Source organism: Rutidosis leptorrhynchoides, chromosome 4 (assembly GCF_046630445.1).
Source record: "Rutidosis leptorrhynchoides isolate AG116_Rl617_1_P2 chromosome 4, CSIRO_AGI_Rlap_v1, whole genome shotgun sequence".
Classification (NCBI taxonomy): domain Eukaryota; kingdom Viridiplantae; phylum Streptophyta; class Magnoliopsida; order Asterales; family Asteraceae; genus Rutidosis; species Rutidosis leptorrhynchoides.
In genome coordinates this window covers 218,112,979-218,185,067 of record NC_092336.1, presented here as the reverse complement: position 1 = coordinate 218,185,067, position 72,089 = coordinate 218,112,979, and the positions used below count along the sequence as shown (strand labels likewise).

General features: G+C 33.0%; 2 protein-coding genes and 2 long non-coding RNA genes across 4 annotated transcripts; 3 read left to right on the top strand and 1 right to left on the bottom strand.

The window, feature by feature from the left end:
* Positions 1-10,321: 10,321 nt before the first annotated feature.
* LOC139843794 (uncharacterized) lies at positions 10,322-12,089 on the top strand. Its single transcript, XR_011757706.1, has 3 exons — positions 10,322-10,808; positions 11,103-11,174; positions 11,351-12,089. It is a non-coding gene; the product is annotated as an uncharacterized lncRNA (long non-coding RNA).
* Positions 12,090-21,909: 9,820 nt separating this feature from the next.
* Positions 21,910-22,746, top strand: LOC139841418 (uncharacterized). Its single transcript, XM_071831636.1, has one exon. The coding sequence runs from the start codon at positions 21,910-21,912 to the stop codon at positions 22,744-22,746; it is 837 nt and encodes a 278-aa protein (XP_071687737.1).
* A 12,271-nt stretch (positions 22,747-35,017) lies between these two features.
* Positions 35,018-35,764, top strand: LOC139845075 (uncharacterized). Its single transcript, XR_011758194.1, has 3 exons — positions 35,018-35,031; positions 35,221-35,323; positions 35,632-35,764. It is a non-coding gene; the product is annotated as an uncharacterized lncRNA (long non-coding RNA).
* A 6,376-nt stretch (positions 35,765-42,140) lies between these two features.
* LOC139845541 (uncharacterized) lies at positions 42,141-44,357 on the bottom strand. Its single transcript, XM_071835796.1, has 5 exons — positions 44,303-44,357; positions 44,061-44,144; positions 42,793-43,275; positions 42,543-42,685; positions 42,141-42,350 (listed from the first exon to the last, which is right to left on the bottom strand). Exons 3-5 carry the CDS (start codon positions 42,993-42,995, stop codon positions 42,235-42,237), a joined length of 462 nt encoding a protein of 153 aa, XP_071691897.1. The 5' UTR covers positions 42,996-43,275; positions 44,061-44,144; positions 44,303-44,357; the 3' UTR covers positions 42,141-42,234.
* Positions 44,358-72,089: the final 27,732 nt, after the last annotated feature.

Genomic DNA, 72,089 nt, shown 5'->3' with positions numbered 1-72,089 from the left:
GAACGAGGATGTAATTGTAAGCATTTTTGTTAAGTAGAAGTATTTTGATAAGTGTATTAAAGTCTTTCAAAAGTGTATAAATACATATTAAAACACTACATGTATATACATTTTAACTGAGTCGTTAAGTCATCGTTAGTCGTTACATGTAAGTGTTGTTTTGAAACCTTTAGGTTAACGATCTTGTTAAATGTTGTTAACCCAATGTTTATAATATCAAATGAGATTTTAAATTATTATATTATCATGATATTATCATGTATGAATATCTCTTAATATGATATATATACATTAAATGTCTTTACAACGATAATCGTTACATATATGTCTCGTTTAAAAATCATTAAGTTAGTAGTCTTGTTTTTACATATGTAGTTCATTGTTAATATACTTAATGATATGTTTAATTATCATAGTATCATGTTAACTATATATATATATATCCATATATATGTCATCATATAGTTTTTACAAGTTTTAACGTTCGTGAATCACCGATCAACTTGGGTGGTCAATTGTCTATATGAAACATATTTCAATTAATCAAGTCTTAACAAGTTTGATTGCTTAACATGTTGGAAACATTTAATCATGTAAATATCAATCTCAATTAATATATATAAACATGGAAAAGTTCGGGTCACTACAATCATTCGGTTTCGAAAACGGGGAACGTTAGCTCCTCGGTTTATTGGACCGTTTAAGATTTTAGCTCGTGTTGGTGAAGTTGCGTATCGTTCGGAATTAACCGAAGAGCTTGAGGGGATCCATAATACATTTCATGTTTCCCATCTCCGAAAGTGTCTTGCGGATGATTCTTCATGGATGCCATTAGACGAAATTGAGCTAAACAACAAGTTAGAATATGTTGAAGAGCCGATTGCCATACTTGATGAGAAGGTTAAAATGTTGCGTAACAAGGAGGTGAGGACCTTTAAGGTCCAATGGCGTCGTAGTAAAGGTTCCGAGTTTACTTGGGAGCCCGAAGAATTTGTGTTGGTTTATCTTCCCTCGTGTCATGCGGCTTGGATCGCGAGGACGCGCTCCGATTTAAGTGGGGGAGAGTTGTAACACCCCGTTTTCCCGTGCGCGTCTAAAGGTACGTACTTAATCAATAGTACGCTTATAACTTATTTGTTATGTGATTAAATGAACTAAAGTGTTAGTTACGTGTAAGTGCATATATGTATATGTGTGTATATATATGGGTATATTCGAATGTGTGCGTGTACGCGTATATGAATGTGACGTGATGGCGTTGAGTCATGTGAGACTTAAGGTTGAAGTTTAGATGTGCATAGGAAGGGTGAATGAGGTGTGCTAGTTGTTGAACCCTTGATTCATGTTAAATTGTCGAAGTGACCAGACCTAGGCTAACGCCGCGCCGCGACAAACGGGTTCGCGCCGCGACCATTGAAGCAAACCAGGATCAGAAAGAGGGTTAAGAGTGATCATTTTTCCTTCGATTCGTCGCGCCGCGACGAATGGCGCCGCGACGCGGCATCCCTGCAGATCAGACTCCGAATTCTGCTCAAATTAAATAGGGTTTAGGGGAAATTTGGTCTTTTTGCGTGTAGATCTGTTTGGAGCTTTTAATATCAGCCACTTGTTCTCCATTTCTTATTTCTTTTCCATTTTCTTTCACATTTTCCTCTCAAATCCTAAAACCCACTTAGATTAAACTCAAGATTTGAAGGTGAAGTTTTGTGAATCAATCCTAGAAGCAAGAATTAAAGTTGCTCTCCTTGTTATTAGGTACAAGAGGATATTTTTGGTAAGTCTCAACTCTAAGTTTTGAGTTTCACTTAGTTTAAGCTAGGGTTTGGTTCATATGGAACTTGTGTGACCCATTTGAGGGTTAAATGGGTGGATTTTGGGTTGGATTGTCAAAAGGAAACCCTAAATAGCTATTATCTAGGGTTTGGTCTTGTGATTTGAGGTTGTAAGTGCTAAGTGATGTTGTTAGTCACTAATGCACTTTTAAAAGGATGAAAAAAAATTTATTGTGTAAGTTTGACTTGGTTTGTGAGTCAAAGAGTCAAAAGAGCACTAGTTGACCTAATCGGGTGAAATGGTTATGAAATACACCAAGTTTATGTTAGTTGATGTTAATAGACCCTAATCACTAGCCTTAAGTGATCTATGATGAGGCGTGGCCATTAATGGGCGGTTTTGGTGTAGTTGAGTCATTTAATGCAATCGGGTCATTAAATGCTCAAGGGTTAGAAGTTGGCATTTAATTCAACTAGATTGTATGTTAATAAAATGCTTAATGTAATAGGTACGTTACATTGAAGGTTTGCAAGCTCGGTTAACTTCCACAAGAGTCTTGAGGTGAGTGGAATGATTATGCATATGTGTATATAATGTATTTACTTGCACGAGATTCGATGTGGGTTTAAGTTCGGGCGGTCGATACCACATCAGGACAATATATGATATGGATTTAAGTTCGGGCATTCGATGCCATGTCATATATGTGTGTGGGCATGTAGTGTGGGTTTAAAGTTCCGGCGTTCGATACCACATTACACGTGATGGGTGGGTTTAAAGTTCGGGCGATCGATACCACTCCGGGGTTAGTGTTATAATTTGTTGTGCACTAATGGTTGTTGGGAACACCAATGGGAAATTTGAAGTACCATTCCTTGTACTATTGGTTAACCATGGCTATGTGTTTGTTGTGTGGTGTTTTCACATTATTCGAGTTATATATGTTATCGTTGTGCTAGCTTATGGTCTTGGAGATTTAGCGTTATGCCTTGCGTTGGTATGTCTTTTAAATTGCTAGCGTGTATGAGGTAATTGTGTATGTGATTGCATGTAAGTAGGTTATATATGTATGTGTATAATTATTGCATTCACTAAGCGTTAGCTTACCCTCTCGTTGTTTATCTTTTTAGATGCAGGCGCGGACAAGGGCAATGGGGTCGTTGGGCACTAGGCGTCCCTTGTTGTTGTTATGTTGGAGCTTTTGGAAGTTGGCCTAGTTTTGGGTAGTTTAGTCCCAAACCATGCTCGGAACGTCGTTTGGTTTATAAACTATCATTTTGTAATGGGTCAACCTTGTACTAAACTTTATTCGTGGCCCTCGTGCCTTTTGTAAACAATTAATTGTTGTGCGTTTTAAATGGAACTCGTGAAATGGGTTACATATTTATTTGGCGTGTAATTGTGTTGTATGAAAAAAAAAACTTTATCGTAAGAATTACGGGTTGGGTTGTTACACTTGACTTAAAGTCGGGAAGAGAAAACGAAAGCATGAAGCTTCAAATTATCAATGGGAGTATAAATCACAGTAAATTGGAGAGAGTATTAACTGTGGATGTCAATGATTACAGAAAGAAAGAAGCAGAGACATCGAAATATAAGGGAAGATATAAAACCCAACAACAACCCAGAAGTTACAAACCGTATATATCGATGCATATAGCAACATAAAGACACCGGAGAATTAAAAGCACTATAACCCCAAAGGCAAAGTAGAAGTAAGCAGATTCCTCTGGTGGAAGATGGAAAAGGAGAATGATTGTTGCGATAGTAAGAATAAGGACAAGAATCAGAACTTGATTAAGCATTTTCATAATGTTTTGAATTTGGAAATTGGGTATAGGAATGATAAAAGTAACAAAACGGAAGAAGTTAATTTATAGTGAAATATCTGATAGAGAAATCAAGGCAGATCTCTGCATTTATTTAGAGAGATCCTGATTTCCTTACTCGCCGAAGAATCAAATCTGTTAGATTTCGAAGATTTTCTTTAAATTCCTTGAATTCCGGAAATTCACCGTGACTACATCAAAAATTAAATCTATCTCAATATTTTGTGACAGCTTCACTCGTACGTTTCATATAATCGAATCGTTTTATCTATATTAATCAATATTGATAAAATTCTATTTATCAACTAATATTCATCATAAAAACATTCTTATTGTTATCTATGACAACTCCACTCAAATTTCAGGACGAAATTTCTTTAACGGGTAGGTACTGTGACGACCCGGGAATTTCTGACCAAATTTAAACTTAATCTTTATATGTTTCCAAGACGATAAGCAAAATCTGTAATGTTGAGTCTCGAAAACTTTAGAACAGTTACATGAATTTAATCGACCTTCGACCATTCCCGACGATTCACGAGCAACTATTTGCAAATAGTTACATATATATTTAAATATATATAAAAAGAAAAAATATATATATATATATATATATATATATATATATATATATATATATATATATATATATATATATTACTTGTAAATATATAATATTATATTTAGTTGTTTAAAAGAATATAATTAATATATTTATTTACTTAAACTTGTTAATTAAGATTTGATATATATATATATATATATATATATATATATATATATATATATATATATATATATATATATATATATATATATATATATATATATATATATATATATAGAATGTGTATATTGAAAATGAATGATTTCAAGCCTAATTCGTAAACATCAGTAACACTCGGTTGATGTTTCATTAGTTTTAATATAGATATATTACATGTTCATGAAGGACTAAAATAAAAGTTGAACTGCAAATCGATTACGAAGATGTTAGATTTGTTAAAAATATTTTTACCTTTTTAAGTTTAAATATTAGTACTCTGTACATATAAATTGGAACAGAAAATAAATAATTATCGAACATTATTGATCAGGTTTCAAACAGTTAATGAGTGGAATAAATAAATGAACTTAATTTTAAAATATGGGATTTTTCTGAATTAAATTTATCCGTAACTGTTTAGCAATGGACACGATGTAACATCCCTGGAAAACTGTCGGCAGTATTAAACCAACAATATGTCATGAGAATGTTTATCATATTACTGTGTCACTGTTTTCTAACTTTTCAATTGTGAATTATGGGTTATTATTTTATTATATATGTGACTGTGTTTGTTTGGTTGATAACAACATAGGAGATATAAATAATTACATACACTGCATATAATTCACCAACTTATATCAAATAACTCAATTATTTTATCTTCTAATATACACATGTTATCTGTTTCGGTGATCACCTTCAAAACCATAACCGAGGCATAGGCTAACATCACAACCCACTTGTTCTACTTTAACTCATTCTTTTATGGCTCATCTCAAACCACTTGAGTTATATATATATACATTTATATATGATACATGAGTGAATCCAAACATATATTCAATCACCACCATTTCATCTCTAACAAATCATCAAATTAACTACTTGATCAAACTATCATCAACCACAAACCATCTAACTTGCAACGATACTGTTTCTGGCTCAGTCCTCACGACACACACAAGTAAGCTACTTGTTTCCTAGTTTCATCTCATACTTCGAGATGCAAATACGTCACCACTTCAATACCATTCAGCCACCACCGAAAACCATATCCATCTCTCTCTCTCCCTCTATTATTGTGAACATCGCCAACACCTCTTTCTGCAATTCTTTTCTTGTATCTAATGTGTACTCAACAACCACTCCACCGTTTGCACCACCACCATGATAACCATCAACCACTTCACCATCTTCAATTGGTCACCCTTAGACCACCATGTACGCCACCATGACATCAAAGAATGACCACCCGACAACCATCTTTAATCGCCACCTTCTATCTTTGAAACCCTACAACAACAACAACAACCACCCATTTTACAACCCATTTTGCTGCTACGGTACACGAACCACGACCACCCTCACTTCATCGTGGTTACCACCTCAACACCCATCACCGGAATACTAGCCACACTTTTGTTATACGTGTTACTCATTAATATCCCTTGTTTCTCTGTTTCGAAATCTCCCACCTGTCGAAGTATTTTTTTTCTTTTCTGTTACTATTGCTGCAGCTTAATGTTTCTGTTTTCATGACATCAAGAAACCCAACTGGAGACTATTGTTTGCAATCGAAAACTAGCACCCAACATCATCGTTACTGCTGTTACATATGATAAGGATGTGATTGTCGGTTTAAAAAAAAAAAAAACAGATGGTCGATATATTGCTGTACACGACTAGCAAAAAGAAGGTGGAAGGGGACAGCATGGGACGGCATTTTAGATTCTAAAGCTCACAAACAATCCCTATTTTTATTTCAACTAAATAATCTATACAGATCCTAGACTAGACCATCATGGATCATTTTTTTTTATTAAAAGGCCCGTGAAACTTTGTAGTAATAAATTGGGCCGTGTACATTTTGCTATTGGGCCAAGAACGTGTTTTGTTTATTAGGCGAAACCCAAGTTAGGCGATGATTGGTGATGACGTGATTGATGATTGTGATGATTATACGATTTGATTATAATAGTAATTAGCGAATTTATGTATGATTACGATGTAAAGATAATGTGGTTATGATCATGAGATAATTATGGGTTGATGATGAGATATGCGATTAGATAACGATGTGGTTATGAGTGATCATGATGTTAAGACGCAAAGTGAAGAAAGATTAGGATTAAGAAATGATATTGATGATGATAGTGATATAGAAGTACGATGATGATGATGTTATTATGACTCTTGTTTCCATTCGATCCTAGTAAATTTTTTGGGTCTTCTAGCTTCAAAAAAAAAAAAATGTTGCTACTGTTGTTGAGTTACAATTTATGAAGAAGACATCATTTATAGGTTAAATTAATTAATCGTGTGAAGTAAATCAGAAAAACTTGAACGAAGGAGTGGTTTGGGTTGTTATCGGGTTAGCGGGACGTCGCGGGTTCAAACCCGAACTTGGGCATATTTTTTTTTAGGACTACTCCTTTGAGGTAGTTATTACTAATACTCTTATTATTATTATTTCATTATTATTTTTGTTATTATTATTATTATTATTATTATTATTATTATTATTATTATTATTATTATTATTATTATTATTATTATTATTATGAACCTAAGTATTATTATTATTAAAAATTATTATCATTATTATTATTATCATTATTTTTTTACTAGTATTATCATTATTATTATTTTTACAACAAATAAATATTATGTATATAAAATTATACTTATAATAATATTACATATTATAAACATATTTTTATATAAATATTCATATATAACAAATGATGTATTTTAATATAATATTAATCATATATAAATATTAATATAACTATATAAATATTAGTCACTTTTAAAGATACATACAAATTAAAATATATGTAATATATAGTTTAAGATATAATAAATTTGTTCAATTAGAAATATATGTGTTAATATATATAAATGATATAGGTTCGTGAATCCTAGGTCAACCCTGCATTGTTCAGTTATTCAATATCGTCATATGTATTTTTACTACAAAATACAGTATGGTGAGTTTCATTACTCCCTTTTTAAATGCTTTTGCAATATATATTTTTGGGACTGAGAATACATGCGCTTTTATAAATGTTTTACGGAATGGACACAAGTAATCGAAACTACATTATATGGTTGAATTATCGAAATCGAATATGCCCCTTTTTATTAAGTCCGGTAATCTAAGAATTAGGGAACATACACCCTAATTGACGCGAAACCTAAAGATAGATCTATTGGGCCCAACAAGCCCCATCCAAAGTACCGGATGCTTTAGTACTTCGAAATTTATATCATGTCCGAAGGAGGATCCCAGAATGATGGGGATATTCTTATATGCATCTTGTGAATGTCGGTTACCAGGTGTTCAATCCATATGAATGATTATTTTGTCTCTATGTATGGGACGTATATTTATGAGAAATGAAAATCTTGTGGTCTATTAAAATGATGAAAATGATTATTTATGTAAACTAATGAACTCACCAACCTTTTGGTTGACACTTTAAAGCATGTTTATTCTCAGGTATGAAAGAAATCTTTCGCTGTGCATTTGCTCATTTTAAAGATATTATTTGGAGTCATTCATGACATATTTCAAAAGACGTTGCATTCGAGTCGTTGAATTTATCAAGATTATTGTTAAGTCAATTATAGTTAGATATATTATGAAATGGTATGCATGCCGTCAACTTTCGATGTAATGAAAGATTGACTTTTCAAAAACGAATGCAATGTTTGTAAAATGTATCATATAGAGGTCAAGTACCTCGCGATGAAATCAATTGTTGTGAATCGTTTATAATCGATATGGACTTCGTCCGGATGGATTAGGACGGGTCACTACAATTTTTCATCGTCTTTTTATTTTTCGTTGTTTACTTTGGTTTGAATGGTTTCATAATGTTTATTCTAATCGATTGAAGAGGTAGGAGACAAATTAGTGTTTCATGCGTAATTAAAATGACTGAAAACCTCCAATTTTATACGGTTCTATTTTCCAGCTAGGGTTGGTGGTACTACGTAATTGGATTCTCCGACGATAGCTCCAACAATTACATCGGAGGAAGATGAAGAATGTGTTTATTTATTGCTTCACCTTTAATCTGCAAAAAGGTACTTTTAATATTTTTTTTAATTCATTGTATACAATAAATTAATATAACTAATAAATATTAAGATGTAGTAATAATTAAAATTAGATTATGGGTTTTTGTTTATTTTGTCTATTTTATCATACTAGTCAAAGACTCGCGAATTCGTGGGATTCTTTAAGAAATTTTATTATAAAAAAGTAGCATCGAGGCTATTATATGAGGATCGATTATTTCACATTATTTGAAAAGTGAGATGATGAAGTGCAATTAAGCTGTAATAGTAATAATTTGAATTAAACATCGTTGAAACACAAAAATCTAATTCAAATTATGAAAGCTGCTAAAAAGAATTACATAGATGTTACTTAATTATAACTTCCCAATGGTGATCAAATGACTTTAATCTTTTGTGGTAGTTGTGAAGTACGATCAATGTCAACGTTTTTTTTGTCTTACAGTGAGTATATCTTGGAATTTTTCAATGTAGAAATGCGTATTTCATCTAACTATAGAAGAAGTTAACATCTTTTGTGGCAGTTGTGAAGTGTAATTGATTGACAATTGTGGTTCAGCTTATACCAACTGTACATAACATGCTCAAAATACAAATACAGAATATTTTTGCAAAGAGTAAAAAACAAATGACCTGATAATTCAAATCATGTCATTGTTTGATTTCCGTTTTCTTCTGGTAATTGCAGATTTCTTGGGTTTTGACATGTTTTTATTTCGAATGTTACTCTAATCATTTAAGTTACAGAATTTTTAAAGTGTGTTTGCATAGTTTGTTGCTATTATGCTGCAACTTGATAGTTGTATGTCAGATGGGCATTTTATTCAAATTTGTTGGATGCAACCCAAATGTTTTAGGTAAAACTAATTAACTAAGGGTGATAAGTCAATTTACCCTTATAGTATAATATCTTGGGTTTAAGTTATTACTGGGGTGACACTATAGTTATGTTTTTTTCTTTATTTATTCAAGTTATGTATGTCTATTAAGATTAATATGAATAAGATGTTATAACTAGTAATGAAAATACAAGTAGTAGTTGGGGTTATTCTAAATGAAAGTAAACATGATATAAATAAAGATATTATTAAGCTAAAATTTGACTCTTAGGCCAGATGCAATGGAGGGTGAAAGACCCCCGTTAACAATCGCCACCACCTCACGCGCATCACCAGCAAATCGCCACCACTTTCGCCGGTGGAGCCTGCAACGGTGGTAACGGCTCAGTTGGTGGGGCCCAGCCTAATTTTATTTTGTTTTGTTTTTTTTTTCACTTGTGATTTCTGATTTTGGAGCTTTTTTGATGATGAAATATAGAGTTTTGGTAATGGGTTGAATAGAGAGGTTAAAGAAAGAGAAGTTGTTATAATTTTATTTGGAGAAGATGATAAAGTAGTGGGTGGAAGTATTAATTTATTTATTTATATTTTTATTTATTTATTTGTATTTTAATTTTATAGTATATGATATGATGTGTTTTAATTTATTTTGATGATAAAATTTTTTTTTTATCTTTGATTAATGAATTTTTATGTAATTGTTTTTAAAATATTATTTGTATTTATTTATTATATTTAAATAATAATTTTAAATTGATAAAGTTTGAAATGGAGTGTATGATAGTGAGTGTTTAGTGAAAGGAATGTGAAAGAGATGTTAAAGGGTTTGTGGTGATGTGACGCTGAAAATATTAGTGAAAGAGCTAAACGATTGCAAGTGGCATTACTATAATATTGATATAAAGTAATTCTCGCAATCTGATTAGTCCACGTGTCAGCTCCTCTCATATAAAATTATTGTTCACGCTGTTGGAGTATTTTTCCTTTTTTTTTTTTTTTCTTTTTTTCTTTTTTTCTTTTTGTGTTTCACGTTTGTCGATAAATGGAAAAGAGGCCATCTCTATCGTCATCTTCGTCCATCACTGGTGACAGAAGACGTGCTCTCCCATCCCTCTATCACTCTTTTCATACTCTTTCTTTGTCCATCTTATCTTCTATCTTCTCCCTCTCGGACTCTTTCCAACTGTATCTCGAAAATCAATTTATCGATTTCATTTAATATCAATCAAGGAAAAATCAGTTCATATCAATTTACACTGTAAATATAAATAATATCTCCTATTCTTCACCTCCAAAACAAACGCATATATATCTCATATTTAGGGTTTCATAAATCTCAAAAAATTATTTCTTCTTCAAATCGTTCACTCAAAATTCGTTATCTCCGGAACCAGATTGGGTCGAACAACCAAGCTCGTGGCAAATATTGATTCAATTTGTGTGTTCGATTGTCGGACCCGAAATTCGTTTTCTCTTGATTCAGATTGGGTCGAACGATCTGGTATAAAAAAGGTTTGATTTATTTACTCTTTTGAACAACATGTTATCATATACATGTATCTCTACTTACGAAGTTTTCAATTGATCCAATTATTAGGGTTTTGTTTTATAGTTTAGTCACCCAATATGTAAGGTTATGATTATGTGACCACGTGATTAGGTTTCTACTTTTATATTCAATTGGCTATACATATGTATACTGTGATTCTTTTTTGGGTTTATGGAGGTGATTTGTGCTAGAGAATATAATTGTATTTTATTTTTAATGTTAACTTTGATTTGATGACTAAATTGTTACATTTCCAGGTGGTATGTATGCTTGGTTATATAAATGATAGGGTGCTTTACAAGGGGATAATGGCATTAATAACTCACCAGGTTCAAGTATAAGAAAAAACATAGCACATCAGTCGATGCATATATTAGTTTAATGCACACGAAAAAAATAGGAACGATACTTAGAAGCTTCGTTTGTATTTGTGCGCGTCTACCATGAACACAATCTTCAAAATAGTTTACTACGCTCATTCTTTTTTTCTTTGACTTCTATGCAGGATATCTTGGCACGGCAATATGAGTTGCAACGAAGTTCAGTTTTTTATTCAAAAAGGGTATTTTTGTAAGTTGTCACCATTCAACTATTTATTACGGTTAGTCTGCTACCTTACATTACGCAATATGTATGATGCTGTTGACTTCTCTGTTTTTTTGTGGTTTTAGAAACTAGGCTGTGATGATAAACATATTGGACATGGACTTAGCGACCTGAATAAATGTTTTTGTTCATTGGCTTGGCAACTTTCGGATTGCAGCCATGGCGATTTCTTTTTCTGTTGCTATGTTTATGCATATGTCTGAGCCATTTATAGAGCCATGATGATTTTCAAAACGTTGTTTTTTTAAGTGGTTTTTAGAAGTCATGGCCTACATTTGTATTGACGCCTACGGCTGCTGATGCTAACACTTTCAAGTAAAAAATGATACACTTCATAAAAAAAGAGGTTTAATATAACAGGCTATGATGATGAATTCATAGCGATTCTGTCGAGAAATGAGAAAATGTTGTCTCCCATGTTGGCGAGGCAACCTACAACTTGCAGCCACGGGTGTTCGTATTCTCTTTCTTCATATTACCCACTCACATGAGCCTATGACCGTTACATCTTATTAACTTACATATGTTATAAATCTTTTTTTAAACTATCTAATTCAGAGGCAACCCTAATGTAACAGACTTCCTAATTGATATCCGAAGTACGTAATTCCAGTATGACATTATGATAATGACAAATGACAAATGACAATTGTATTTTTTTTTTCAAAAAAAAAAAAAAAAAAACTAAGAACATAATAGTTCCAGGTATCTTTGTATGATTAGGTGATGTTAATCTTTTTTGGGTGTTTCTGTTGTTGTGTAGTTCCTTTAATTTGAAACCTCATTTTAGATGTTTTTAGCTAATTGTAGTATGTATTCGTATTGTCTCCCCGTAAATAGTTTAATGTGATCGTTTGTTATTGTGAAATTTTTTTTTTTGGCAAACAAAAGTTTCATATTTCGGAGGTTACAAGTTGGAAAAAGATTGATGAGGATTGAGTAAAAGATTTTTGAAAGATTTCGGGTGATATTTGGGGTAATAAAAACTATTGAATTTAAATGTGGTTGATGACTATTAGTAGGGCATAAGTCCTTTGATCAAAAATGCTTAAGTGTGAAGTTGTTGCTTATAAGTGATACGGATGTGAGAGTATGAGGAAGAGAATTTACCACCCATTGATTTTGGAAAATTTTGAACTGGTATGACTAATATCGAAGTAAGAAGGATGATGGTGTGATTATCATCAAATAAGAAATCTCTCGGAATAAGTTAGGATTCAGAGTCGCGTAAGAATGAGTATCAAATAAGATTCCTGGCTAGTCCTTAAGATAGAATTTGAATCGCCGGAGTGACGGGATACAATTTCCTTTATGTATCGTCGTGTAAGTTTATCCATTGTATCGGTTTCTTTCATGGCTAGAAAGTGAGCAGATTTGGTGAGATGGTCAATGATAACCCAGATAGTGTCCTAACCGCCTACCGTTTTCGGTAGCTTCGTGATAAAATCCATTGTTATTCCTTCCCATTTTCATTGTGGGATTTCGGGTTGTTGTCATGCAACTAATAAGGTTCAGCTTCGGGCTACTTCTCTCCCCATAAACTATTAACGGCTCACCATTCTCGCGAGGTACACGAATGACCTTCTCACTATAAATAACTTTCGCTTTCATCCTTGAAAGCCAGTCCATTCAAACTATTTCATCAGAGCTTCATAACTTGATGAGTATTAGGTTAATATTAAGGTTCATTCCAACAAAATTTTATTATACTACCGTGAAAAATTCTATCATTCTCCTCAAATAACATCCGCTTGTGCGTAGGTAACTAATCCTTTCCACTACTACTTTAAACTTCCAAGTTTTGTTGACATGAGGTCATCTCCAAATGACCCACCTTTTAATTTTAAGGTACTACCTTAAATTATTCCTCTATCTCTGACAGCTTACCATTAGCTTGTCCTATAGAATACTTAACTCTCATGGTTGTTAATGGCTTATTAGTCATAACACTAAGGTTCTTAGATATAAGGTTTCTATCGCTCTAGTATTAAACAACTCCGAGACAATAAAACGTCGTGACGAAACGTACCCCAACTAAAAATCAGGATCCATGCGAGTCTCCATAGCTGAGATAACGATTGCTCTACAGTAAGTAAGTCCAAAGTTTTTCCTATTTAAGAACTTTGTCCTTAAGTGTACAGAGTGTCTATATCCATAACAAATTTTTGGATTATCATTTCTGCAATCAAGGCCCTTCTTGTACAGTATTTGGGCTACGTGGTTATTCTTTCCCTACCTCTAATAGACCATAATGCGTATACTCAAGTGGTTCCTACCAAGATTTTCTCTGAATCACTTCATATTCCTTATATAGTAACATTGGGACTTCTGCATAATTCACTTCAATATAATTAAGCTGGCCTGGCGTCATTATATTGTACTAAATCGTACGTTCATTCCAATATCACTCCATATGGTCAATGTAACGTGATCACTTCCAGTTCTACTCAATTGCATCCAACGGTGCTTTATCTATGCTATCTCAAAACAAAATCTACATAATTAATCTCACGGTGTCTCGGTGTGGGTGCGTAGGTTCCGTAGGTCATGCACCAATGCCGAAATGTCCCGAAATTTCTTCAAAATGTTCGGGTTCAGGTAACGTCGTTAGGTTCCTTTCTAGAAATTCAATCTGGGTCTCGCGGCGAGTTGTACGTGTAGCAAGTAGTAATACGATATGTCTTGAGGCGACTCCCAAGTCTTTGGATATGGCTGAGCATCAGTAGAAGGCACTCTGACCTTGTGAAAGGAGATGTCCTCCCAACTTCCCCAATGCCTAAGAGTGTTAGGGTCCTAAATCCAGAAGTGTCGTTAGATCGTCGAGTAGTGGTGAAGAACGAAAGAGATAAGTGACGGTCATGATAGCGTACGAGATACGAGCCATCTTGCGGGAACTGAACAACTTTCGAATGTTCACACGTCGTACGTGGCTATTTAGAGTGAGCTCGGGGTGCGGTTACTCCGACAAATCCTCCAATATCTCCTCCTCCGAGGATCAACTTTAGTGGGCGTGTAATCCGAGGGGTACTCCTCCTAGATTGCGTGAAGAATCGTTTCGATCTCCAGAACGGTGGAACGATAGTAACATGTGGATTACAATACCAATCCTTAGGGTTAGACGTGTGTGAAAAGGGTTCAGAAAAACATCTGAACTAGGAAAGGTAAGTTTTTCAAGTCGGTACAGCGAATAGCAGGCATGAAGCAAGCACGTAATCAGGCACTACAACAACCTAGATCGTCTACAACAGTATATAGCATGGCAATATTAACAGTACTAAACAGAAGTAACATGTAATCGAAAGCAGATAGTAGTATGCAGTAGCGAGGATAAGCAATAGCATACAGCGAGTTCACATAGCAGTAAGAGTAAGCAGTAACATGCAGCAGTAGTAAGCAGTAACAAGTAAACGAGCAAGTTGTAGATTAGTCCTATTACTGAATACTACTTGGCCTGGTCTAGACTCACTAATGCAACCTAATTCCCTACAACCAATGCTCTGATACTTACTGTGACGCCCCGTACAAAATCATCGTGTACGGTTCATCAACAACAGGATCATTACAAGGTCAAATACTATATGCTGTTTGAAAACTAGTTTTGCATTCATGAAAAGATAGCGTTTTACAAAAGATAACGTGCTTCCTATGAATAGAAGCATAAACATAAGTACGTGACACAAAGGTCGTTACAAAGCCATTGTTTGAAAATAACGTAAGTTACGAATGCAAAATAAAAGTTCCATGATTGAGACATCTCTAAGTAATGCAGCGGAAATCTAGCACAGCAGGTCCGTAACAACAAGTCTATAACAGCAAGTTTATAACACCAAGGCAGCAAGTCTAATAGCGGAAGCAACAACGTTTAAGCACCTGAGAAATACATGATTAAAAAGTCAACACGAATGTTGGTGAGCTATAGTTTGTTTGTAATCAATAATGCAATGTAGGCCACGAGATTTCAGTGCTTCAAACTAGGTTTCAAATCAGTATTTCAAATCAGTATGATAAAGTATATGCTTATCCGTGGGCACCCGATAACTAACTTAACGTAATATTACCCCCTAAAAGTACACTTGGCGAGTGCGTAAGTTTACGAAGTATTAAACACCCGTTAAATGCTAGCGCGACTAGCCCGAGTGGGGATGTCAAACCCTATGGATCCATATCTAAGATTCGCGTTCACCGGTTCAAAGACCAATGACTAAACGTTACCGAGCTGAGGGGAAAGTTTATGTCGTTGTATAACCCACACGTATATAAAGTTTAAGTACTCGTGCCTAGTATGTAAAACGTAAAAAGCGCATGTATTCTCAGTCCCAAAATAGTTAAAGTAAAAAGGGATGCTATAACTCACAGTGAATAAGCGTTAAAAGTCGTCACGAAAGTGTGCAAGTAGTAAGTCGGTCCGAAAGGTCGTCAACCTAAGTCAAAGGTTACTAGGTCAGTAGGTTGTCCTCATAAGTTCTAATAGTGCATAAAATAAGTTTAAGTGTCATCATCATCATTCATCATCGTAAAAGCCAAGTAAGTTTAACAAGTATAGAGGTCGAAACAATAGGCTGACTTTGATCAGCTGCCACGGCCTCTATGTAAATCGAAAAGACGCGAAATCAGTGGCTATGGCTCCGTTTGGGAGTCCTCTACTTGCCGACCAATTTCTAGGACCAAACTCGTCTTGGTTTGACCGTGGCGACGGTTTAAGTGAGAGTAAGTCAGAAATTTCAGCACAACGTTACAAGGGCATAGTGACTTTCGGAGGGCTATAAATCCTAAACCGTATGTCGGATTAAGTCGAGGCCTAAATGAAAAGTCATCTACTCGAAACGAACTAACTGAAAATCAATTTTTCAGAAGTCCAGGAATCTGATCAGATCCCGAAAAACAGTAACAAGTTCTCCGGTGGGGTTCTTGGTGCTTGATGCTCATCACGGTTCTCATCCTTGATGCTTGTAGCTTCAAGCGTACAACTCATTGATGGGTTAACATCACCTTGACCAAGATTCTACCATCAACACACAATATGTTAAGACCAAGTAAGAACACAACTCATTTAAGAGTCTTAGATGGATGATGAACCAAGGTTACATCATATCCTTAGTCTTAACACAATTACAAGTTCCATTTACAACTAAAGCTACAAACTTTACTTCAATCATACAAGTATGAACATAATCTAAATCAAATAAGGTGATGGAACCCTAAGCTAGAGAGCTTGGATCCTTTTCACACAAGTTATAAGATTACAAAGCTAGAATGCTCGAACCTTTGGTGTTCTTGAAGACCTTGAAGCATAAAGCTTAGATCTTTAAGTTACATGAAAACTATAAACACAAGTTTTGAACTTTATAACAAAGTAATGAGATCATAAGTTAGAAAACTTAAATCCAACAAAAGATATGAAGATTCAAGTTAGAAAGCTTGCATCTTGGTTGTTCTTGAAGATCTTGAAGCATAAAGCTTGGATCTTTAAGTTACATGAAGATTACAAACACAAGTTTGAATCTTTTTAAAAAAATAACAAGATTAAAGTTAAAAGATTTAGATCTACAAAGTAGGTGAAGATTCAAATCTAGAAAGCTTGAATCTTCCATGTTCTTGAAGGATTCAAATCCATGTTTGAATCTACAAGATGTAATCAAGATAAAAGCTAAAAAGCTAGATCCTTAGATGATGATGATGATCACGTGAATGGGGAAGGAAAGAAGAAGAAAAAAATCAATTACTTACACTTTTTAGAGAAAGAAAGACTAGAGAAAGAATTTGAGAGTAATAGGATCTTTAACAACGTTCTTTTGTGCGGAATTATATTATGTTTATATTAATTTAGATCGTGAGGATTTGACTGTAGTTTGCTTGAATGTTGAATAAGATTGTTACGTATGAATTCATGAAAGAGTAAATTGATGTGCCTAACTTTGATTGAGACATATGCCTAACTATGTCCTTTTGGATAAGTAAATGGACGATTGATATGATGAAGGATTTATGTGCTTAAACGTATAATGAGGTTATGAATATATATAATGCTTGGATAGGTGTCGCTATTCAGAATCGGTTAAGATTCAACGACGGTGTCGTTATTCAGAATCGGTTAGGACTCAACGACGGGGGCTCTGCTATTCAGAATCTAAAAGACTCAACAGAAAGAAACCAGTGAGGTTTATTATCAAACTTAACCTGATTACAAATGACAACCGAGGCTTCCTTTTATAGGCGAGCCATAATACTATTTACAGATGCTCTAGGACCCACGCACTAAGATCGATTACATTATTGATCGTTTACATTATTGATGTGGCCCGCGCACTTATTTAACTTTAAACATAAACCATACACGTTATCTTACATTATTGGTTCCTATGGCCCATATGGCCAGTACATTAAACACACGTATTTACATACAATAATTACAAGGATACGTTACATAATGTTACATTATTGATGAGGTCCACTGGGGTCCACTTATATATTCGTGTTATCTTTAGTCTACATCTCTCCCACGCTGAAAAAGACAAATGTTGGAGATTATGATGCTAGGAATGTGTCTTCTTCTTGACAGTATTCGCAACTGTGCCTTGGTGCCCTGGATATCTGTTTACATAAACGCCTTTTTATATCTTCTGGAAGAGCAGAAAGTTGTCCTGTGAATGCTTCAAAGGGTTCTTCAAAATTGTTGATTAGATTGAGACCTTTTTCATCAATTTTTTCAATAGTGCTTGAGTAGATTAAGACATTTTTGTGAACGTAATTGATTCTCACATTTTCTTGCTGTTCTTGGCCACTTCCTATTTTTGAGGATCCGAAATAGACTCCTGCTAGTGATGACACCAGATGATCGATTGTTGGAGTTATTTTTAATGCTTCGATAACAACGAATATATAAGTGGACCCCAGTGGACCTCATCAATAATGTAACATTATGTAACGTGTCCTTGTAATTATTGTATGTAAATACGTGTGTTTAATGTACTGGCCATGTGGGCCATAGGAACCAATAATGTAAGATAACGTGTATGGTTTATGTTTAAAGTTAAATAAGTGCGCGGGCCACATTAATAATGTAAACGATCAATAATGTAATCGATCGTAGTGCGTGGGTCCTAGAGCATCTGTAAATAGTATTATGGCTCGCCTATAAAAGGAAGCCTTGGTTGTCATTTGTAATTAGGTTAAGTTTGATAATAAACCTCACTGGTTTCTTTCTGTTGAGTCTTTTAGATTCTGAATAGCAGAGCCCCCGTCGTTGAGTCCTAACCGATTCTGAATTGCGACACCGTCGTTGAATCTTAACCGATTCTGAATAGCGACACCTATCCAAGCATTATATATATTCATAACCTCATTATACATTTAAGCACATAAATCCTTCATCATATCAATCGTCCATTTACTTATCCAAAAGGACATAGTTAGGCATATGTCTCAATCAAAGTTAGGCACATCAATTTACTCTTTCATGAATTCATACGTAACAATCTTATTCAACATTCAAGCAAACTACAGTCAAATCCTCACGATCTAAATTAATATAAACATAATATAATTCCACACAAAAGAACGTTGTTAAAGATCTTGGTATCTGAGCTAGCAGCACGATTCTAGAGAAGCAGTTGCACCTTCAGAATTCTTCATCAAAGACAATCAAGAAAAAACACTCAGGTATACTTACAAACTTATTCTTAAATAACAAAATGACTAAAACTCAAGAGGAAGTATCTAATGAAATAATAGAAGGTATTACCACTATTAATGATATCGAAGATGAATCTGGTTTCATGGCTGATATCATGATAAACAGAAAAGCAATAAGAAGAACAAATTTTACATTATCTGAAAAACATAACTTTAATAATAATAGAAAAATTAAAGATATTTTCTCAAGAAAAAATATTATTTATTTTGGAAAAATGATTGGAGAAGAACCTGTACCTATTGAGCAAACAAAAGGAGATATATTAATTCCTATAATCAACAGAAAACAAATAAGCGATAGAATTAAACAAATGAATGAAAAAGATAGAACTAAAATAGCTTATGTACACATATCAACCATACAAATTATATTCAAAAGTACCTTCATGGGATGTAATACACCTATTGAATTAGAATTAAGAGACGATAGAATAATTGATAAACATGAAAGTATAATAGCAAAAGGAAAAAGAAATTTAGCTGAAGGAAAAATTAAGTTCGATGTAAACATTCAATTAGGTTTAAGTCTGAAAGATAAAGATCTAAATAAAAGCATTACAATAAGATATGAATTATTAAGAAGAAATTTTATGTATAAAGGAAATCACCCTTTTACGGTTACATATCAAATTAATTATGCATTAACAAATTCTCATCACAGTATTACTTTTAAAACTGATGATAGAATATATATAGATAAACTTTTTGAACCTCTATTAAGCCTAGAAACACCAAAAGTATTTACTAGCCAAAGATATATCGAAAAAGGGAAATCAACTTTAGAATTACCATCTGTTTGGATACCACATATAGAAAAACCAATTTCCATTACAACAGGTGAAACATCTAGTGAAAGTAATGAAATAAAAGATTTAAAACAAATGATACGAACTCTAAGTCAACGAATTTAATGAATAAACTTGGTAGTATAGTTTTTAGTAAATTCAGAAACATAACTCCTAAAATAATATATAGTGAAACAATAGAATTAGAATTAAAGTTATGAGTTCTAGAGTACAAATTAAGTGTTCTAAATTAAATACTTTTTGGAAAGAATTTTTGGATAGAAGATGGGAAGCTATTAAAAGGCATTATGAAACTATAGAACAACTTAAGAAAGAATTAAACGAATTAGAAGCCGGATTAGAAAAAGAAAAGCTATATCCTAAGGAAGCATGTAAGCATATTAATTGGATAGTAATTTTTAATAAAGAAATTAAGAGAAAAAAGTACTTGATTCATAAAAATTATTTGAGTATTAAAAATAATTTCAAAACTATAAAATATCATTCTAAAAATCTTACGATTTGTTAAAAAACTCATGGATTTATCAAATATTAAAATTGGAAAAGAAGGAATCACATCCAACAAACCATTTATACCATTTAATCAAACACTTTTCGAAATACCAAAAAATTTACCCGATGAATCAATTTACAAGATTGATGTAGAAAATATTTCAGAAAAACCTATAGGAGAAAAAGTAGAAATATTAAACTCCACATTAAATAATATTATAGAAATTCTAAGTTTTCTAGCGTTAAGACAACTTCCAGAAATAAAAGAAACAATTTTAGAAAATATAAACAAAATAAAAATAGTAAAACAAGACACTAATCATGAACATGCCAGCACAAGTGCTATAAAATATGAAGATACAGAAGAATTTTATGCAGATCAAGAAGAATCGAGTTCAAGAAAAAGGCATAAAATAGTACCACCTCTTCGCATAACATAATAAAAAAAAGTTTTACCATGGATTCTAAAATTCAAATGAATAATTTTTTCAAATAAACTTTGGAAGAATCTTATAAATGAAAGCTGGGAAATAATTTCGCAATCAACTAAAAATATTGAAGAATATGAAAAATATCTTGAAAAAGAAAAAGATATTGAAGGCATAGAACTTTTATCATCTATTATTAGCATACACAAACAATTAGTAAACAGCTCTAAAAAATATTAAAGAAATTTCAGCAAAGCTAGTAATCTGTTAAGCATACATTGCTTTGGGCAAACATTCTATGCAAAATCTATCTTCAAGTAATATTCATTATGAATTATAAGCTCGATGAAGGCAAGATCATATTCATGAAAACAACTCTTTTGAGTATATGAAAAGCAAACAACTCTTACGAGTACATGAAATAGCTTTTTAAAGTAAAAAGCACCAAAAGCATACAAAATATTTCTGCAGGTATTTCAACAATGGAAGCAGTCATCAAGCAGATTCAACACCAATTACAACAAAAAAGAGAACAGATTCAAACACAGCAACGACAACTATCAATTTTTCAGAGGGAGGAGGAGGAATTACTAGAAACCTTAAACATTTTAACCCAACAAAAAACAGTCAAAAAAGAAACCCCAGAAAAAATCAAGGAAGAATCACCTTCATTAACAACACCCTCATCATCAACATCAACACAAACACCAAATTCACAAACACTACATAAATCAACTATCATTAACTTAGAAGAACCAGAAACACCCAAAAAACAAAGTTGGTATGAAATGACTGAAGAAGAAGAATAATCTCAACAAACATCGTATCCAGAAGAACCAAAGAAAAAATGGTATGTCATATTTGACGGACCATCCAAAGGAATATACAACAACTGGGCAACATCAAATCAGTTTATATTAGGCAGAAGCGTAACGCATAAAAGTTACAAAACTCTAGAAGCAGCAAAGGTAGCATTCAACGAAGCATATAAAACAATAGCAACTCAACCAGCCAATGAAGCAAAACGTTCAGGATCAGGAATGGTTAATCTTAACCATTATCTTTATGGTCAAACAGCAAGTCTAAATGCCATGAATAGGATGAAAAGTATTCTCTCTACAACAGAAAAAGAAGATAAGAAGAAACCATCCACACACAGTTTTCAAAGGTTATGGGATAACCTTGTTAATTACAACGAAAATTACGCAACAATTATGTTCTATCCCAAAAATAGGAAAACTGGCCCTAAAGCAGTTTTCTTACCAGAAGCATCACCATTAACAATATCAGAATATTTCGTCCATGGATTAATTGATACCTTATATATCGATGGAAGAACAATTCATGAAATCAAGGAACTCCCTCAAAGAATGCAAGAAGCAATAACTAGATACAGAGACAATTTTGCAAAAGAAAGAGAAATATTTCTCAGAATGCATTCAAGCTACCCAATATTTAACGAAGACCAACAGTTACTTGTCCCATCATTTACAATAGCATATCTCGGAGTAAGCAATGGTAATTATCCAACAAGAGACGAAGCATTAAAAATAATTCCAACAATCGATCATCTGGTGTCATCATTAGCAGGAGTCTATTTCGGATCCTCAAAAATAGGAAATGGCCAAGAACAGCAAGAAAATGTGAGAATCAATTACGTTCACAAAAATGTCTTAATCTACTCAAGCACTATTGAAAAAATTGATGAAAAAGGTCTCAATCTAATCAACAATTTTGAAGAACCCTTTGAAGCATTCACAGGACAACTTTCTGCTCTTCCAGAAGATATAAAAAGGCGTTTATGTAAACAGATATCCAGGGCACCAAGGTACAGTTGCGAATACTGTCAAGAAAAAGACACATTCCTAGCATCATAATCTCCAACATTTGTCTTTTTCAGCGTGGGAGGGATGTAGACTAAAAGATAACAACGAATATATAAGTAGACCCCAGTGGACCTCATCAATAATGTAACATTATGTAACGTGTCCTTGGTTAGTGGTTGTCTAAAGTTGGTGCTTATGGATCTCATGCAACATTAAGGATAATACTTGACAAAAATGCTAGCATGTTCCCTCTAATAAATGGGCATTTGTCTTACTTATTAATGAGTCACTAGTTACTTATAATTGGGCAAATTAAATAGTCCACTAACTAGTGTAGGGTGTTCTAAAGTCCAACAAGGTAGAAAGTCCAACAAGACTAACTTGTAAGCATAAGTAAATTACTAAGCGTAATTAAGCATCCAAAAACCCAAGTAATTGTTATTATAAAATAACAATTAATATTTCGTAGTCATAATATTCCGATTACGACAAAAGTTAAACGTGTACGCTGTACGCAATTTGTTCGAAACGTCAAGTGACACTAACGGTCATAAAGGCATCCGGTGATCAAGTTAAGTATCCTATGTACTTAAAGGCACGTTTTAACATATAAATGAAAGTAATCCACGTGTAGTAAGATTCCAGAGTATAAAATAGCACAGTACGCACAAATACGCAGTTTCGCGAAAGCACAAAGCATAAAAACAAGTCGAAAAAGCCATTTATTACTTTGGTACGTCGGGTAATATCTCCAACTTCTATCAAACCTTAGATTGGGGTGTAACTCCTCTTCATGAATTCTAGAGCGTTCTATTACATGGTGAACGGGAAATACTACGTAGGCAATAAAAAATTGTGGTTCTGGTTCATAGTATGACACGTGTTGATCATAATGTTGTTGTTGTTCAGGTTGTGGTTTTGGTTGCATCTCTGGCTGTGGTTCTTGCTCAGCTTGTCCAGACGATGATACACCGTCAGTCTCTGTATCTCTCTGTAAAACACATTAAACACAAAATTTTGTGCATCCAAATATGCATTAGTGTTAGCAAAATAACAAATTAAAATAATTACAATAACATGTTTAATCCATATTAAATTTATACTTATTTTCATATTTTTTATCAATTCTACAATTTTTCAAATAAGCATATATGAAAAGGTATACAAAGTTAATAAGCATTCAACTCAAATAACATGTTAAAATAACCATTACTGGCAATTAAACAAGTTTCAAATAGCATTTATATCAAAATAATCAAGTTCATAAATTTTAGACTTAAAAAGTCCACTTTGATGCTCAAAAATCATGTTTAGGATCAAAGTTTGGATCATTTAACTACCTAAACATGTTACACTACTTAATTTAGCACTAATTCATAACAAAAATCGGCCATAACCTGTTTATATCAAAAAGCCCCAAATTGCTCAAGAACACAAACCCTAGATTTCTAAAAATTTTGAAGTTTAAGGCTTCAAATCATGTTAAATAGCATCAATCTAGGTTATACAAGCATAATATACTAACAATTTAACTCTAATTACACTAGAAATTATCAAAATTAAATTAGGTAAAAATTACTCAAGAACACAAAAAAAAAACGAATTTAAGAGTGTTTTAGGGGTGAAATCGTTACCCTCATTGAAAAAGTTCTTGCAAAGTATCTCCTCATTGTGATTTTAGTGAAGATTTGGTGAAATTTGGTGAAAAATTAATGAATTTAGGGGTGTTTGTGTGTGTTTGCTCGTGATATGTGTGTGTGTTTTGTGTGAGAAAGAAGCAGCTCGCTGGACTTTGTATTCTGTCCAATTTTTGTGGTCCATGCGACCGCATGGTTTTACAAGGCAAACCCCATGCGATCGCATGAGGTGTAATTCTTCTTCTTCTTCTTTTTTTTTTATAAAAAAACTTTTATCTTGTAAAACACTTAATTAATTTAATTTTAAAAATTTGTTTCTTTTTAGAATGAGGGCGTTTCGGTACGTTGACCTAGTTCGTTCCTCGACAAAATTTTAAAAATTTATCATTTCAAAGCGATTGTTTTAAAAGCAAAGATTTTTGGATTTTTTAAATGTTTTTGGCATACTTTAAATCAATAAGATTAAAAATAATGATAATAAAACTTCTCGTCCCGCCCTCGGGTAAAGCAATTTCGATTCAACGACCTAGTTTTCAACTTACGACGAATTTTAAATATCAAAATTTTTTAACTTAATGAAATAAAGTAAATTTTTGTTTTTAAATTCACTCCAAACTTAAATTTAAAATGCATAAAATAAAATTTCATTAAAATACTAATATTTTTACAATCTTAGATTTGAAAATATAGTTATATATTAAAAAAAAAATTTAAACAAGATAAAAATAAAAATAAAAATCTTTTTGGTCTTTTATCCCACTTTAATCAATTAAATATTAACAAAAATATACGTCCCTCTTTTTGGGTAAAGTAATTTCGGCTATATTACCTAGTTTTACTCCTGACGAATTTTTGAAATATTTTGGATTGATTGATTACAGATATTTATACCTTATGAATAAACGGTAAATTTCGCAGTGATGTAATAAATTTTTATATGATATCAATAATTTCGGTTTCGCATACCTAATTTTATTGAATATCAATTTAATACTTTATAGCGAACGATTCAACGTTTATTATCAAAAGGTTAAAAGCAATAAAATAAAAATAAAACTGTACATACTTACCTGTGAGATAGAATTCTCAGAGACCTGCTTTAGCCGACTCATAGGAGAGTCGTGTGATTTGGTTTCCATAGCTACATAAGCGTAACCTCGATTCTTTAATAACTTTTCTTCTAAACATATGAACGGTCCTTCTCTGCATAGAGTAACAAATTCGGTATTTGAATATGTTTGATTGTTCGAACATTTACCTTCGTGTGACCATTTTCCGCATTTACGACATCTTTCAAGGTGTCGTTCTTTTCTTTTTGTTGCGGATTTTGATTTTCCTTTACCAAAATGTATCTTATGATGATCTTTCCTGAGTTCTTTCCTTTTTGCCTCTTATGAATGATACCAGTTCGCTCGGGAAGATGTTATTATTACGTTTAGTAATCATAGCGTGTAGTAGTAGACCATGGTTCAGATCAAAGGAATTCTTCATCTCGTAAAACCTAAAAGAAATAAAAATTCAGAATGGAGCTAGAAGACTAGTTCTTTAGGGTCTGCTAGGGAAAGACCATGCGGATTCCATTTTTGAAAACTACACGAAAACAGAATATCTAACTCCAACAGAAATTCATATTACCCTTAAAAGATTCGAATCTTCCCACACTTAGTTAGCTGTGATATCGAAATTGTGATTAACTTCATCTTCAACTTCCATTGGATTATCTATGTAATGTTTAACTCTGTGACCATTAACCTTAAATTCAATCCCATTCGAATTTATTAACTCTACTGTTCCGTATGGGAAAACTCTTTTGACTATGAATGGTCCAGACCATCTTGATTTCAATTTTTCAGGAAATAGCTTGAATCGTGAATTGAAAAGAAGAACTCTGTCTCATTCCTTAAATTATTTTGAACTTCTGATTCTTTTATCATGCCATTTCTTCGTTCTTTCCTTATAGATTAACGAATTTTTGTATGCTTCACGTCTTAATTCTTCTAATTCGTTTAGTTAACTTAACCCTAGACTTGTCTTCAAAGCCCAAAATGCTTTGTGCTCAATTTCTACTGGAAGGTGACATGCTTTTCCGTAAACATGTCTAAAAGTGTGGTGCCAATTGGAGTTTTGTAGGCTGTTCTAAAATCCCGGAGTGCATCCTCCAATTTCATGGACCATTCCTTTGGATTTGATCCTACGGTTTTCTCTAGAATACGTTTTAAAGCTCGGTTGGTATTTTCAACTTGTCCACTTGTTTGTGGATGATACGCGGTTGAGATTTTATGAGTTACTCTATATCTTTTGAGAACTTTCTCAAGTTGATTATTACAAAAATGAGTACCCCGATCACTTATTAAAGCTTTCGGTGTTCCAAACCTTGCAAAAAGACGTTTTAAAAAGTTGACTACAACTCGTGCATCGTTAGTTGGGAGAGCTTGTGCTTCCGCCCATTTAGATACATAATCAATGGCAACGAGAATGTAGAGATTATTATGAGATTTTGGAAATGGACCCATAAAGTCAATACCCCAAACTTCAAATATTCACATACTTGAATAACATTTTGTGGCATTTCATCACGTTGACTTATTTTTCCGGCTCTTTGACAAGCATCACAGAATTTACAAAGAAGGTGTGCGTCTTTGAAAATTGCAGGCCAATAGAATCCAGCATCGTAGACTTTTCTTGCCGTGAGTTGAGGCCCATAATGCCCTCCTGTTGGTCCTGTGTGACAATGGTTTAGGATTATACTAGCTTCATCTCCGAATACGCATCGGCGTATTATTCCATCGGGACAACTTTTGAATAAATGTGGATCTTCCCAAAAATAGTGTTTTATATCGCTAAAGAATTTCTTTCATTTTTGGTACGACAACCCTTTTTCAAGGAATCCACATACTAAGTAGTTTGCATAGTCTGCAAACCATGGAATTTCATTATAATCGATCTTCAAAAGATATTCATCAGGAAAGTTATCTTGTATAGCCGATTCATTTAGAACTTCTAATTCGAGATTTTCAAGACGAGAAAGATGATCAGCGGCGAGATTTTCTGCTCCCTTTTTGTCTCGGATTTCAATATCTAACTCTTGTAAGAGTAAGATCCAACGGATTAATCGTGGTTTGGCATCTTGTTTCGAAAATAGGTATCTAAGAGCAGAATGGTCGGTATAGACCACCGTTTTAGCTAGAACGAGATATGAACGAAATTTGTCAAAAGCAAAGACATTAGCAAGAAGTTCTTTTTCATTAGTTGTGTAATTCGTTTGTGCTCTTTGTAACGTCTTACTAGTGTAATAAATAGGTTGAAATCATTTTTCAATCCTTTGTCCTAAAACGGCTCCCATTGCAAAATCACTTGCACCGCACATGAGTTCAAATGGTAGATTCCAATTTGGAGTTATCATGATCGGCGCATTAATGAGTTTTTCTTTAAGAATATTAAAAGATTTGATGCATTCATCCGAAAAGATGAATGGAGCATCCTTTTCTAGGAGTTTATTCATAGGAGTGGCAATTTTAGAAAAGTCTTTTATGAAATGTCGGTAAAAACCGGCATGCCCAGGAAAACTCCTAATTCCTCTAACATTGGTGGGATGTGGAAGTTTAGCAATTACATCTACTTTAGCTCTGTCTACTTCAATTCCTTCATTTGAAATTTTATGACCAAGAACGATGCCTTCTTTAACCATGAAATGGCATTTTTCCCAATTAAGTACTAGATTTGATTATTCGCATCTAATAAGCATTCGTTCAAGATTAACTAGACATGTTTCAAAAGTATCACCGAAGACTGAAAAGTCATCCATGAAAACTTCCATGCATTCTTCTATCATGTCGTGAAAAATCGCCATCATGCACCTTTGAAAGGTTGCAGGGGCGTTGCAAAGTCCAAATGGCATGCGTTTGTAAGAAAAAGTACCATAAGGGCACGTGAATGTGGTTTTCTCTTGGTCCTCGGGTGCGATTGGAATTTGAAAGTATCCGGAGAAACCGTCAAGAAAACAATAGTAACTATTCCCGGCTAACCTTTTCAACATTTGATCAATGAAAGGTAAGGGAAAGTGATCTTTTCTGGTGGCGTCATTTAATTTTCTATAATCAATACAAACACGCCATCCTGTTACAGTCCTAGTAGGAATAAGCTCATCTTTTTCATTTGTGATGACAGTCATGCCACCCTTCTTAGGTAAGCATTGAACTGGTCTTACCCATGGACTATCAGAGATTGGATAAATTAAACCTGCATCGAGCAGTTTAATAATTTTTTCTTAACAACATCTTGCATATTAGGATTTAGTCTTCGTTGGCGTTGTACATATGTTTTATGGCCTTCTTCCATAAGGATTTTGTGTGTGCAATACGAAGGACTTATGCCTTTAATATCATGAATCTTCCATGCAATAGCTGGTTTATGAGCTTTTAGCACAGAAATGAGTTGAGATTTTTCATTTTCAGTAAGAGAAGACGATATTATTACAGGTAATTCAGATTCACCATGTAAATAAGCGTATTTCAAATGGGTTGGAAGTGGCTTTAACTCTAATGTCGATGGTTCTTCTATCGATGATTTGTATCGATATCTGTCTTCCTCTTTTAGCATTTGAAGTTCTTCTGTTGTTGGTTCATATTCATTAGCCATGAGTGCGGCTAACATTTCAGCTTCATCAATTGGTTCAGTTCCTTCTCCTAAAGAACATTATCCTGTTCCTTGTAATTCTGAAAATTCTTGTAACAATTCTGCATGTGAATCTATAATTTGAATGTAATAACATGTATCATCTACATATTGCGGTTGTTGCATGACTCTATCAACAGAAAATGTAACACTCTCGTCCTCTATACTTACGGTTAGTTTCTTACCAAACACGTCTATTATTGCTTTAGCCGTGTTTAAGAATGGTCTTCCTAATATAAGAGGAACTCGAGAATCTTCTTTCATGTCCAGAATAACAAAATCTACTGAAAATACTAAAGTACCAACTTTAACTAGCATGTTCTCCATTATCCCTCTAGGATATTTTACTGATCGATCTGCTAGTTGTATACTTATTCGTGTTGGTTTCAATTCTCCGAGGTCTAGTTTAGCGTATAATGAATATGGCATTAAATTTATACTAGCACCTAAGTCTGCCAATGCTTCTATTGAACTAAGACTACCCAGAAAACATGGAATTTTGAAACTTCCTGGATCAGAGAGTTTTTCTGGTAGTTTATTCAACAGTACTGCAGAACAATTAGCATTCATTGTAACAGCCGAGAGTTCTTCCATTTTCTTTCTATTTGTGATTAGATCTTTCAGAAATTTAGCATATCTAGGCATTTCTGAAATCACATCAATGAAAGGAAGGTTGACATTTATTTGTTTAAACATATCCAAGTATTTGGATTGATCGGCTTCAAGTCTTTCTTTTCTCATTTAACTCGGGTAAGGAAGTGGTGGTTGGTATGGTTTAACATAAGGTTTAGCCTTAACTGTGTTATCTTCATTAACCTTTTCAACTACCGGTTCTGTTTTCTTATCTTGCTCAGGCTGTGGTGCATGTGTAGTAGGAATAGAGTCATCAGAAATTACAGGCATTTCAGGTAGTTTAAGTGTAATACCACTTCTCGTGGTAATGGCTTTAGCTGTTTTATTCCGGGGGTTAGTATTTGTATCACTAGGTAGACTTCCCGGTTTTCTTTCACCTATCAACCTTGCTCGGTTGCTTACTTCTTGTTCCATATTTTGAATAGAAGCTTGTTGATTTCTAAATGCTTGAGCATTTTGTTCATTCGTTTATTTCTGAGATGTGAAAAATTGCGTTTGAGATTCAACTAGCTTCGACATCATATCTTCTAAATTTGGCTTTTTATCATCTGTTTGTGGTGGTTTATTTGGAAAAATAGGTCTTTGCTGGTTGTAAGTATTGTTGGATAGTTGTTGATTGCTAGGACCTTGTTGGTTGTTGTATGGAACATTTCGGTTATAATTCTGATTTTGATTGTAGTTTGGTCTTGGCGGTTGATAATTATTCTGATAATTATTTCCAGGCCTTTGGTTCATTTATGAAACATTCTCTCGTTGTTCCATTGTTTGTTCAATACTGAGACAATCTTTTGTCAAATGTGGTCCTCCACACTGCTCACAACTAATTCGTATTGCGTGAATATCCTTAGTCATCTTTCCATTCGTGTCTCGAAAGCATCTAACTTTGCGGAAATGGAATCAAAGTCATGGCTAGAATCGACTCTAGCCGCTTTAGATGATCTAACGATATCTTTTTCTTGGTGCCACTCATGTGAGTGGGAAGCAGTGTTATCAATAATTTTGTAAGCTTCAGTTGCGGTTTTCTTCATAATGGAACCAACAGCTGCTATATCGATGTCTTTTCGTGTAGTAATATCGCATCCTTGGTAGAATATTTGTACTATTTGATAAGTGTCTAAACCATGTTGAGGACATCCTCTCAACAACTTTCCAAATCTTGTCCCGCCTCATATAGAGTTTCATTTGGCTTTTGCGTGAACGTAACAATTTCTCCTTGAAGTCTCACGGCTTTAGATGCCAGAAAGAATTATTTAAGAAAATTTTCAACTAAGACATCCCATGTATCAATCGCCCCTTCAGGTAACGATTCTAACCAATATTTGGCTTCTCCCTTTAAAGTCCAGGGAAATAACATGAGATAGATCTGTTCATCCTCAACTTCTCTGATTTTGAATAGAGTACAGATCCTATTAAAGGTACGAAGATGTTCGTTTGGATCTTCCTTTGGCGCACAACAAAATTGGCATTGATTAGTTACCATGTGTAGGATTTGTATTTTGATTTCATAATCTGGCGCATTAATGTCTAGTTGAGTAATGACATGACCTTGGCCAGTGCGTTTAGCCCTCATTCGGCCTTCCATACTTAGAGGTTCCAGATTTTTCATGATTGAATTTGTTGAATCTGAATCACTAGAGGATTCTGACTTAATGGTTTCTTCCTCGACAATCTCTGGATGAGTGATTTGTGGTTCAGGAGGAATGATTAGTGCTTCAGGATCTCTGAATTGTCCCTGAATATCCTCCGGGTTCTCAATTGTGAGGTCGGGTTCAAAAAATGGATTATCGAAAATTTGAATTGGAGTACTTGGTCGACTAGATGACGATCCTAAAGAAAAATCAACGGCGACAATGTTGGCTAGATGTCTTGATCGAGTTACAGGAGGTGAACGTATGAAAGGTGGTGAACGTTTTGCTCGGTGCATTCACTGAATATCCTATTAGTTATAAAGATAAAAATTATACAAGTTATCAAATTAATAGACTTTTCTGCTTTTTTCCACGTTTCGAATAGCCAATAGATGCAGCATGTAGCCAGGACCCTTTAAATCGGAAGCCCACAACTCGCCACTAACAAATCCAACTATTACTACGAACCAGAAAATTTTGGATGTCTATCAATTTAACCGCTTAAAATAATTTTTCGTCGAAATTTAAAGAAGATAAAATCTATGTCCTAAAAACTAGAGCGTCGAAATGAAAAAGAAAAGCGCGTCGAAAAATAAGAGGTCGAAAAATAAGCGTCGAAAAATAAAAGTCGAAAAATAATAATAATAAAATGCAGCGTTGAAACTTAAAAGCCTGAAAACTAAGAATTAAAACTTACATCTAAAGGTATTAAAGCTTAAAGGAATTCTATAATCAAAAGGGCAATAACTTAAAAGGCACTAAAATTTATTAAATATTAAAGCAATAAGCGACGTCGTAAAATTCTAAAGCATCTAAATCTTAATCTAAAGAAAAAGCACTTAAGGGATTTTACGGCAAAGCTTAAAAATCTAGAAATATAAATTAACTACGGCAAAATACTAAGTTTAAAACTAATTACGAACGATAAATATTACGAATTACAAATTAAACTAATAAAAATATTCAATTTATAAAAAGATACAAAAAATGATAAAATTACTTATTTTATAAAAAATATTATTTTTATATAATTATTTTATAAAAGTACTAATTTATAAATTATTAAAACTAATTAAAACTTAAAAATACAAAATTAAATAAACTAAAACTAATTATTAAATAACTAAACCCTAATTAGGTAATTAATTAATTAATAATAATAATAATAGTAACCCTAATTCTGTCGTACTAGGTTGTGGGCGTGTCAGAAGGTACCATGCGGTCGCATGGGTTTACCCTTGCCTGCTCATGCGATCGCATGACAGTGCATGCTCAGATCCTTTGCAGTTTCAATCGGTGCAGGTTCAGAGTTTTTAATTATTATTTTTTTTACTTTTTACTTTGATTTTTTTATTTTCTTATTAATATAAGTTTTATTTATAAACTTTATATTTTTTAAAAACTAAAAAAAATACTTTTATACTTTTTATATAAAAAATATATTTTCTTTTTATTTAAACACTTAAATAGGTAGAAATATATATATTTTTTATATTTTTGTATTTTTATGTTTAAAACTTTTTATATTTTTACAAAAATAGATTAAATATATTTTTTATAGCGTTTCGCTTTCGGCGTTGTTGAGTTCCCCGGCAGCGGCGCCAAAAATACTTGATGTTATGCGAGGTGTAGTACGAAATAGTTATATTTTTATTGCGAAATACTATTAAATATGCTACAATTTTACACAAGTTATTTATTTATTTATAGAATGGGATATACCTAAACTTTGCTACAACACTTATAGCCAGTGTACCTAATCGTAGAGTAGTGTAGTTTTTAGTAAGTCCGGTTCGTTCCAAAGGGATACAACTAAATTTAACGCTATATTTATTTGAAACTATATTTGTATATATATATATATATATATATATATATATATATATATATATATATATATATATATATATATATATATATATATATATATATATATAAGTAGTATTATTATTATTATTATTATAAAAGGAGGTTCTTTACCGTTTAATGACCGGTTTGTCGATTTTATGTCTTAAGTCGCAATTAAAACCTAATGTAAAATATTAAATATACAAATGACTTAATTTAAAGCGTAAAGTAAATAACGATAATAAAAGTGCGATAATTTAAAGTGCGATAAATAAAATGACGATAAATAAAATTACGATAATTAAAAGTACAATAATTAAAGGTGCGATGAGATATAAAATAAAGGAATTATGCTTATTTAAACTTCCGTAATCATGATGTTTGACGTGTTGATTTTAATTTATTACCATGGGTTAATTGTCCTCTGTCCTGGATTATTCGATATGTCCATCTGGTTTTTGTCCATAACAGTCCATTAGTCATAAATATAAAGTGCGAGTGTCCTCGTCAAATTATCCTTATACCCGAAGTCAAATATTCCAACTAATTGGGGACTTAAACTGTAATAAGGTTTTAATACATTGTTAATGAGTACACCAGGTTATCGACTGTGTGCAATCCAAGGTTTTAATACTTTATTAACAATTACACCAAGTGTCCTTGTATGTAATCCACCCCTGTTTTAATGAGTCCATTGACTATTAATCCATCCCCGTGTCCGGTTAAATGAACGATTATTAGTATTTATAAATATCCCGCCCATCGTGTCCGATCGAGTGTATGTGGTTATTTATAATTACCTCAAATTGTAAATCTCCATATTAAATTAACGAACTATCATTCAATTAAACAAATATAAAGCCCATTAATAGCCCATAGTCCAATTTCCACAAGTGTCAATCTTTTGTCCAAACCCCAATAACCCCGTCTTTAATATTTAGTTTAACATCATGATTACTTCGGCTTAAATAAGCATAATAATAACTTAGCTACGAGACATTAATTTAAAAAGGTTGAACATAACTTACAATGAGTATTAATCGCGTAGTGTTACACGGACAGAATTTCGACTTACAAACTTAAAACATTCGCCACTATAACCTTATTATTATTAACTTAAAATTAAAATTAAAATTAAAATTATAAATATAAATATATTGAGAGAGTGAGATTGAAGTATGATGAAGGTGTGTATTACTCGGCAGAAAACGTTCCAATTTATAGGACTTGGGCTGCTACAGTACTCCATGCGATTGCATGGATTTTGGCCTTCCTGGCCATGCGGTCGCATGGCCCCCTTTTACAGCTCAGGTACTTTTGTTTTTTATTTACCGACGGTTTTTAATATAAATATAATATATAAATAATTTATAGAATTATTTATATATTATATTATATTCGTGTGCATAGTTGACTTGTAACTTTAGCTCCGTTGCGTCGCGCGTTGATAGTTGGTTCATGTCCCGGTTCTGAATTTTCGAACGTCCTCGCGTACTATTTAATATCTTGTACTTTGCGTTTTTTGTACTCTTGTAATTTTAAGACGTTTCTCATCAATAAATTGAACCACTTGGATTGTACTATGTACTTTTTAGCTTTTTGGTCGTTTGCGTCTTCAAATCGTCGAATCTGTCTTTTGTCTTCACCTTTTATTATTTAAACGAATATCACTTGTAAATAGAACAATTGCAACTAAAAGCTTGTCTTTCTTGAAGGATAATGTTATGAAATATATGTTCGTTTTTAGCATTATCAGCTGCCTTCCATCCGAATATCAACGCGTACTACTAATAAATAAAAAGGTAAGGATCCATGTATATACATAATTACTTCCTGCAACGCAAAACGTTACTGACAAACACTTACCGAAATAATTGCACCAGGAGCAAAAAACTGAGGCCAAAGAAAATCAAAAGGTTTGTATCATGACTTTATCTCATCATGTTAATTCCTTTTTTGTGATATTTTCGTATATGCTTATGTGTGGTTATGGGTTGCAAGCATCCACTTGTGAGATTGTCATTGGTTATGATGCTTATCATGCTTATTTGATTAATCATTGGTTTCATATATATTTTGTAATCTTCTTATTCTGCCCGTTGCAGAGCAATATTGGAGCAATTTATTTTCAGCTGCTGCATGCTCCACCGTTTATCATTAACTTCTCAAGTGACTTAAAATTTGGTTTGTCATTTGAATTTATTGAAGGTGTTTATTGATCTATATTTGCTATAATGTGCTATTTAACGATATCATATCGACTATCTCAGTTATATACAATCATTGTTTTATATTGCTGGTGTCAGTTATAGTATATATATATATATATATATATATATATATATATATATATATATATATATATATATATATATATATATATATATATTGACTTTCATGCTTTCTATATACTATTGCTGAATTGCTGCTGCTTTTGTTGTTGTCATAGTTACATATTTTTTTCTCATTCACTTTGTTCAACTTCAGCTCTTTTGTTTTGTCTTCTTACTATGCAGTCTGCAAAATGAAGGTTTGCTTTTCTGTTTGGGTCTGCTTTGTACATCCTGACCCAGTTGGCTTACTTATGTGGTTTCAATATTTTCGATTCTCTCTTATAGCATAGAGTCGTCGAGTACTGTAATGTATGTGATCAACCATGATGTAAATTATTTGGCCATCTATAAAGCTTTCTTCCTCTCATTGTTTTCGTTTATATAAAGAGTTAATTTCTGTTGTTGTTTGTCGTATTTTCACATGGCGAATACTTTTATTTCTAATAGTAGGAAGTCTTGCGAGAATATGATGGATTAGGTGAATGTTATCAGGTGCATGCTTTGTCAGGTGAATTAATTTGGGTGAAATGGAATTCTTTAAACGGTTAGTCATCTTCCCAGCGTGCTGATTATATATCCATACAGTTGCCGATTTGTATCATCTTTCGGTGTTGAAATGATTTATGTGCTGTATCAACCTAACTTTCATTAAATCCATATGTTTTTTTAAAGAAAGTAACCAGTAAAAGACATTTGAGAAGAAGTATGGAGGCAAGATTTGCAGGAAACAGAGACACAAACAAGGATTATATCAATATATGCTTTCGTAAAGTTATTGAAAGTTTTCATGCTTATTAATAAGATTTATTAACCTCTTGATTCTTATCTACAATGTGTTTTATGTATCCAAATGATCAAATCACTAAAGGTGCTTCTATATGTGCAGGTTATATGCCAAAAAATAAAGCCATACCAGGAACAAAAATAAAGTGCATACTAAAGATCCTTTTTTATTGGTTCAGACTTTGAGCTTTTGTGCAGTACTATAGTACCCGTATCATATTGGCGTTCCTTCAGATTTGAACTATTTTTTAGCGATATTGTATTATAATCTAAGTAATATAATATTTGTTTTATTAATCAGTAGAATTTTCTCTATAACTTGAAAGCCATCGTTATTGATCGTGAGAATTATGATAGGTGAGTGAAATTTACTTCTTTCAAATGTAACACTTAAATAACTAAAATATAATATAGATTCTTAGTGTAACTTAACTCTATAACCAATACTTATGAATCTATGATGTTAAATTTTCAGCCGTATACCTAGTGTGTTTGTCTTTTGATGGTTAGACATTAAACTTGTAGTACTTAGGTTATTGATGATGTAAATTGTGGTAAACGATTTTCGATGTATATGCCACTTCTAATGAATGACTATAACCTCTGAAGGTTAATTTTGAACTGTTTAATTTTTTTCCAACCCTTATATTTGTCTAATTTTTATCAATAATATTTAGTCGCGTAGCGCGTACCTTCAATCTTGTTGGAATCAAGTGTAGAGACAATTCAAATCAATACTTAGAATGATTATCCAAGTATGCTGTTATTATTAAGGTTAATTTATCTCATTGCATTGATCAATATAACATTTTGATACCAAATCAATTCTTAATGACCCGCCCGATTTGACCCACCCACTTATTTTAAGTTGTGTTAAATGCATCAAATACCTTGAGTCTGTTTGAAGATGAATACACTGTTATGATGATAAACCTTGGAAGGTAACAACTTAATTTTTCTAGCATAGTTTGAACAAGTGGTGCATGCCTAGTGCATTTAACATCAACCATTCATCTTCAAAACTTCTTTTGACTGAACGTGCGCGCTGTAAGAAAACTTATGTGGCTGCACATAAACATTTTCTAAGGTCTCGTGCTCGAAATCACATTTTCAGAATCATGAACTCCACAGTTCGGATTCGTATAGCTACAATATGTTAACTCAATATGTTTCAAACAATTCTACATTAATTTCGACACCTGTTCTGATGTGTTACGAAAGCCAGATAAAATCATTCTAAAAGCCATTCAAAGAATCCTACAAAAAATCAAATAAAGGTTTAACGCATTATCATCAAAGGACAAACTATTTAAATTCGAAACTGGTTACAAATTTTTAAGTTTCAAAAAACTTAATAAATACCATGTAAATTAGTAACAAAAGCCATGAATAAAGTCTAGGCATTTCTACTTTGAATAGTAAGAGGTTTGACCTCCATCTCAAAGGAAGTATTTACACTGATAATGTTCTAATGAATGTGATCGTTCGAGTTAACTAATAATTAAAACACAAAAAAAAAAGTTGTTCAACTTACTTTAACTTGATTAGTTTACTAATTACAGATAAAGCCTTTACCCACCTGGTATCATTTTTGACGATTTAGCCAGGATCTGAAAAGGATAACATAAGGGTTAGTGAATTTCTACTAATTAAAGAAACGTATGTAGGTATAATTAATGAGGATCAAAGGATCTGTTGGAAGACAAACGCTCTTCACAACAATGATTAAAAACACCAACGTGTTAGTAATAAGAAAATACGTAAATAAGCTCTTACGTAAATATAATAAGGAGTATAAAACTCAATTTTATTCAAGATGCAAAAATAGATAGATAATTCATCCTTAGGACTACATATTTACGGACTATATATAGATAAAAACACAAGACTTGTTCTATACCAACTTAGGACTCGTAACCGACTTATAACTCTTACTCTATTAATATGGAAACAAGATAAGCTAACAATTAAGCGAAATAACTTAAATTTAAACTAATAAATAAATTAGATATCTTTCTTTGCCACCAAGCAATCTCGACTTCTAGCCCGATCCAAATTGTGTGACGGGTACTTGGTTCCACATCAGTCTTCCTTACCTGAAAAGAACTCGCCCTCGAATTCCAACTCAAATAAGACGATATACCCGGGTCAAAGACAAACCAATCAATGACAACTCAGTGAACAGTGCAACTCAAATAAAATGATATGCTCGGGTCAAATACAAGCACACCAATTACAAATTCATCATTGCCATTCCAAATAAGTTTGTGACAACCTCTTGCAAAATTCTTATCCTCTAAAACCCTTTGTCCTTTCTCCCCTTCTTGAAAAGAACTCGCCCTCGAGTTCTCAATGTCCGAATTAAACACGAACATATCTCCTTTATTAATCATCTTGCTTGCATCCAGGGAGTTATTCATATAAGCAATTAAAATCTTATTTCCTCCGTTATCTTTTGAAATCTCTACAACTACACCTGCATCATGGATACCTTCCGAACTCGCGGCTAAATTACCTATGGATAAATTCTCTTCTATTAAATTAGAGCCTAACGAATTTGGATCTTCTTCAACACTAACAACTATATCATTCTGCATCTCCTCCAAAATAATTTCTTTTTCTGGATACGAGGATATATTTTCTGCCTCAAGCTGATTCTCTTCAACTATTTTATTATTTTCTGCCTCAAGTTGACTCTCTTTAACAGGTTGACTCTGCTGGTAGAGTTGCGGTTGATAGTATGGATGATAATAGGGCAGTGGTGGATAGGTTAAAGGACAAAGGGTTTTAGAGGATAAGAATTTTGCAAGAGGTTGTCACAAACTTATTTGGAATGACAATGATGAATTTGTAATTGGTGTGCTTGTATTTGATGAAGATATGTGGGATAAACTATCAAAATCCAAACGTGGGCGAGACTCAACTAATTGAATGATGATAGGGTGAATCGATTGCTCTGATACCAACTAATGAGGACCAAAGGATCTGTTGAAAGACAAACGCTCTTCACAACAACGATTAAAAACACCAACGTGTTAGTAATAAGAAAATACGTAAATAAGCTCTTACGTAAATATAATGAGTATAAAACTCAATTTTATTCAAGATGCAAAAATAGATAGATAGTTCATCCTTAGGACTACATATTTACGGACTATATATAGATAAAAACACAAGACTTGTTCTATACCAACTTAGGACTCGTAACCGACTTATAACTCTTACTCTATTAATATGGAAACAAGATAAGCTAACAATTAAACGAAATAACTTAAATTTAAACTAATAAATAAATTAGATATCTTTCTTTGCCACCAAGTAATCTCGACTTCTAGCCCGATCCAAATTGTGTGACGGGTACTTGGTTCCACATCAATAATGCAGTAAACAATAGAAATAGCAATATGGGTGCTAACCAAAGTGGGTAAAGCTTCCAATATAACAGGTCACATGAACACCATGTAAAGTGGGGGCCAAAATTTGTGATAGCCAATCAAGTCAATCAAATGAAACGTATCATCAGAACAAACTTAGAATATGATAAAAGAGTTTTACCCATAATCGTCCGGTTATTCAGCAAGGTGCAGCCCTGGAATATACAGGTGTGTCCTCGCATTTTCAATATGTAACTGCAATCACTTACATGAATGGCTTAGTCACCGTTCAAGTTAAAAATTTATGAAACTAAACAAATTTTATCGATTGTTTTCGTCAATCATAAATTCATGATTAAGAACAATATTATAAACACTAACTACAATATTGTATCCAAGCTAACAATTACATTAACCAAATACCAAATGAATATTCTAAATTATGGATAATTGATAATTTATACTTACGGCATAAAGATGTGTACTATCAAATGCCCACACATTAAGCTTCTGCAAACCAACACCCGTGGTAGTCAATTTTATGTTTTTACACAAAAACCTCAAGATAGACAAAAATGAAAGAAAAAATAGCCTTCGAATAATCATTCAATCATATAAAATAATATGGATGATAATACAAAAAATTTAATTTTAACAAAAGTATCATGTTTGATTTTAACCCGAACATTACCTTATGTTCCTTGTTCATCCTTGCCAAGACCACCTTGATCCCATAACTATAAAATACATTAGTTCATAAAAAGATAAACCTAAAGCCTACAACTTAATCCTAAACTCTAAACTCTAAACACTAAACCCTAAACCCTAAACCCTAAACCTAAACTATACAACCCAATCCTAAACTCTACACACTAAACCCTAAAATTTAAACTCTAAAGCCTAAATTGTAAACCCCAAACCTAAACCTAAACCTAAACCTAAACCCTAAACTTAAATCTAAACCTAAACATTACAACCTAATCCTAAACTCTACACCCTAAACCCTAAACCCTAAACCCTAAACACTATAACTACAAATATAGCTAAAACTAAACCTAAACATTAAGCTAAACCCAAACCTAAACTCTAAACCATAAACTGTAAACCATAAACGCTAAACCCAAACCTTACAATGTAATCCTAAACCCTAAACACTAAACCCTAAACCTACAACCTAATCCTAAACTCTCCACTAAACTATAAAGCGTAAACCCTAAACCTTAAACCTACACATAAAGCAAAACCTAAACATAAACATAAAGGTAAACACAAACCTAAACTCTACACACTAAAGCCTAAACCCAAAACCATAAATCCTAAACCTAAACCCTACAACCTAATCCTAAACCCTAACACTAAACCATAAACCCTAAACGCAAACCCTACAACCTTCACACTAAACCCTAAACCGTAAACAATAAACCCTAAACCCTAAATTGTAAACCCTAAACCTAAACCATAACCATAAACCCTAAGCCCTAAAATCTAAACCCCAGAATCTAAACCCTAAACCCTAACATAAACCCTAACCTAAACCCTAAAATCTAAACCCTAAACTCTAACCTAAACCCTAAATTTAAACCTAAAACCCTAAACCTAAACTTAAATCCTAAACGTACACATAAAGCAAAACCTAAACCTAAACATAAACCTAAATCCTACAAAATAATCATAAACTCTAAACACTAAACCATACACTAAAACCTAAACCCTAAATCTTAAACTGTAAACCCTAAACCTAAATATAAACCATAAATATAATTATAAAGCTAAACACTAAACCTTAAACTCTCTTTTATAAACATTAAACTCTGAACCTTAAACCTAAACCTAAATCTTAAACCTAAACATAAACCATAAAAGCTAAACCCAAACCCTACAAACTAATCCTAAACCCCAAACAGTAAACCATAAACACTAAACCAAAAGTCCAAAACCCTACAACCTATCTTATACAACTAAATTCTAAACATTACAACCTGTTCCTAAACTCTAGACACTAAATCCTAAACCTAAATCCTAAACCTAAACCTAAATATAAACACTAAACCCTAAATCATAAACCCTAACCCTACAACCTAAAACTAAACTATGCACAAAACTATAAACCCTAAACCCTAAACCTAAACATAAAGCTAAACATAAACATAAACTTTACACACTTAACCCTAAACCCTACACCATGAATCCTAAACCTAAACCCTACAACCTATCTTAAACTCTAAACACTAAACCTTAAACCTTAAACCCTAATTGCTTTAACACAGATGTTCTACCTGAGTTTAATTGATTTGTTCAATTGAAATAAAAATGGATAATTTAAAACACCAACCCTATACCCTAATTGCTTTACAACAGATCTTCTACCCGAGTTTAATTGATTTTTTCAAATGAAATAAAAATGGACAGATTAATTAAACCTTAGATAACATACATATTTCATGAAACATTATACAGAATATATGAACCATTATTCATGGAGGCATTTTATTAAACAACAGGAATGCGTCCTAATTGCTTTACAACAGATCTTCTACCTGAGTTTAACAAAACTCCACTTTTCCAAGGTACCATTACACTCCAACACACTTATGCATACTGCAGATTATTTGGGTTAGACTTCCAGTTCTCAGCTGTGATTTGACAGCAACATATAACGCAAATATGGCGGTTGAACAGTTAAGGGGTTCCCTTGTTTTTGGATAGGCACAACACATGTAGATCCTTTATTGTAAGATATGGAATCTGCAAAATCAAGATTCACAGTTACTGAACAAGATGAACAAACTTAGACAATGCTATCAAGGTTATGCCAATACTTGTGACAATTTTGTAGTTTCAATAGTGTAAGTATGATAGAACAACCTACTTTAATTAGTAGGTGCACAAATTTAAGTGACATGAGAACCAATAAATACTAATAGATGAATACTACACCTTTTGGGAGGAGCAAATCATAGGCAACGTGTCTTCGGGTAACAGGAATTTCTTTCTTTTCACGTTCACAGTCCTCGAGCCATACTGTTCTTACCACATTGATGACACCCATAGCAGACAAGCTTCTTACTTCTTTCTTTTCACTGCATTAGTCATAACAAATAAGTGACTTATTTGTTGTATAATATTTGACAATATAGTACAATCCAAGTAAACTGATATTTAATAAAAAAAAAAAAAATATATTTACGTTCCTGAGGGAGTTCCAACAACTATGTGTGTTAGCTGTTCGTTAAGAGACATATAATGGGACCCAGCTCCTCTTCGGACCATGTTGACCAATCTACGCATCTCAGAAGCATTGAAACCAACAAGATGAATTTTGCAGTCTAACAAGTACAAATCATTGTCTTCAGATTGAGAATCTTCAGGAACACAACCATCCATGTCCATAGAACATTAGGGTGTATGTTTGGTGGTGTTGTATTCATATTCTCCTCATTAACAATGCCGGGAATATCTGAGAGTGTAGAAGCCATATTCTGCGATAACGTTGCTTCCAGGTCAGCATCTAAAAACCCGTCACTTGAAATTTCTTGGTGGGCCATAGAATGTGTAACAACATGTGATTTTCTTGATGAAATTTCTTGTTTCTTCTATAAAGAAGTTTCCTGACTATTTGTGGATGGGGCAGGGCTTCTTTTGACAAGATATGATTCCTCATTTAAGCATGCTGATACGGAAAAAATATATATGATTTTCAGAATCCGAGCTGATACATCCTAAATTCACTGTTGTAAAAGTCGGGCGATGCGTCGGTTTGGGGTCTAGCCCATCCTGACTTGCCCAAAACCGCATTAAAAGTCGTCAATGCTAAAAAATCGGGTCAAAGTCGGTCAATGCTAAAAATCGGGTCAAAGTCGGGCTGAGTCGGGTCAAAGTCAAAGTTAAGTAAAAAAAATCTATGTTTTTTAACATTAGATTTTGTGCCATATATGATATATCTATGTTTAAAATATTTATGTTTGTTATATTTTAATGTAATATATATTTGTATTTAATTAATTTATTACTAAAAGTCAATATTGGTCAACGCCCGACTCATCCCCGACCCGACTGGCTCGTTCCTCCAACGTCCCGACTGACTCGTCCCCGACTCGCAACTATTTCAACCTTATCTAAATTCATGTTAAGCCATAAATCAACTAATAACATATGCGATCAAAAATGAAACTTGAAAAAGGATCCTAGATTAAAAACTTCCTTTCACCTTCACATAAACATAATGAACTATCTTGACTAAACTAACCCAAGTTACACATTTGCTATGTAATTAAGAAAAATATTTTTTTAGACAGAAAGACCGAAATTAAACTTACATTAATTTACTACAAAAGTCAACACCAGTCAAACGTTAAAGAGAACAGGAATCCCTAACATTAAACTCATACTATAGAATTTTGAAGGTGAAAAACATCAAACTATCAGAGTTCAAGTGGGATTACAGTGAAGTATTACCTCTTCTAGCAACAGACTGATTAAACCATGCCCTAGCAACAATATGAATGTGACCCCATCTTTTGGCAACCTTGTATTTGTCACCTTCAGGAGCGTACTATTAGTTAAGGAAACATCCGTTTTTTAAGATATTAAAAGAAAAATACTTGGAACGATCGAGTATACAGTAACATTAAGCATGATTTACATTAAGATCAATGCAATATCATGTAATAAGGATATATCACACACTAAATGAGTACCCTTTTGTGTGAGTTCAGCAGAGTATTTGCCTCCATTTTGTAGGACAAGTTTTTCTTCTCCTTTCGCTCATCTGTGATAGATTAAACATGTTTTCTAGGTATTAGTAGAGAAACATGTAACAACTTATGGGTTGAAATAAAGACAGAATTTTATGATTTTCATGTTATTCAACCTAAAGGAATTTGGGTAACAATTTTTAAGAATTGTAAGTGTGTGTTGATTTTAATATTGAATAGTTTATTGCTTAATGTAGTTTCAGAAAGGTGTGGGAATGAAATTTGTGGTACGATTATGTAGACTAAAATGTTGTTGGTGAGATTACTTAGACTAGATTGTTTGTTAATATTCTCTTAGAAAAATATGTGTATGTATGGAATTTGTGGTGTGCGTATGGGTTCATTTGTGAAAGTTAATTCTAATTTAGGGTTTTATTTGAGTCGGGTTGATCCGAAATGGTTCTACTCTAATTTAGGGTTTATTCACTAACTTAGATTAATGATGCATAAGATAGTGGTTATTTGCATGTTTGTAATTTGACAAAAAGCTGTTTGAAATATGAAATTTGGGTGTCAAATCGGGTGTAGCAGCAGCTATCGTTGTTACTGTTTCTGTTTGCTGCACCACAGCTGCCACGCGGCTACTGCTGCTGCCGGCGGTGGCTGCTGCTGCTGCTGGCGCGCGATGGCTGTTAGCGGCTCGCAGTGGTTGCTGCTGGCTGCTGTTGCTGTTGTTTGTGTTGCTGCCGCTGCTACTTTCTGTTTCTGTTTTGCAGGTGCGCGCAGCCACCTGCTGCTGTTTATTGTTTCTGTTTTTCGGCAGCTACTGCTGCCGGCGTGCAGCTGCCCGCTGCCGGTCAGTGGTGGTTGCCGCCGGTTGGCGGTGGTTGCCGGTTTGCGGTGCGTGTGTCGGTTTATTTGTTTGTTTGGACCACGACCCATTTGTGTAAGTTTATTGGTTTGTATCGCCCATTTGAACTTTGACCCGTTTGAATAGAGTTTCAGATCGATCTAGTGTCAGGAGCTGCACCCGTAGCTCGCGCACCTTATCGACTAGCACCTTCCGAACTGCAAGAGTTGCAGAGTCAACTGCAGGAATCGCTAGACCGTGGATTTATCCAACCGAGTTCATCGCCTTGGGGCGCACCTGTTTTGTTTGTGAAGAAGAAGGACGGATCTTTCCGCATGTGTATCGATTATCGTGAGCTGAACAATCTGACGATTAAGAATCGATATCCTCTTCCCAGAATTGACGATAACGACCTCATAATCCAAACCTTGAATTGTTTAATTATAAAAATACCCTTACAACCAAAAAAAGTGGCGGACAAATTTGATATTTTACGGGCCTTTTATTCTCCTCCTCATTCTGCAAAAATAAAAAACCTAAAATCCTCTACACCCTATCAAACTACACGAAAAAAACTACACCGCGCTAAACTACACCGCCCTAATCTTGCTAAAGATACGTTTTGATTTTGATCTCAAGTAATTGCTTGAATCTGATTGCTTTGATTCAACCATCGATTCAAGTAATTGCTTTGATTCGACCATACACAAATCTGCTGCTATTGTATCACCAAGAACAAGGTTAGTTCATCAAATCTGCTGCTATTGTTTTGTTTCTGATTTCTGATATATATCAAATGTAAAGTTGCTGGTGGTCATATGTCTTTTGCTATTATCTACCTTAAGGTGTTTGCATTTGTTTGACAAGTTAGCTTTGAGTAAAAAATGGGAGATGAACGAACTTGTGATTAGTTCAAGTGCTTATTTTCATCAGGCATGGGTTGAAGTTTCGATATTGACAACGGTACCCGTTCTTAAACCTAATCTGATACACTTGCCTGCTCTGTAGAATGTGTCTTTTTTATTATAATAATTTTGTTTTGGTCATTATGATAAATGGCGTCTTTAAATATGAGATACTTTATTTATATGAGATAATTTATTGAAAAGAGTCTGTTTAAATATTGGAAAAGATGAGAACAGAAGCATGTGTTATTAAAAACACTCTTCATTGAAGTTTTACTCAAATCGATACATATTAAAGTTTTACTCAAATCAATACATATTGAAGTTTTTTACTCATGTGGTAATAACAGTTTTACTCACGTGGTAGCAATAGTATGTTGTGTGTCTTTAGTGGCAACCAGGTAGTTAATGAAGTTACCTATGTTGCAGGTGCTGAAATTTGCAAGAAAAATGATAGTTGAGATGGCGACTTTTCAGAAAAGTTGAATTACGTTTTGGTTATGATTCTATGGAGGATAGAGAGCAACCAAATTGATTTAAAGTTTAGTGTTGATGAAGTAAGAGATTGGAATGAGAATATCGAAGTGACGGTAGACGACTTCGTTCATGTTCCGGTTGAGAATGCAACAGCTAACAAGAAAGATGTGCCTATTTAAGATAAAGTTGGTCCTAGCGTGACATCTGCAAAAAGAAATTCTCAGGGTAAGCTTTATCTAAATTTTCATTTTGGTTGTTTTTTCACTACTAAAGTTCTCAAAGTCTTAAAGTAAAAAGGTTTAACCTGCAACTATGTTATTTATTTGTATATATTAATATTAGGGGTTTTGTGGGTCGATTTCAATAGCTATATATATTAGTTGTTTAATTTCTCTATATATTGTTTAATATATGATGTTAATGGGTTGAAATAACCACTATATGTAGAAATTAATTCGATGATGATGAATTAAAATGCATCAAATTTTGATAGGTACCATACAAAAGTGCCAGTTCATATACATAATGAACTGTATATATGGAGAATTTGGGACAATAATGGGTAAAATGCATCAAACTATATAGAAATGTACTATCTTTTAAATCTGTGGGTCACGTATTTTTAATTCTTAAGTTTAACATCCATGTATGTTGGTGTATTGATTTGGGGATATATATTAATTTGAATTGTTGATACTTTTCATTAAGTGACAACTTACTTTTCATTAAAGAAGAAAATGTAAATTGTGGATACTAAGCTAGGTACAGGTTCTAATAATTTGTTTATCTTTAAAGTTAGCATGTGATTCTATGATTTGTAGAGCTATATTATATCAAACGGTTTTCGAATCGTTATAATGGTTTAATTATCTCTTATGACAACAACAACAAAACCCAATACCACATAAGTGGTGTATGGGGGAGGTGAGATGTAGACAATCCTTCCCCTATCCGAGAATAAAGACAAGTCATTTCTTCACCCAGAGTGAAGCACGCTCAAAAGTAGAGAAAGTCACCCCTCTCTCTATTCGACGGATAATTATCTCTTATGACGTTGGCACTTATTATTTTATTTACAAAATGAATCATGAATTAACTTCTTGGTTGTTACATGGGGTCTAATGTATCAGTGCGTTGGGTAAAGGAGTAGTTGCTGACTTTGTGAAGGGATGTCACAAGAGGTTTGTTATCTTTTGAAATAGCTGGGGAAGTGACTATTGATGGCCATTGCTTCAAGTTCACTAACAACAAAATGAGTGAATTTTCACAATATTAACTGCTAAAAAAATAAAATATATGGTAATTACCGTCCAGTAAGTTATTGGATTGACTTTTGGTATGTTTTAGTCACTAACGGGTCATTTTTTATTAGTTGCAAGATTTATTTGATCTTGCAACAGCACAAATTCACTGTTCAGTTGATGTTGTTCTTTCCCATGATGTTTTGAGTTTTATCATATTACGATGAAGCTTTACTATGTATTCTACACCTTCTCATTTGGAACTAGAACTCTTAACTTTGAATGAAATGTCTTAAATGATGGTGCTAAGGTATGTATTATTTCTTCAGGTCATTTGTGGTGAGAGTATTCAAACATTTGTAGCCGCAACATATATTTGTTCTTATTTTACTTTACCGAGCGACTACTCCAGCCTTAGTTGTGCAAGATATTAATGTCACTGAACTACAAGGTCTACTTAAGAAATTATTTTCTTTAAGGCGTGAATATTTTACTTATTTAGATAATGTTGGTTTATCAAAATATATAGTAGAAAAGCACTATTCATATGCTTGAATGATGAATTTTATGTCTTCGTTTTGTATGGGTTAGGGGTTGATCAGTCTTATGGTGTTTTTAGGCTACTGGTGAAGATTTGTTGGTTAAACTTGCATACAGCAGAAAGCCTATTCGTGCTATTTTAGATGTTGGTCTTCTCCATACTACAACTGCAATCGTGTTTTTAGGCCTCATAGGTACATTGTAGTCCTTAAGTTAATGTTCTTTCATTGATTATACGCAATACTTGGGAACCAGATTTGCTTTACTCCAAATGGGTCAAAGTCATCCAAAGCGTAGTTTTTTTTTTTAATACGAACTCCTAACTGTTATATTGTATAATGCAGTTGGACTTGTATCATAACTGACCATGGATACACTTATCTTTATATTGTTACAAAGCATATGAAGTTTTTCAAAAAAAAAAAATAACCATTACATACATATGTTGTATTTACTATATTCTTATGTTTTTTTTAAAGACAAACTCTTATGGTGTTTAGTTACTATTTTTTATAAACTCATCATGTTGTATTTTTTCTATATTGTAACACGAAATTTCTTATTGTGAATACAGATGTTTATGGCGTGGGAAGCCTACCTTAAGATTAGTGTATCAAGTGAAAATATATTGCTATGAGGGAAATAGATGTTCATGTTCAAACCAAGAATGGTAAGATACTTATTTATGATCAAATGACTAAATCTTTAGTGTATTATTTTTAATCCCGGTGATATATTGTTGTAGACCAAATGTGCCAAAAGGATTTATAATCATACGTCAACATACTACAGTTCTACAATCTAATTAGTTGTTTGTGGTTCAACGAAGTAAAAACTATTTCCTCAAATTTAGGCGTGTAAAACTTTAAACAATTCACCTTTAATCACGAACAAAACATATCTTTCTGATAACTGCAAATCCAATTATTTAGATGTTAATTCTGTAACACAGATGTGTGGTTATTTGCGACTTAAATGAATTGATCATACGATCACTTTTACAGTGAAGTGCACAACGCCTCCAAAGATTGTCAAATTTGGCGGGAAGTAACATGTGAAATATTACGTCAGGGGATGGTTGAGAGAGTTGCGGTTATTTTCTTCAACAACGATAAAGTTCCATTTGAGTGATTTATGTTTAAGATACATGTGAAACAGTCTTACGTGGGTACAATGGAGGATGCGGGTCTGGAACCGTCTCTAAGGTCGTTCTTGGTCAAACTTTCTCAGTCATAACCTTTTTCCAACACTAAAATATCTCAAGGTATTCATGTCTTACTATCTATTACACACACGCCTATATTTTTTTGGGAGAACGGGCAGTTCGAGTAACAGGACAAATCGGGTATTTGTACAGGTCAATATGGCACCAGTAAAATGATAATCAAGGCCTATTCAGGTGATTGAGGCTACTAAAAGTCGACCACATATGTTAGTACAAGTTGGCCTGAAGTACAGATACATGCCTCTCGTGGCTAAGCTGATTGATGTTGTTAACGGTGGAAGTTTGGGACATGTTAAAATGGTGTCGATCAGGGAACATCGTTTTCCTTTTCTGGTTAAGGTAGTTTTGTTATTAAACGAATGTGTATAGGGTTTAAATATTCTTTTGATGATTGATGTTGTTGCTCTGGAATATTTTGTGTAGGTGGATCATTGGAATAGATTCAGTTGTAACGGTAGGGGGTACATTGGTTGAAATGTTTCCATTTTTTTGATCTGATGAGAGACTGTTTGTTTGAGCGAATCCATTTCGTGTAATGGCTTTTGGAGCTATAGATATTAATCACACGATGAAATATATGATGGAAGGTTATTTTGCTTTTTATATTTATTCTGTGTTGCCCATCTTTACAAGTGTACAGTTTGACTTCATAGGTCAAAGTCACTCACTTTTGACCTCATATAGATTTGGATTATGCTTTGGGTTAACTAGAATTCTTCCAAAAACTCATCACCCAACCCGCCCATATCGCCATATATTTACATTTCATTCCTTTATGTACAGATTTTCCTATCTTGGTCTACTAAATAATCACCATTGTCAATTCTAGATATGATGGGTTTCACTTAATTTGAACACCAACACTTTTTGGCAACATTCCATACTGACGGAAAGAAAGATCAGGCCGTTCATCTTTAGGATGTGTTGATTGCGGTGGCTATTGGTGTTGCAGCAAAATTTTCAAATTGAGTTGGGCATATTTGATAACTTAAAAGAAGTCACTTTTTAATAGTTATCTATTCCTGATTAGTCCAATAAAAAAGCCCCGCGAATTCGTGGGCATTAAGCTAGTAGTTCATTCATAAAAAGATAAACCTACTAAATTAAAATTAATTAAATTAAAAAATAATATAAAAAACTCATCCAATACAATACATACGATATTAACCCGATATTAAAATCAATTAGAAAACAATACAAAAAAATTGAAGTATAATACACATACATATAGTATATGAATCGACAAACCTGTAAAAGGCATCGAACGCTATCAAAAACCTGATACCCTAAAAAACATAAAAGATGATTTAGGGTTATTATGATTGGGGTTAACAAACGATTTGTTAACTGAATCGATTATATGTAGAGAAAAAGAATAGATTTGGGTTAATTGATATTGGAAGGTTACGATTTTCTTCATAACTATTGAAGACGTTGTAGTGTAATAGGATTGAAGTTGGGTATGTGAGTAAATCAAATGTTTATATTATTATGAGATTAGATTTTGAGCGATGATGTAGGGGTTTAGTTGAAGAAGATATATTTGGCGATAAGTGTATCCCTATTTAGATGTATCCCTATTTTAATGCCGAGTTAATTGTATCCCTATTTAATTTAATGGATTGAAATTAAAAAAAAAAAAAAAAACGTGTATCCCTAATATAAATGGAAATTTTTCTTAATTGGCGTTTTTTGTTGAATTTTTGTTATTAATAGGGCTAGTGATGTAAAATTAATTTAAATTGAAATTTGTATTATGTAATAATCATTTCAAGTTTAGATCCAATGGTTGTAATTATGTAATTACTTTTAATGGATGGCTAAGATCTTTTGGTTGAAAAGAATATTACTTATTTAAGCTTTTAATTTAATAAGAAGAGGGATTCTGCTTTCTACTGAATTGTGTTTGTTAATTTGAAAAAGAAAATTTGGGGTTAGATTGTGGTAACAGAAACAGTTGTAATTTTCATCATATGAATGTATTTTGATGTTTAAGTTTTCAATGTGATACATATGTATTGATTTTGATGTATTGATGCTATCATCTTCATAGTATCGGGATTTCAGTTGATATTACATAGACCGGTATCAAGTAATGCTTAATTGCATTTACATATCATATTAATATATATATATATATATATATATATATATATATATATATATATATATATATATATATATATATATATATATATATATATATATATATATATATATATATATATATATATAGGGCAGGATCAATGGGGAAGTAACCAATCGGGGGGAAGCGGGGGGAAGCAAAATTTTTTTGTTACGTTTTTTTTTTTGAATTTTTTTTTTCCGGCATCAAGATCACACGAAAATATGAACATTTAGAAGAGACACTTCGTGATGAATGTTATTATTTAGGCGGGAAAACGATCGACAAAAATAACATTCAAGATAATATTGTTTGTGAAGAATATGAACGTTTTTTTTCTTCATGTTTTGTGAAGTAAAATTTAGCCCGATTTAGAGTTTAGGGTTTAGGGTTTAGGGTTTGGTGTTCTGGGTTTATTCCATAAACCCAAAACACCAAACCCTAAACCCTAAACCCTAAACTCTAAACCGTTCGTGTTAAAAACTCAATCTAAATCCTAAATCTAAACCCTAAATCTAAACCCTAAACCCTAAATTTCTAAACCCTAATATCTAAACCCTATAAACCCTAATTTCTAAACCCTAATATCTAAACCCCAATAGCTAAAACCTCAACATACGCTCGAAAAACACGATAATTGTTATTTATTACTTCTTCGAGCGTTTTTCCGCCAAAATAAAAACATTTATCACAAAGTGTCTCTACTAAATGTTCATATTTTCATCCCATCTATAATGTTCGTGAACAAAGTTTTTTCAAAAAATGAAAAAAAAAAAAATGGTTTTTCCTTCCCCCGATTGGTTACTTCCCTCTTGATCCTATATATATATATATATATATATATATATATATATATAGTTTTCGTGGCAAATTAGATTCATCTTAAAATATTTGAGGTTCTGTCTTTGTTATCTTAAATGAAATGATTATATCTTCAGCTTGCAGTTTTTAAATCCCCTCGACATAATGTTTTAATCCAAAGAAAATACCGAGTTGTTGGTTTGGTTTCAGTGATCGATAGTGTAAATGTTAGTTCTCTACTTCTCTGAGGTGTATTATATATTATATATTATATACCTATATCTATAATGTAAAGTGGAAATAAATAGTACTATTCACTTTTTCACTTTACGCAAACTTAACCCCCTAACTTTTATTAAAATACAAATCGAACCCCCCACTTTATACGTATATTTCTCTCCAAATTTCACAAGCTCAACCCCTAACTTTTATTAAAATACAAATCGAACCCCCACTTTACTAACTTTTTTTTTTACTAATATTCAATTTTCACAAACTTAACCCCCTAAATTTTATTAAAATACAAATCGAACCCCCACTTTATACGTAAAGTTTTTTCAAATTTCACAAACTTAACCCACTAACTTTTATTAAAATACAAATCGAACCCCCACTTTACTAACTTTTTTTTTTAAAAATAAAACCCGAACGCTAAAAGAAGCAACTTTCACAAAAGGAACAACCCTTCAATGTTATGTCGAAAAAAATTCTTTTTTACAAAATAGATCAAGACTTTTTTTAACTCGCATTCAAAACGGAGCCCCCGGCGCGAAGCGAGGGCTCCACAACTAGTTTTTCTCTATTCTATTAATTTGCTTAGGTGTTTTTAACATATATATATATATATATGTTAAAAACACCTAAGCAAATTAATAGAATAGAGAAGAATACACCTCATATATATATATATATATATATATATATATATATATATATATATATATATATATATATATATAGTGGTATGATCAAAAGAGAAGTAACCATTCGGAGGGAAGCGGGGGGAAGCAAATTTTTTTTTTTTCGTTTTTTGAAAAAACTTTGTTCACGAACATTATAGATGAGATGAAAATATGAACATTTAGTAGAGACACTTTGTGATAAATGTTTTTATTTTGGCGGGAAAACGCTCGAAGAAGTAATATATAACAATTATCGTGTTTTTCGAGCGTATTTTGAGGTTTTAGCTATTGGGGTTTAGATATTAGGGTTTAGATATTAGGGTTTAAAAATTTCGGGTTTAGGGTTTAGATTTAGGGTTTAGATTTAGAATTTAGATTGAGTTTTTAACACGAACGATTTAGAGTTTAGGGTTTAGGGTTTAGGGTTTGGTGTTTTGAGTTTATGGAATAAACCCAAAACACCAAACCCTAAACCCTAAACTCTAAATCGAGCTAAATTTTACTTCACAAAACATGAAGAAAAAAAAGTTAACATTCTTCATGATCAATATTATCTTGAATGTTATTTTTGTAGATCGTTTTCCCGCCTGAATAATAACATTCATCACGAAGTGTCTTTTCTAAATGTTCATATTTTCGTGTGATCTTGATGCCGAAAAAAAAAATTCAAAAAAAACAAAAAAAAAAAAATTTGCTTTCCCCCGCTCTTCCCCGATTGGTTACTTCCCCATTGATCCTGCCCCTATATATATATATATATATATATATATATATATATATATATATATATATATATATATATATATATATATATATATATATATATATATATATATATATATATATATAGAAAATATATAACATTCAAGATCACACGAAAATATGAACATTTAGAAAAGACACTTCGTGATGAATGTTATTATTTTGGCGGAAAAATGATCGACAATAATAACATTCAAGATAATATTGTTCGTGAAGAATATGAACGTTTTTTTCCCATATTTTGTGAAGTAAAATTTAGCCCGATTTAGAGTTTAGGGTTTAGGGCTTAGGGTTTAGTGTTTTGGGTGTAGTTCCTAAATCCAAAATGTGATGACCCGAAAATTTCTGATCAAATTTAAACTTAATCTTTGTATGATTAACATTTCCGACACGATAAGCAAAGTCTGTAAAACTGAATCTCAAAATTTTTGAACTACTTTTATATATTTAAATACCCTTCGGTTGTTTTCGATGATTCGCGGACAATTATATGTAAATAGATACATATATACTATAACTTGAAAAGGTAACAATGTATTAATTGTTTGATACCGTACATTAAACTTATTGGTTTAAATATCTATTTGAATATATATGATAAGTTAAAATATTTATTATTAAAATTTATTTATAAATAACTTTCAATGTGTATTTAAAAACTGATTTATGTATATTAAAAAGATATATACATATATATAATTTCAAGTTATTTAGTAAACGATAGTAACATTCGTTTATTGATTCGATTGATATTTAGATAAGTTAACTAAAGCGTTTAAGATGAACCAGTAAAACACTAATTTGCTACAGTATTTTCAAATTGCTACAGTACCCAAAATGCTACAGTGTTTTCGAAAATCACTATTTGCTACAGTGAATTGCTACAGTAAAACACTATTTTAAAATGTATTTTAACAAATAGCGAGGCGATGATTTATAGAAGTAAATGACCAAAACACTCAAATGTATAAGTTATATTTCGAGTGATATAATTTAGGGATAATTTAAGGCTATATTTTGACTAAGGTACGTGTCCCAAAATGTAATGTACAAGTTTTCTCAGCGTACGAAAGGACATTCGATGGACCGGAACCGAGACATAAATCGAGTGACGACGTACGACTTATCGGAGCAAAAGTTACAAGTTCACTAAGCACGGGAATAAAATATACTATATAATTAATTAATTAATTTAAATTATATATATTATTATTAAATTATGTCGACAAACAAAAAGTTAAAACATTGTGACCGGGTACAGCTGGCCATGCGATCGCATGGCCATATCAAATGAAACTCATGCGATCGCATGACAATGGATTCCAGATTACATCTATAAATTGATCGATTTCTGCACTTTGATCTCATTTATTTCACATACTCCGTAAACATTTAATTATTATTATTATTATTATTATTATTATTATTATTATTATTATTATGATTAATATTATTATTAATCTTAATATTATTAGTAGTATTATTATTAATTAGTATTGTACATAAAAACTACGACGAGGTCATGAGCGTGTCACTTTCAAAATGTTTTTCAAGCGGGATAGAGCTAAGAAAATTATGGGTTATTGCCAAGGAGATTATGGGTAATGTTCGGGGGTATATTTGTGAATCAAAACTAGTGTTTATCATCTCCGTTGCGTCTACGTACTTTCCTACAATATTGAATCTCAATGTTGAGATCTACGATTATTTGATAATCCGAGTTTCGGTCACATTTTGGTGAATGACTTTATATGCTGCTAAGGTGAGTTTCATTGCTCCCTTTTTAATTGCTTTTGCAATATATTTTTGGGCTGAGAATACATGCACTTTACTTAAACGCAATGGATACAAGTACATACTTAATTCTACACTGAGTTTAAACCGAAAATTCCTTAGCTTTGGTAACTAGTAACTGCCAGTACATAGGATGTGGACTGGTGGGCGCGAATAACAGTATATGGATCCATAGGGCTTGACATCCCCGTCCGAGCTAGAGCACTAGCCTTTTAACGGACGTGTGTTATTTGAGTTTAGGACACGTTGGTTTGCGTGTATTAAAACGAATGGGGTATTTATCATTATAACGATAAAGTTTAGTTACCAGGGTGCTTTATTATGTAGAATCTATTGATAAATATTTCTGGATGAAATAACTGAAATCTTGTGATCCACTTTTATATACAGATTATGCGAAACACTAAAACTATGAACTCACCAACCTTTGTGTTGACACTTGTTAGCATGTTTATTCTCAGGTTCCCTAGGAGCCTTCCGCTGTTTGATTAAATGTTAGACAAGCTATGTGCGTGGAGTCTTACATGACATATTTTTCAAGGAAACGTTGCATTCACCAAATCATCACCATGTATCTTATTTTGACTACATTGTCAACGGAAGTATCATTGTAAACTATTATATTACGGTGATTGTCTATATGTAGAAATCATCAGATGTCGAAAACCTTTGATTTACATATTCATTTATGATGTACCTTTTTAAAAGAATGCAATGTTTACAAAACGTATCATATAGAGGTCAAATACCTCGCAATGAAATCGATGAATGACGTGTTCGTCCATATGGTTTTGGAGCGATCGTTACACAAAACCCTAAACTCTAAACCGTTCGTTTTAAAAACTCAATCTAAATCCTAAATCTAAACCCTAAATCTAAATCCTAAACCCTAAATTTCTAAACCCTAATATCTAAACCCTATAAACCCTAATATCTAAACCCTAATACCTAAAACCCCAACATACGCTCGAAAAACACGATAATTGTTATATATTAATTATTCGAGCGTTTTTCCGCCAAAATAAAAACATTTATCACAAAGTGTCTTTATTAAATATTCATATTTTTATCCAATCTATAATGTTTGTGAACAAAGTTTTTTCAAAAAACGAAAAAAAAAAATTTGCTTCCCCCCGATTGGTTACTTCCCCCTTGATCATATATGTATGTATGTATATATATATATATATATATATATACACACACACACACACACATATAGATTTAATAAAGAGTGAAACACTTTTTTTGGGGGAAGTAATTTTTTTCGTTTTTTGAAAAAACTTTGTTCACGAACATTATAGATTAGAAGAAAATATGAACATTTAAAAAATACATTTTGTGATGAATGTCATTATTTTGGAAGGAAAACGCTCGAAGAAAAAAATAAAAACATTCAATGCATTGAATGTTTTGCTGCTGAGTTTTTTTTAAGGGGTTAGAAATTAGGGTTTAGAAATTAGGGGGTTATAAATTAGGGTTTAGCTATTAGAGTTTAGAAATTAGGGTTTTGGGTTTAGAAATTAGGGTTTAGGGTTTAAAAATTAGGGTTTAGATTGAATATTTTAACACGAACGGTTTAGAGTTTAGGGTTTAGGGTTTAGGGTTTAGGATTGAGGGTTTACAGGGTTTAGGGTTTTGGGTTTTGGGTTTTGGGTTTTGGGTTTACAGAGTAAACCCTCAACCCTAAACCCTAAACTCTAAATCGGCCTAAATTCGAAAAAAAACACTTCACACAAGATGAAAACAAAACGATGCAAATAAACTCAGCAGCAAAACATTCAATGCATTGAATGTTTTAATTTTTTTATTCGAGCATTTTTCCGCCAAAATAATGACATTCATCGCAAAGTGTCTTTTTTAATTGTTCATATTTTCATCTAATCTATAATGTTCGTGAATAATGTTTTGTCAAAAAATGAAAAATAAAAAAAATTATTTGCTTCCCCTTCCCTCTAAAAAGTGCTTCCCTTGCTTTAGTAATCGATGCAATAGCATAAACACATATTTCATGGTTTGATTTTAGCTATTATGCTTGAGTCTTTGTTAAATCGTTCTCTTTTCTTGATTTAGGTTTTTACTGTGCTTTGTTTTGGTGTTTGTGAAGGTAACAATTAGTTTTTTATTTATTTTATTTTCATGTATCATATCCTACAGATTTACTTATATTTTTCTGCTGTTGTGCTTTTTCAATTAGGGTTATAGCTATGGTTTACATTAATCTTTGCTGAAGGTGAGTTATTTGCTATTACAGTTGTTTATTTCTTTACTTTAGTTTTTTTTCTTCCTATTTTTTCACATGTACTAGTTGTGTTGTTGAAAGTGGCGTGTTTTTTAATCATCCTTCAAATATTGCTTATAAGTTGGTGGATCCAGTTCTGTATCTGCTGGTGTTTCTGGACATTGGGTATTCAGCATCCACCACATGATATTGTTTCTTTGTCATATTTACTCTGTTAACGTGTTTTATGATTCTCTGATGTTATAAGTTCAATTTTTAACACGTTTCATCATTAAATGATAACAGTATTGGCCTTTTCCGTTGTGTAGACGTCCATGGTGGCTGCCTTACTCTTCAATCAAATGGTACCAATTCATTTTTTTCTAAATACGTTTAAAATAGTTTTTCTGCCTATTTAAGTTCCCAAATCTTTAAAAAATGTGTTTTTCAAATGTGCACTTGATTTGTTTCAACAGTTCTATCATCTCTTTACCAAGATTTAAGAGAGGGAAATTCCCCAAAATACACTTTTTAAAAAAGTTTTATTTCAAAATACAATTTTAGAAAAAAAATTGTCTATTTACACCATTAAGTCGACCACCAGTTGGGTCGACTACCTATATACCCGGTCGACCACACCAAATTTAAATGTGGTCGACCACCGTTTATAACTGGCAAGGTCGATTTCTGTTGGCTATCGGTCGACCACTATATTCGACCCCAAAAAACACGGGCGACCTTAATGATGGTCAAGTATACAAAAAGACACTGAAATAGCGAGTTGGGATAACAAAATTCAAATTTCAACTTTAACAAAAATTCGCTCCACAAGCCCTAGTTACGAACCCTGATTCATAAACCCTCATTCATTGCAGATTCAATCAAGAGATCACTTCAATAGTTTGTAGATAAACCCTAATTCCATCGTCAGTGTATCTATTTCGTCCCTAGATTCAATCAAGAGTTCCCTTCAAAGATGACAGATATTGAGGTAAAACCTATTTCGTTGTTGTATGTATATGTTAGTTTATCTGTATGTGTATATATGTGTATATATGTATATCTATGTATGGGTCCCTGTATTTATATCTATGTGTGTATGGATGTATTTGTATGTGTGTACATGTCAGTATATGATAGGTATCTGTAATTGTATATGTATATGTAAATGTATATGTATATGTATATGTAAATGTATATGTATATGTATATGTATATGTAACTATAGATATACAATTCTCCCATTGTTTTTGCTAAAGTGTATATATCTGTATATGGTTATGGGGATGCCTTAGGTCAGAAGATCACTTGCATACTCGACCATTCAAAGGGTCGACTGCCAAAAACATACACTATAGTCGAACCCATTTTGGGTCGCCTATAGTTGAATAAAACTGTAGTCGACCAAAAAGAAGGTCGACTATAGTGTATTTGTTTTTCAATTGTATGTACCTGTATGTATGTGTATGTATATTAACATTTATGTATAATGACATTATCATTGTCTGATTACAGGATTGGTTCGAGGCCAAGGTCACCATTCGAAGCAAGATGTCTCTTATAAGGGAGATTAAGAACAAACTCACTCCGGCTCAGACAAAGATTTTCAGAGAGATGTGTTTCGGTCATTGGTTAGATATAAAGTGTAATGACAATGATCCGGGATACATACATTGCTTATTAATGAATCAGACTGACCGTCCGAAAAAGTTTGTAATCAACGGACGCGAAATATGTGAGGAGCCAGAAGAGCTATGGTTTCGAGTTACCCGAGACCATGTCATTAGGTGTGGTAGACGTGAGTTTTGCTTGGTTACCGGGATGCGGTTTGGTCCAGTTACATCTTTTATAGATTGGATAGGTCAAGAGAGGTCGGATTTTGACCACTCGGTTTCATCTCGTGTTTTTATTAAACGACATAGTGGTCAACGTCATATTTCGGAGTTTCACGACGCCTTTTTTAAAAATGAGTTGAAAGGAACTGACAAGGATAAGGTCATAGTCGCCATTGCGTTGATAATTAACTTATGCTTCCTTGGGAAGCAGTTGCGGGATAGCGTAAACGATGACATGCTTCTTTTATTAGAGGACTTTGAGTTGATGAACAAGTATCCGTGGGGTTCTTTCTTATGGACCAAACTTTACAATAGTTTGCATCACGTGTTAGTACCTTATAAAGAGAGGGTAGCAGATAAAACCCGGAAGGGGGTAATGACATACCATTTGAGCGGCTTCACTTGGGCGTTTAAGGTAGTAATCCGTACTTATAAATTTTAAGCAATTAACATGTTTCATATTTAACCAAATTTGGTTTTTGTTTGTAGATGTGGATATGGGAGGCATACAAACACCGAATAGAAGCATATGCTTTCAAGCCGGAAAGTGAAGGCATACCTCGTGGAATCCACTGGAAACGGAAGAAGAAAGTCATGGGCTGGAATGAGTATGTTGAGTTGATGCAACTCCCGGTGAGTATAATTATACCAAAATATTTATGAATGTGTTATGTTTATATGTATGTGTATATCTATAGGTATATGTAACTGTATTTGTATGTGTATATATAACTGTATATGTATATGTATATGTATATGTATCTGTATTTATATTTGTAACTGTATATGTATATGTATATGTATATGTATATGTATATGTATATGTATATGTATATGTATATGTATATGTATATGTATATGTATATGTATATGTATATGTATATGTATATGTATATGTATATGACAGGATGATATCCCGGACGAAGAACGACCTCTCAATCGTTTGAGGCCCACCAAGACAGAGGTTAAGTGTGAGTGGTGGGTTGTTAGTGTAAACTATTTCAAGGACCCCGATGCTAAAGTACCAGTGAAGAAAGTTGATGATCCGAAGAAATTTGATGATGAGACGAAGAAGTAGTTGACGGATATGATTAAGAATTTGACAAAGAGATTAGATGACCAGGAAAACAAACATGCCAAGGAGATTAAGGAGATGAGTGATCGGGTTGAGGCTGGCATCCGTGTTACACGTGAGACACTAAAGATAGTGCAGAGTTTATATGTTTCTAGAGACCACCACAAGACAATGATTTTAAAACTCCATTCTATGATACAAAACCTACAACAACATATCCGTCAACAAGAGCAGGTAATTTCTTATTATATAATTCATTTATGCAAGTTGGTAAGTTATATAAACTGTCCAGTGTGCAGATGAGTAGTCGACCCTTCATTTGATCGACTATCACCATGTTTACATTGTAGTCGACCATTATCTAGGTCGACTATATTAAATTTATACTATAGTCGACCCTTGTCAAGGTCGACTACATATCTTAATTTCTGATAACTTACTGCTGTGTGTTTCTGTGACAGGATGATGGTGGTTTCATTGGTGGATATGTGTCAGATGTTGAAGTTCAGACAACCAAGAAAGATATGTTTGATAATGTGAAGGTTGCTTCACCGGTTTATGTGAGGAGAAGCAAAAGGGACCGTCGGGTTGCACGGGCAAGGATGTCACCCTTCGTTACACCGTCACAAATGATCAAAAAGGGTGCTAAAAGAAAGCCTGACATGCCAGAGAAAGAAATCCCGATAAAACAACCGAAGACGGGGAGACTGAGTGCTCCGGTAGTGCCTGATAATGTTATTCTAGAAATTATTGACGATTTGATTCATAAGTCTGGACTTATCTATCCCGGCCCTTCCACATTATATGATGATGAAAGGAATCTGGACGGCCCTAAGACACATGAAGAGATGATGACTCCACATTACGAGTGCTTATCGGTATTTGTTCGGGGCCTATCCGACGGATTTATATTCATCACTGACGAGTTTTGGGAGCGGATCTACAACAAATTTGAAGGCGGTTACTTAGATAACTTTGTAAGTGTTTTATAAACTTATTATTAAAGTGGTCGACATTTAACTTCGCTAACTTGAGATTGACTAAGTGGTTGTTAATTTCAGAATATTAATGGTTGGGGATCTATGTTGTTGTGGTGGAGATACCGTTTAGATCAAATGGATTTTCTGCCACTAAAGGACCGCCAAAGATGTACGATCATGCCGGTCGACATGATTAAGTGGATGGGGATTTTTAAAACGGGTGTAACACTTGACCCGAATTACACCAATCCCAATATTACTTGTTATGCAGACGGATCGAGACTCCCTTTCCCACATTGGTCGAAGTGTCAGAAGGTTACAATATCAAATACATATACATATACAGTTTAAATATACATAGACATATACATTCAGATTAGAGTTATCTGTATAACTTTCTAACGTTAATTGTAGGTCCTATTCCCAACATGTTTGGAAGATGCGGATCACTGGGTGCTTATTATGCTTGATCTTAAGGACTTCACCGTCGTCATTTACGATAGTTTTGTCAAGCACAGATCAATTGACCACCGCGCTTATTATGTTTCCGAGTTGGGTAAGTGTCTGCCAGAGTTTTTGAGGGCAATTAACTACACTCCTCCACCACACGTCTCGATGCCATCTACATTTACGTATATAAACTCACCTCAGCAGTCAGGATATTACGGTGACTGTGGTGTATGGGTTTGCATAAACATGGAGCGTGTATTTTGTGAGCTAACCTACCCATTCGAGAAAGATACTGCGAAGGTTGCATTAGAATACAGACATAGGATGGGGAGGACATTCTTTAGATCTCGAATCGAAGTACGTAAAAGGTAGCTCTAATGTTTGTCTTGGTATTGTATTTTGAACAGGCTCCACTATAAAAGGTAGCTCTAATGTTTGGGTTGGCATATTAGGTCAGCAGGTTGAACATGCTCCACTGTAATCTTTTGACAGTCACCAAATGCCTGATCGACCACTGGTGTAAATAAATGGTCGACCACTGCTTAAATACACTGTGGTCGACCCTGATGTGGGTCGACCACTTAATAAAAATGACTTCGTCGACCACAATCTATGAAGTAGTCGACCACAGTGGACTTTCATGATTAAAAAGGCAACCTAGGTCCCACATTTAGATAACATTTCTTATCCTTATTAGCTACGGATCCTATCCACCTTTCATGAATTTAATTGGATAACGGTAGATCCTTTTATTCCCGTTATCCATTTGTACTCTATAAGTAATCATAGACCAATAGGTAATTCCCATATTTAATAAATTCCAACTCTTGATCGGTATTCAAACACACCAGATTCATATTCACAACAACTTAGTAGTTGAAGTTAACTCTTTGCGCAGTTTGAGGTCATCACTTATTGGTGAGTAATCCCTACTTTTATATGTCTTTACATATATAGTGATGAGTAAGTTAAAGATATATATTTGTTCAGGAGGTTATTTTGAACATGTCAATAATCATATAGTTTATATGCCACTTAATTGTCCCAGAGTACCTTTGAAACTTACAATCGCGCCAAACAAACCCTTAAATCGTACGCTTTTGTTAAAATATGTGTTAAAAAAATCGATGTTTCACAAGATTTAGCTATATCTATGAAATACATTGTCGATAACTGTGTCTTGGATATCACTGATGATGAAGATGATTTTAATGATTTTATGAATTTCGCCATCTCAAATCAACCCGTTCACATGTATCTAGAAGATATTACGAATTCAATGCATGTTTTAGGTCGAAACCTTACTAATCCTAATGATCAGTTCAACCTACAACAACAATACAATAATCGGTTAAACCTACAACATCCGACCAATAATCAGTTCAACCTACAAAATCCTTACAATAATCAGTACAACCTTAATCATCCATCCAATAATCAGTTCAACCTACCTCAGCAATCCAATAATCAGTTCAACCTACATCATCCATACAATAATCAGTTCAACCGATAACAGTCATCCATCAATCAGTTCAACCTACAACAGTCAACCATCAATCAGTACGACCTAGAACACCAAAGTAACAATCAGTTCAACCTACACCACCCATACACTGATCAGTACAACCAACCACATCCATACACAAATAATTCGAACCTACAAAATCAATCTGTAAATCAGTTCAACTTACAAACTCAAACCACAGATGAAACCAACCAACAAATACAATACACCAATTTGTTGAATGATAAACAACCACCGTTTAAAGGTAACGAAGATCCTTACATCGTTGACCTACCTACATCTGATCAAAGCGGATCTGAGCATGATGATATGGAAAATGTGAATCCAATCAAACCAACAAAACACCCTTTTTCTAACTACATAGTTGATGAGGATGATGTTCCTGATAGTGATGATGAATACGAAGATGAACACGTCAACCAAACACAAACTTATGACCAGCCAATTAAGTATAATCCCCAACCAGATGATATATTTTGGAACATGCCACCATTACTATCGAACACCCAACCCGAAATGAAACCTAGATCAATGACAATATATGAAACATCAGATCTAGTTAAATTGAATCAGACTTTCAAAAACAAGGAAGATTTTCTTATGCAATTACGTACAAAGTGTGTTACTGAAGGGTTCCAGATAAAACCAAAGTACTCAGACAAGTCAAGGTATACAGCTACATGCATATCACCAAATTGTTCATGGCAAATTACTGCTAGGTGTATACAAGATAGCAACAACTTTCAAGTACGGAAGTTGAATGATCTACACACGTGCTCAAATACCCAAATTCTTCCGAACAATAAGCATGCCACCAAGAAGATCCTAGGTAATATACTGAAAGAGGTAATGAAACAAGAAGGTCGTATCTATCGACCGAATGATATAAGGACTGATATGTCGGCGCGATTTAAAATAAGTCTATCATACCACCAAGCATGGAAAGCCAAATGTTACGCAATTGAGATGTTGAGGGGTAGTCTTGAAGATTCCTTTCAAATACTACCTAATTATCTATATAATCTTAGATTGTCTAACCCAGGTAGTGTAACCAACATTCGAACGGACAACAAAGGCAGATTTTTTATGAGTTACATGTCCATTGGTGCAGCGGTATGTTTAATGCTCTCTTTATTCACTTATTAATTTAACTCGTATTTAAAAATAATGTTTCAATACTTTAATATGCAGAAACGTTCGTTTGTTAACTATGCACGACCTGTAATCATAGTCGATGGGGCTCATTTAAAAAGTCGTTACTTGGGGACTAACTTGATTGCTGTCGCTATGGATGCTAACAATGGAATCCTTTCATTAGACTACGGTATTGGAGCAGGAGAGACCACCGATCATTGGACATGGTTTTTTGGTAATCTAAGAGACTCTCTACAGTCTTCGGGGTGTTGTATTGTTAATCTTACCATTATATCTGACAGGGCACCTGCAATAGCTGCTGGCATATCAAACGTATTTCCAGAAGTATTTCATGCACTATGTGCTAGACATTTGTTGGGAAACCTCAAAAGTGTGCCTAAAAGGGTTAAAAGTTACGAGTGGCACTACTGGAAAATGTGCAAAGCGTATAGAAAATCTGATTTTGATCACCACTATGCTATACTAGCACGACGTATCCCAGACAGTGCACGTACACTCACTACTGTTGGCCTCAACAGATGGTCTAGACATCATGCAGATCGTGTTCAGTATGCTTACCTAACTTCTAATAGTGCAGAGTCAATGAACGCACTGTCAGTTCATGCGAGGAAACTCCCGATTACAATGCTTCTTGAATTCTTTAGATCTTCAGTTCAACAATGGTTTTGGGAACACCGAAACACTGCTGATGGTTTAACAACACCTGTCACACCATATGCAGAGCGTAAGCTTGGTAAAAGAAATCGTAAGTCTATTAGTTGGACTGTCAAACCGATATCACAAGTTAAGTTTGAGGTATTGGATATGAAAAAAGGCGGTAAAGTCAATCTACAAGATAAAACTTGCACATGTAAACAATGGCAGTTTTCCGGTATACACTGTGGACATGTAATCGCAGTAGCAAGGTATTTTGTCCTACGTAACGTTACTACACACGTTCAGAAGTATTTCCACACTGAAACGTACAAGTCGGCATACATGGAAGGTATTAACCCGCTAGATCACATTTCTGAATGGATAGATCCAGGACACCTACAAACCGTCCTACCGCCATTGGTTACAAAGCGACAATCGGGGAGACCGAAGAGTACTGCTCGTATACCGTCCCAAGGAGAGGACAAAGACAATTTCAAATCTAAAAGAAAATGCAGTCGTTGCTTGGAATATGGACATACTAGATCAACTTGCACCGCACATTATGATCTTTCTGAAGGTAAACAAAAGTCCAAGTGTAACTCAAAAACAAAGGCAAAGCCGAAGGGGTTGGTAAAGGGCAAGGGTAAAGGAAAATGTGAAGACTCATGCTCAACACAATTTGGCTCCACTTACAATTTGAGTGATGATTAGCTTCTTCTTTGTGTTTAAAATGTGTTTAACAGTCATGAATGTTAGGTATGTGTGTTCGTATGTTTTCTGTTTAACTGTCGTGTATGTTATATGTCTGTAAGTTGTGTTATTTGTTGTGTAATCCATAAATGTAGTATGAGATAATATATAATATTTGTTGTTCAAATTAAAGTTTATTTCACTAAATTGGATGGTAACACAACACAACACAACACATAATGGTAAATAAATCTCCAAGGTACATTGAAGGTACATTGCTAACACAGTAAACTTAAATAAAAACCTTATCTAAATTCGCAATAATCTTATCTGATATATCTTAGTATGTTTTTATGATTAGTCGACCAACTTATCGGTCGACTTCAAAGCAGCTGTGGTCGACTAAGTTAGTCGACCGAGTTTAGGCCTACAATTCGGTCGACCCTTAGGTCGACCATATAACTGAAGTAGTCGACCAACAACAATGAAGAATTGAGGTCGACTACCTTGAAAACTAAAGTGGTCGATCGGATAAAGGGGTAGTCGACCCATTGAGTGGTCGACCTAACGGTGTAAATAGACAATTTTTTCCTCGAAAGTGTATTTTGGAATAAAAGTTTAAAAAATAGTGTATTTGGGCGAATTTCCCTTTAAGAGATTGTACATTTGTGTACCAACATATGTGTTCCATAGAGCAAACTAACATGATATCCATATCAAAATAACAAGTACAGAGAAAGATTTGTAAACAACCCAATGCTACAAAGTACAAATAGATAGAAACAAGTATGAGGATGTCAACAATGAACATGCATCTACTCATCCAACTTATAACACAAAATCAGGAGAATTACAAGGTAAAGTCAATCCAACTTCGCACTAATTCTAAACAAAAATGCAAGCTGACATATTCAGCTACATTGGTAGATTTTGACGAAAAATGAACCTGGTACTACAACATCTTCCCACAACGCAAAAGAGAAAACTAAACACCACCGCCAGCAACCTGACAACTTCAGGTAAGATACAAGCAAACTTTTCAAAACAACATGTCATTGTTGGCTAGAAGTGTAGCATTTGTAGTCAATGTTTGGTTATCGGTCTAATAGATTATGTAAGCAACCATTTGAGAAACGTAGTATGTAATTTCTCATTTGTAGTTCATTTTGACACATTTTCTCATTTATTAGTTCGCTGTTATGTCTACGTATATATAGTTGCAAGTGCAACCATTTTTGTCATATAGATGCCTTTTTCTTTATTGAATGGGAACTTGAGATCATATCTAAATTTAGGAGTAGAAAAACTAAATATGTATACTGTTGAATATGGCTCTTCATGTATTGTTAACCAAACAAAGTCACTTCAATGGTATATTAGTATGTAATATCATGTTGTAAAGCCTTCAACACGTTTCTTTATGCTATTGTAGAAGTTCTTATATACTAGCAAAAATAAATAAATGGCGTTTCATGCACATACAACATATGTTACTCATGTGAGCATTCTAGCCATACCACCGACTTATTGAGAACAACCAAACACTGAACATGAATGTTTCTTAAGGTGGCCGCGCAGCCGCGCAATGGATGGTTGGCCACCTGCTTGTTATAGTAAAACTCTATAGCATTGAATAGTAAATTTAGTTTTTTTTGTACAACCTATCATTTTAATTCATTCTATTTTACTTTGTTTTTATTTTCTTCTATGTATTAAACTTTTTTATTTGTATTTTTACATGAAACTAGTGAAATGATCCGTGAAAACCCGAGTTTGTTTAAACGAAACAGTTTAATGATATGTTTTAGGTATTAAGTGAATGTAAATGTTAAAGTCATTTAGTTTATTGCCTCGTGGAACCACGGATTCCCACTAAAAAACTTGTCGTTGATTTTACGAACATAAAGTTCGCTCAAAGTTGAATATTATATTTATATTTTTAATAATAATAATAATAATTATTATTATTAATAATAATAAATGCCTTTTAAATTTTTTTTAGAAAAATAAAATTATAATTTAGAAAAGATTAATATTTCCTTTTATAAAAGATTTTGTATTATTTTTTTAATTAAATTAATATATAATTATGACATCATTCTTATGAAAAATAAAAGGTAATTTAGCTTAATGATGATGTCATTATTTTAGAGGTTTATTAGAATTTATAGATAGATAGATTTCTTACTAGATTATACTAAAACTCAGTAGCATGTGAACGATGAGTTTTTTTTATATAGAATCTATCATTCTATTTTGTTTTTATTTTCTTCTTCATATTTTTTTTTTTTATTTTTGTATTTTTTGTATGAAATTTATTACAATCCTTTTATAAACTTTAAGAGAGTTTACATGTATTTATAAACTTTTCTTTTTAAAAAAAGATTTGTATTAATCGTTTACATACGAATTGGAGTAAAACTATTTCGCACAGGAACACACTAGTTATCTCTTATCGGGTTATATATTTAATTACTTAAATTCGTCTTATTAATTTATAAGTTCATTTTCGATATATAATCTTTTAATCAAATGACTTTTGATTCAAGGTATTTTGTATCCAGAGGCGGAGCTATGTAGAAGGCAGCGTGGGCACGGGACACCACTGAAATATGCGATTTAGTGAAAAAAAATTTAGATTTTTAGCTTGTGACACTAGCGGATAGTGTAAATTTTTTTGAGTGACACCACTGAAATAAGACATCTAGTAGAATTTTTTTTTAGTTTTAACCGGTGACACCACTGACCACAAATCCTGGCTCCGCCCCTGTTTGTATCTAAGAAAATAATCTAAAAATGTAAGTTCTATTTACTGTCGTTGGACCGATATTAAACAAGTATATATAGAGATTTTATAAAATTTCGAGCTTTTTAAAATTCGATTTATGTTTGATGGAAGTTCCAAGTTCCAACTGATGCGAATTGAAAGTGATTTTACCGTCAACGAGAGTTAAACTAACGCAAAATATCATACTAAAACTTAATTGCAGAAGCAAATTTAAAATGCATATGTTGATATAACCAAGTGCAAAGCCTTCTCGCAGCAATATGTGGGCCCATCAATACTCGTTGTATCTATTTAAAGTTAACTACCAACGTTTTTTTTTTCATGTTACTTGTAAACAGTGTTGTAAACGACGTCCGTTGCGTCTGTTACGACGCCCGTTGCAGTGTTTTGGTGACTAGCTCGCCTCGATCCCTTCCCGTCTTCTAATAGGTCGGTCAACGGTCAAAAGTCTGGTAAAATGCGGGAAGTGTTGGGTCAACGGCGGTCAAAAGTCAAAAATTCGATTAAAATCGGTCAAAATTGACGTAGTTTAGTACGGAGTATTATTATTATTTTTTTGTATTATAATAGCGATTATAGGTACAAACTTGTTAACGAAAATTTCTATATATATATATATATATATATATATATATATATATATATATATATATATATATATATATATATATATATATATATATATATATATATAGCCAAAAGTTCAAACGAGAACCACAAAAAGGATGAGAACTGCGAGAACTTTCAATTTACAAAAATTTTCACATGTGAATAAATTGAATCACGCTTAAAATGTTGATGGGGAGTAAAATGAAGATAAAATAGTTTGAAAAAACTTATATCTATAGTTAATATTAAAATGCTATAATGATGGCATCATAAATAGTCATTTTTCTTCTTTAAAAAAAATTAAAAAGAAAATATAAAAAAATCTAACCCACTTGAATGACATCATAAATTAATTTAATTTATAATTAAAATTTAATCTTTACAATTAATTATAATTTATTTATTATGATTAAGATATAATTTAATCTTTACAATTTTAAAAAAAAATCAAAATATAGATTCTTAAAAATATAAATACTTAATTTTTAAACAGACTTTATTATTATTAATTATTATTATTATTCTAACTATAATAATTATTATTATAATATTAATATTCAATGATGGATTCTATTTACGGGATTTATTACGTTACATATGTATGCGGAAATACATGTCTCTATATGTTTGTAATAACAACGACAAGTTTCTCAGTCAGAATCCGTGATTTTACGGGTCATTAAACTAAACGACTTTAGCATATACATTCACTTAATTCCTAAAATATATCATTAAACTGTTTCGTTTAACCAAACCCGTGGTTCCACGGGTCACTTCACTAGTTTTACATATATAATCAAATATATAGTTTCTCATTCACATGTGCATATTTGTTTGTGATGCATGTGAACATTTCATATAATTAACAATTTAACATATAATTTGTGGTAATGAACATATGTTTGTTAATGATATGAGTATTTGTTAACATTTGCATGTAATATATTTCATTTAAATGCATAAAAACTATGAAATTATATAAGTTCTCGGAGTTCTCATTTTTTTTTGTGGTTCTCTTTTGAACCTGCCCCTATACATATATATATATATATATATATATATATATATATATATATATATATATATATATATATATATATATATATATATATATATATGTATATATATGTCAGCGTTAGTGAACGTCCGCCTCGAATCCCGTCTCGATGTTTTAAGGTCCCGACCGTTTGAACTCCGTCCCACGTCTTTTCAACCTTTCTTGTAAATGAAAATATTCTTACTTAAATATATGTCACCTAGTTAGTTGACCCTGTATGTAGTATTGTAAATAACGACCGAGACGGGCCTTGCAAGGGTTTTTACCATTCTACCGTTGTAACGGACCTAGAAACGGTAAAAAAAAATGGTCAACGTTTAGAAATGGTCAACAACGTCAATAATACGGTCAACAATGGGCGAGATGGTAAAAAAACGGCCGAGACGGATCTTGACAAACATTGACTTTTTAAATAAATTTCAAAAATAAATATTTTTAAATTAAAAGCAAATATCTATGTTTATTTTGAGATATTTATGTTTGAAATATGTTGGTTAAGATTCCAATCAAAATATTCAAAAGTTAATCACTCGGTTTTGATGATGACACAGTGGTTAATCATATATAAGTCGATATGAGTTCATGAGCCTAAACTTTCTCTAGCACAAGACCAATGCATAAGAAAAAATGATACGCGGTTGAACCACGGTCGACCGTGAAGCTGACCGTATGTGCCATGTACCAACGAATTCAAGTTTGCTTAAAACTGTCAATCTTCGGCTACCATCACGGTTGACCGTAGCCCGACCGCAGTTTTCTCTGTTACCAAATTCATACACATTAAGATATACCACTTTGAGGCATCTATAATTTATAAAACCTTTTTAAACACACTTATAATAGTTGCCATTTTTGATCTCAAAAGAGCTTTGAACCAAAAGATGTTAATTTTCACTAATTACACCTAATGACATCTTAATGACATTTTAAGCTTAAGCTAGACTAAGACACTCAAGTGTTATACCTTTTATCCTAATGCATAATGTCATTAAAACATACTAATAATGGTCATTAAAGTCCCAATCAAAGAGGTGCTCTCCCATTGCTTTTAAGTACCATTTGTATGTATGTAAGTGTAATTAATCTAAGCTAGTCAAGGTTGTAACAAAGTTCATTAAGTTTCAACTAGACTCAAACTAGTTCATTT

What these genes read in the sequence shown, in the direction of transcription:
- LOC139841418 (XM_071831636.1), top strand. Translation starts at nt 21,910, where the DNA reads ATGGTTAATCTTAACCATTATCTTTATGGTCAAACAGCAAGTCTAAAT.
- LOC139845541 (XM_071835796.1), bottom strand. Translation starts at nt 42,995, where the DNA reads ATGGACATGGATGGTTGTGTTCCTGAAGATTCTCAATCTGAAGACAAT. An exon ending in GTTGGAACTCCCTCAGGAAC is followed by an intron (nt 42,686 to 42,792) that starts GTAAATATATTT and finishes TGACTAATGCAG; the next exon opens with TGAAAAGAAAGAAGTAAGAA. An exon ending in TGATTTGCTCCTCCCAAAAG is followed by an intron (nt 42,351 to 42,542) that starts GTGTAGTATTCA and finishes TTGATTTTGCAG; the next exon opens with ATTCCATATCTTACAATAAA.